At 37.3% G+C, this 72,089-nt stretch overlaps 3 protein-coding genes across 5 annotated transcripts in view; all 3 read left to right on the top strand.

Moving 5' to 3' along the window:
* The first annotated feature begins 11,519 nt into the window (after nucleotides 1-11,519).
* On the top strand, nucleotides 11,520-25,031 carry tlx2 (T cell leukemia homeobox 2). Of its 2 annotated transcripts, XM_053506134.1 has the most exons (4): nucleotides 11,520-12,534; nucleotides 18,595-18,832; nucleotides 23,438-23,618; nucleotides 24,157-25,031. In XM_053506134.1, exons 1-4 carry the CDS (start codon nucleotides 12,063-12,065, stop codon nucleotides 24,166-24,168), a joined length of 903 nt encoding a protein of 300 aa, XP_053362109.1. In that variant the 5' UTR covers nucleotides 11,520-12,062; the 3' UTR covers nucleotides 24,169-25,031. The 2 variants fall into 2 exon arrangements, with proteins under 2 accessions (XP_053362109.1, XP_053362108.1); XM_053506133.1 differs by having other exon boundaries at nucleotides 23,438-25,031.
* A 4,729-nt stretch (nucleotides 25,032-29,760) lies between these two features.
* Nucleotides 29,761-59,213, top strand: npm1b (nucleophosmin 1b). The gene is made up of 11 exons (XM_053505690.1): nucleotides 29,761-29,834; nucleotides 31,972-32,054; nucleotides 32,426-32,545; nucleotides 38,652-38,745; nucleotides 39,199-39,293; nucleotides 40,267-40,346; nucleotides 41,731-41,785; nucleotides 45,212-45,295; nucleotides 54,048-54,155; nucleotides 56,303-56,377; nucleotides 57,690-59,213. The coding sequence occupies exons 1-11, from the start codon at nucleotides 29,786-29,788 to the stop codon at nucleotides 57,732-57,734; spliced, it is 888 nt and encodes a 295-aa protein (XP_053361665.1). The 5' UTR covers nucleotides 29,761-29,785; the 3' UTR covers nucleotides 57,735-59,213.
* A 10,732-nt stretch (nucleotides 59,214-69,945) lies between these two features.
* fgf24 (fibroblast growth factor 24) overlaps nucleotides 69,946-72,089 on the top strand; it is an 8,857-nt gene continuing 6,713 nt past the window's right edge. For both annotated transcript variants that reach the window (XM_053506573.1, XM_053506572.1), the window contains exons 1-2: nucleotides 69,946-70,637; nucleotides 70,809-70,845. In XM_053506573.1, coding sequence (XP_053362548.1) covers nucleotides 70,606-70,637; nucleotides 70,809-70,845 — 69 coding nt within the window. In that variant the 5' untranslated portion in view covers nucleotides 69,946-70,605. The remainder of the gene's footprint in view (nucleotides 70,638-70,808; nucleotides 70,846-72,089) is intronic.

The raw sequence follows: 72,089 nt of genomic DNA, 5'->3' as shown, positions 1-72,089 counted from the left end.
CCATTTTGGTTTTCTTTTCTGATTGATGGTTTATCCATTAAGTAGTATAAAAGTCTATTTTGCTGTCTTACAAAATCAGACATGGATAGAATATAAATAAAATTCAATAAACAAGTAGGCATTTATTTAATAGCTATTTTTATTTTAACTGCTACTAAGAGAAAATACAAAATGATGCCACTGAGCACTACTAATTCTTTATTCGGTATCATTACATAGATGGGTTCTCAAACCAAACCCAAATAAATAGAACATATGCACACATGCACGCACACACACACACACTCTAACTGGAGAGCTCTAGTTTTTGTGTTCTGTCAACACTAAGGCCTGAGGGGGCACTCTAGGCTGACAGGTGGAAGGAAAGATGCAAAGAGGTGGGAGGGATGGATGGAAACTGGTGGGTCTAAGGCTGCATAGTTGAGAGGCCAAGAAAATACTGTCCATTCTAGTCATATTTAATCAATCTTTATTCTAGAAATGTGTGAATACATTCTGTCATCCATGTTATCCACTTAAAGGCATGCAGACAAATCATAATAGCTAAGTTTTAGAAAACCAATTTATTTAAATAAAAAATGACAAAAAAGGCAAGTGAATCTGTGTGATATGGTTTATTATATTATGATTTTTTTATGCTAGTGCAATTTAAATTAATGTAATAACAACATTATTGCATCAGTACCCCAACCTTGAAGCTATGTCTCTCTCTGACAGTTTTGTGATTTTAATATAGGATATAAGACACAACATTCGCAAATTAAATAGTTATATTATATATATATATATATATATATACACGCGCGCACACACACACACACACACATATATATATATATATATATATATATATATATATATATATATATATGTATATATTTTTTTTTCTTTTTTTTTTTTTCTTTAGCAATTTATTGTATTTCAGTAACATTTAGTTCAATTTGTAACAAAATCAAAAGAGATATACCTGTACAGATTATAAATAATACCATAGGATAATTATACTAAGAACATTTCATATTATTGATGTACTGTATTAATGTGTACCTCATTTTTGGTTATTTCTGAATATATTGGCTACATTTGAGCTACATTTCATGTGTTAGAGATCTAAAATACACTTTGTGGGATCTATGTATGAGAAACAAGTCTAACAGAAGATGACGCAGTCAGGGACATTTCTTTCAACTACATGAGACTAATCAACTTGCCATATTTAAGTTCAAATATAAATCTGGTACCTTTATATCAAAGTCGTAGCCATTATTCTGTATCTAGTTACTGCAGCATGCTTACTACCTATCTTTAATGCACTTAATGCATTTTCCTCCTGGCCAAGGCTGGGTGTACCAGGCACCTTCATGCAAACATGCTGAAAATGGACGCCAATACGCTTCGACTTAATCCAGATATTTCTTCTTTGACATTTTTATGGAAGGGCTGAGCAGAAGAGTATTGAAGTTGAATTACAGTGGAACAAAACAGACCACTCGCTACAGTAGCTAGGAATCTGAGCATAGAGCAAAAGCACAGATGTGGCAGATCAGGTTTCAGGGGAAGCTGGAGCTACACCGGCTTGCAAGTCTCTACAAATGCACGGGCTTGAAAAAATTATCAAAACTTTTCCGCCAGCCACAATAGGGTGATATGACACATAGTGGTGATTATGAAATGAAATTGACCAATTTTGTGTTCTGAGGATGAAAATGAGGCTATTTTCGACTCTAAAGGTTTAAACTTAGCAGTTGACTAACACAGCAGTGAAGGCTGACAGTCACATGGACCAATGTGCTTTCACACTCTCGCCACCACAGTGTAGTCAGGACAAGTGGATTGACCTCTTTTTGTAATACGAGATGGTGTTGTAGTTTGGACTACACAAACTTTCATCTCCATCGTCAAACCCTTTTATCACGAGAGACTCAAAGGTTTGACTAGTTGCCAGTTCAAGTATAAACACTGCTGACTTAATTTAAAATAAGCAATATGTTTGGGCTACGATTGTCTAAATGTGCACTTATATTATTTTATTTTATTCCTTTTCTTCTTTTATTGTGCTATTTCACATTTATGGATCATAATAAACATTGAAAATGGCTTGATTACAAATTGTCATTACAAGTAGATTGGTCAAAAGGACTTGGATATACAAAAAATTTTGTGTCGCCTTTTGTTTAATTGGTTGTCTTGAAAGGCATCGTCGCTATCAAAGGCATAACAACTCATGAGATTTTCTCTGGTCGGCTCAGGGAACTATGTTGATTTTGAACTCATCGGGCCCAGCACATTTCTGTGTAATGAATATTTGTGCTGGGAAGTGAAGCGTTGAGTTGGATGACTCAGGTTCATCCTTTAACTGCATTTGATGCTGTGCTCTGTTGAAATGTCTCTTGATCATCACTCATCGGAGGCTTGCAACACACCTACAAGGTTCACCTGCAACAAGCTATTCATACTGACACATTTTAGAACTGACTGATGGCCAGTGCACTCAAACACATACAATTTCATCAGAATCTATATTTACACACATGCTAACACGCAAGCAAATATACGGCATAGCACTTATACACACATGAACACATACCTGCACACACACCTGTTTTTGGAAAAATGAGAATTAAAAAAAAAGGTGTGAGGCTGGCTTCAGCTGTGAATTTCTCCGTCTCGAGTCTCGAAAAAGTGCAATCAATTTCTCATTAGCCCTTAATTCATCTCTTTCTCACTGTCGTACTGCAGGGCTACCACAGAGTTTATCTGAACCCTCTTAATTACTGAGGGGACCCTTCCTCAGAAATGAATCTGGCTCAACAGCTCCTGCAGGGCAAAAACAAGCTGAACACAAACAGCTTTTGTTTGATTGTGTTTTTTTCCCCTGCACTAAGATTGATGTGGTCATTGAAAGACTGACCAGATCGATTTGGCTGCGTTTTGCCGGGCCATAATGAAGTCATTGCGCTCTGTGTTTTCATAGAGTTAAATAAGGTAGAGACAACTAAAGAACTTGTTACTCTCAGAAATAGAAAGCTGAGCCTGGAGGCCATGCAGTGAGCTGTAATAAATGCTCTCAGACTGTCCATTCCTCCAAATAACTACATTTCCTGTGAGGATTTGTTTCAAGATCTTTGGGCTAATATACATTATTGATCCATGCATCTTTTTAATCAAACATACATTAAATGGATGGGTTCTCTTCGCACCTCCGGGTCATAATTTTATAAGAGCTTATAAAATGAAACTCCCTGCAATGAAAAGTCTCATATAAACAGCATTATTTCAGATATACTCCAAGCCAAGGGGGTTACCCACATTTACTATATTGGCATGTAGATGTAAGTAACACTGGTTTAATTGCAAACAAATACAAAATTAATGGCATCTTTTGTCTTGGGCTTTCTTAAATTTTACATTTCCATTTTATATTTATAGAAGACATTCTTATCCAGAGGGCATTACAGAAGTGCATTGAAGTTTCTGTCAAGAAACATATCCCCATGACAATACCAAGCATTGGGAGTGGGCTAAGAATACCATCTGGCTAAAACTTGTTACACAGAAGTCAGTACAACAACAGCCTATGTTTATTTGCAATAAGCTGCAACCATTCCCATGAACAGATTCAGTAAGGGAAACGCCTCGTACTTGAAAAATCAACAGATAAGTTGTCGCCAACAGTTGCGGAAGAGACGCACCTGTCTATGGGAACTGTACACAAAATCATTCACAAACATCACTTGCACATTACAGAAACTTGGATGGGAGTTATTGTCACATCCCAGTATACATGTAGGTCTGATTTTGCTAGAAGTGATATCCACATGATTGGGCCATTAAAGGAGTTCCTGGGAGGTCAGTGTCTCAGATGTAATGCTGGCTCTGGTGTACTGAGCAATTTGTCTACTTTGATGACATTAAAACAATAGTAAAATGCTGGAATAAGTGCATTAGTTTAGCAAGGGATTGTATATAGAATAAAAGATAGTTTTTACTCTCACTGTTATTTCTTAGTCATTACTGAGGGGACCCTTCCTCAGTAATAATGTATGTATGTATGTACTATACATACATACATACATACACACACACATACATACAGTACATACATTAATATATAAAGTACCAGCCAAATGAAAAATAAAAAAACACATTCGAAATTAGGTATTATTATTATTAATTAAGAACAACAAGTACAACAACAACTGTTATTTCGAGACAGAAAGTCAGCTGTTTTGAAAGCTTTACAGACAATAAGTAGCAGAGACATCTCAACATCAATTGAACAAAGAAAATTACTAAATATTTTGGATGCTTTCCATAAGGAAAGGGCTAAGCTGCCCTTTGTTATGAAAGCATTTAGGACATGTGAAGTGCCCATTCCTAGAATGCCACATTAAAATGAAAATAATGCTGACATTGTAATCATTAGTGCATCTTTAACATATTTATGTAGGCTAGTTTATGAAGCACGTGTTACACCATAAAGGCTATCAACTCAGCTTTTATGTACTCATATATTATGATCTGCTATATTCAGTGCTCATTGTTTTTCAAACACTGCAGATTTCTCGTAATGGATTCCAATCCCTCATTTAGTTCTATTGTCACTTGCAGGGGTTTGGCCTTACTTTGGGCGACATCTTATTGAGTTAATGGCTGCTGCTAGGATCCATTCCAAAAGCTTTAAATTGCAAAACCATCAATCTAGTCTGGTGTTTCTCACTCAAAGGGAGTCATCAATTAGGAGGCTGGTGTTCCCTGTATTTTGGCCCAGACCCCATTCTCCCCCTCCTTGCCTACGAATGGCCTGTCTATTCTGAGACTGTGCAGAAGAGAAAAAAGAGAGGGAAAGAGAGAGAGAGAGAGAGTAAGAGAGAGAGAGTGAGAGAGAGAGAGAATGATAGAGCACAGCCTGAGGGCACATTATTATTACCAAAACCCATCTCATGTGCTCTCTCTCTCTCTCTCTCTCTCTCTCTCTCGCCTTTCCTCAAAGTTAAAACTTAATATCTAAAAGAACTATAAACAATATATAGGTCAACCTTTTTGTAAAACATTATCATACTGTTTCTTATAAATTATACTATTTATTATCTAGACCTACTTTTTGTGCTCAGCATGGAAACAAAAAAATATCCATTTACCACAAACTAATAAACTATCAATTAGGCTTGTTTTCAAAACTGTGATGATGTCTGGAGGAACAAACCCAATAAAATAAAATTTGGAGCAATATTTTAATTTCAATAAATCTATTTTTCTTTATCCATACTTAATTTCTAATAAACTGATTGTTTTGTTGGTGGAATTCTGCAACTTTGTTCTTTGTTGGTGCTCTGAAATGTGTATTCTTGTGTATGCTGTGTAAACTGTGATGCAACAATAAATCTAAATCCTATCATCCTCTTCTAACAACTGTTCTTTTCTCAAATCTGGCATTAGCTTTAATTAAATTTTAAATGTTTGAAATACTTGTCCAATTGTACTATCTTTATATAGTTCTCTACTGTAGTTCGGACAGAAGGTAAAGTGTCCAGCACTTCTCTACTCCTCCGTCATTAGTTTTCTTATTAAACTGCTTATATTATGATGATATCATACAACTTAGCCCTTTCGATAAAAAATAAATAATCATTTCGATAAAAAATAAAAAAGGAAAAATAAGATTTACCCTTGAATAAAATTAAGAAATATTAAAAAAAGAAACAAGCAAACAGTAAAGCAAAAAACCAAATGCACATGACATGAAAACAAGCAAGAAAGAAACAAAAATTTAACAAATAGCTATTAAAACAAACAGACAGACAGACAGACAAACACAAATAGATAGATAGATAGATAGATAGATAGATAGATAGATAGATAGATAGATAGATAGATAGATAGATAGATAGATAGATCGATAGGCAACAATAAAAAAAACTAAAAGAACACAGAAATAAACAATAATCAATTAAAATCATTTAACAGAAAGAGATAAATAAACAATTAGACAGGCACGCAGATAAATAAATAAATAAATAAATAAATAAGCTCATAGGGAAAAACCAACCAACCAACCAACAGACAGCAAAAACCATCCAGCCAACCAATCTATCAATAAATTAATCAAATGGACTATTCATCAAACTAATAAGGAAACTCATAGCAAAATAATAATAATAATAATAATAACTAATTAACGTATAGCAAAAATCATCCAACCAAACAAATGTGTTTATAATAATAATAATAATAATAATAATAATAATAATAATAAACCTGACCCATTTAACCAATCCAGCTAGTGAATGAATGAATGAATGAATTGTGTTGACTGAGATACAAATTTGCATTCGATTTGTTTTTTTGTTTTATTAAACGGGCTGCTTTTCATTTCCTCGGCATAACACGTACATTTCCGTGTTAGTTTCGGTCTGATGTGTCCTAAATAAAGCCCGGGTCTCCCCCACTGCTGCAGGTGGCCCGAGCTCAGAGCCCGAGGCGTGTCACCCGCTCAGTCTGCTGCTGCGTGGCTCCAGGCGGCGGAGGAAATTAAATTAGCGCTCAGTCCACGCGCGTGTAAACAACACAAAGCCAATGACACGCTTCATTACGCCGTGCGCGTGGACATGAGAACCAGGCATAAAGGAAAGACGCGTTACTCGAATGAGGCAAGGCTGCATGCGGTAAATAAAACTCATATAAAAATAACATGCAGAACAAACAATACTGTATATGCCTGTCACTTAGACTGCAGCCAGTTTAATCCCGGTTTCTCCTTCCATTTGCATTATTTTCTACTCTCCTCCTGTCATATTTAGTATGTTTTTATTTTCTTTGTTCGTTCACCTCTGCCTGTCCGCTCATGTGTTTTGGAAGTCGGTTGTCGGTTGCTGGATTCATACCCAAGTCAGTCATTTACCGTTGCAGCACATGGCTGACAGAACAAACACTGTCAACAGATGTGTGATGAAAGAGTGAAAGAGTGTCTGGAGAAGATTGCCACGGGGCACAGCGTGAAGTTCAAAACAAGCCAATGCATTACTCAACAACAACAGGCGGTTGCTGATAGTCGAAGAAGCAACACACACACACACACACACACACACTCAGAGAGAGAGAAAAAGAAAGAGCAAGAGAGAGAGAGAGAGAATGTAAAGGTAAGCTCAGAACATAGAGTTCTGTGATGAATTAATCCAAATATTAAAATGACAAGGTTTATTTATTTATTTGCTTGTTATTTCATTCACTATTGTTCTTGTTTTATTAAGTGTGATCATTTTTTTTTATTTGTTGTTGATTTTAAAGCAAAACAAAAACTAAAATAAAAATGTAACAACCCATCAGATATATATTTTTTTTTGTCAGATTAAGATGCATGTACTTTAATCGAGAAAAATAATTTTGTCATACATACAGTATAATAGTGTCTTTTTGGTATTATCGCAGTAAACCATTGCTGCTGTTACCATTATTATTACTACTAGAACTGATCATGTTTTTTATATTATTATTATTATTATTATTATTGGCTGCAGCACGACTTTACTAAACGACACATCATGTTCTATTTCCTTCTTACTACTGTGCTTTCCCCCAGTGCTCTCTCTTCTCTGCGAGCATAATTCATATCGAAAATGTGTGTAAAACGATTCATTAATGCAACACTTTATCTGTTTCAAGTCACATAAGACCTTTTGGTGTTCTCTTATCCTGTGAGGACAACCCTCTTTTCTAAACGCACACACGCGCGCACACTCACACGCTTAGGCCGCATTACTAGATGACGTATCGGAAGCTTTCTCCTCTCTCAGTTCGCTCGTGCACTTCAGGCGTCTGATCAGTCCGAGAGGCGCCAGTGTCTCCCGAGGGAGCGGCAAAGTCAAGGACTGTAGCTCGCCATGCAGAATACAGTAATCTAATCTGCTCTGAATTCAACCTAATTACAGGAGAAAGCACAACATGTAGGGGGAGTGGACGGGGGCTTTGACTGGCTCATCAGCGTTATCCACATCTTTCAATCCGGCGCTAAAAGACACACACACACACACACACACACACACACGTGTGTTTAAGAGAGAGAAATGAGACAAAATGGCGCTAAAAAAAAAAAGAGTGACACAAAACAACACAAAGACTTTGCCCACATTTTATTCTTTAAAAGCATAAAACGTCGGGCTGGTGGATTTAATAAAAAGTAATTGGCGTTACTGATGATAACTGTTGATATCAGTTTCATTTAATGCAAATAACTTTAATTAAAAACTCAACAGAGACTCTATGAACAACCTACCTGTAAGATTTTCTGTATCCTGCATAATGCAATATTGCTTGACAAGTGTAACATCAGTAATTGTAGTGATGCTTCTTTTTCTCTTCTTCTTCTAGTATCAATTACCATGTTAGTTACTTATTGTAAATATCTCATTAATATTACAATAAATCTCCCTAATATAATAAATATAGATAATAATAATAATAATAATAATAATAATAATAATAATAGTGATAATAATAATAATAATAATAATAATAGCAGAGGGAAAAATAACTTATAATATTATAATTTATCGCCATGTTATTTAGTTACATTAAAATCTATATTATATTTCAAACTTAAATTAGACAGCGATAAATGAAGTTATACAACACTACTATTGCTACTACTGTTGATAATAATAACAACAAAACAATTATTATAATAATAATAACAATGCTCTTTCTACTACTTCTACTACTAATAATAATAATAATTACATTAAATAGCCTTTATAGTCTAGTAAAAATAATTAAAATCTTATTTAATTACTTCAATAATATGAATAAGTATAATAAATCTTGAAATAAGTAACATAAGAGAAGACCAGAGAGAAGAATAAAGTAACCCAGTCACTGTGATCGAACTGAATGTAACGGTAAGATGAGGTGGGGGCTCGGTTTATATCAGGCCTGCAGCTGCGAGAGCTTTCCTTTCAGCTCCACGTGTCGAGCCCGAACTGAACTGAACCAAGCTGGCAGGTGTTTCCGCCTACGTCACTGCAATAGCTATTAGACTGTTATTCTTTCAATGCACACTTTAAATATTTGCCAAGTGGAACGATTGCAGCTTTTATGTACCGTTCTAATCGGCATTTGTCGGTGTAGCCTTCCCCTCAGACCTATAGAAGCTGATCCCTGTGGCAATATGGCAGTTATGTGCAAATCACAGAAAGCTGACTGAAATGGACCAGGCGAGAGGGCGGCAGGTCACTGAATGACGACAGGAAAGACCGTGACAAATTCTCATTGTCTTTGCCTTGCCCACTTTATTACTGAGAGAGAGAAGCGTCACGGCCCGGGGCCAACGATTCATCACTGCTCCGTGCACACTCCTGCAGGGCCAAGATAGAGCCTACGGGCCACCAGTTCTGTGCTTTGTATCTGGCTTTTGTAGCTGCGATCAAGGTTTGATTATGTGTGTGTTTACAAACCAGTAGTGTAAATTTATGAACAAACAAGATATAGGGGCGGGCAAAATAAACAGAAAAGCTTTCATTCCCTGGCACTGAGAAGTATAAGACATTACATAAAAATAATATGGTTAACTTTTTTTACGCAGCTACACACACTTATCATATGAAGCAATGAGAAATAATTATTTGGCTGTCTATATTGTCTGCTTTGCTGCATAAACAGGGCAGTAATTAGGGTGATTTTAAAATGGACTGTTCAGTGCACATAGCCTAATGAAATGAAACAAGTTAGGTAGGCGCGAATTGTCAGTTTCAATAATGCGAGCACTTCTTAGTATTCAAAATAATGGCAACATAAACGAATTAGTAGATAACATTTGCCTCCCCGAGAAAAAAAAGGATTGTATTTAGCATCGAGTGATGTCGAAAACATCTGAAGAACGCGGTGCACGGTTGTCCTGAAATTAAATTCAAGTCAATAACAGAGCAAGAGAGAAACACAATTAAAATAGCAGCGCGCTTCTTTTCGGCACATTTCATTTAGTTGGATAATAATTGCGTTAAAGCGTAACATTCAGACGGCAAATGGCTGCTGAAGTAGTGTAGTAATTGTAAAGGGAATTAGGTCTCAATTACACAGTCTTATGTGTACACGTAAGCAACAAATCTTTCTATATACAGTATATATATAAACATACTATTATAGAATATTTGAAAATGCATGACATTTTGAAGACTGATATATTAATTACCTATACACCTTCATGATGCAATATGTAGCACTGACCTTCATCCATCCATTCATAGCAGCCTCTCAAGACGCTCAATACTGGAACACGAACTTCATCACATTGGACACTGTGAAAAACACCCACAAGGCGAAAGATGTGATTAAAGCCTATTAATAGGCTATAAGATCCTACTCCACTATGAGACACTACGCAATATGTAGTATTGCAACGTCACGTGGTTAAATACTGACCTGCGTTATTTTGTTGGGACAAAAGTAAACTTTTTTTTTTTAATTATACGGATTTCAACGAATTTCAGAAACAGATAGTCACGCATAGCCTATAGACCATCCGAAATGAATCAGCACACATCGTTATAAAGAGCCAAACTTAGCCTTTGTCTTGTTAAAAGCCGTCCCTTAAATGCCTCCTGACGCTGTCTTACTGAGGAACCAGCATGTTCTTTTCCTATTGAGACACACAGGAACGCTGCTTATTGATACAGCCTCGAATTCACAAAATTGATTTTTATTCTTCCCCCTAGCCAGTTTGTACGGCAGAGAAATATTTTTATTCGTGCGAAAGCTGAAATAAGTGCGTAATAAAACGATGATATATTAAATTCGTTTCCCCCGTGTTGAGGTTTTATTATGCGTCATTTTTCATTTTTATTGAATTGAAAGCGGCGAATCCTCCGTGTTGCTTGAGGCGCAGAAAGGTTAAATTATTTGTGCCAATCAGGCAAGCCAGAGTATCACTGAAGGCAAGTGAGGCTGCTCTATAGCTTTACACCCCATAGGCGATTACATATATCAGTGGAATTTGATTTCATTTGATATAAAAGTCGCCTGTCATACCTAAATATTTCCACGTAGCCTATATTACCGAATCATTATACAAATGATTTTCATCGCATGTCAGATTTCACAAAATGTTTTTTTTCCTCGCTCAGATTTATTAGATGAGTGATTCCGATTTATAGAACCTATATAAGGGGTTCTTTAAAAGGTTAGGAAACTGTTGTTGTACAGAGATCTATACAGTAAACGAGTTTTGTAATTCTCCATACGACCTCACATTTCTCCAGAATGATAACTAAAAACCCAGGGTTTTACAGTCTGACAATATTAAAGGCAAGTCAAAGCTATATTGTCTGGTAATCTATCATTTTCGACTACTTCAGTTCAGTGCTCGATTGAGAACACTGAAGTAAAGAGCGCGTGGAAAAGAGGAGCGGCTCCTTTAAGAGCGGGGAGCAGGCAGCGCATCTCAGTGTCCGTCCACAAGTCCAGCCAATAAGGAGGAACGTGACAGAGTTTGGGCCAGAAGGGGTGTCTCACCTGCAGAAAATCCCTTCAAGAGGAACAGGCCATTTTCAGCTTTCTACAATTAATACACATACGTATCAGACAGTTATCTATTCACTTTAGATAATCATGAAGTGCTGAAGTTGCGTTTGCCAAAGCCACGCGCTTTTCTTCTGTACCGGTGTCTGAGTAGTTTCTGTTCACGGAAACTTATCAACTCGTAACAAGGAATTAACGGTTAGTAAGGATATTTTTTTTCCGGCGTATTCTTTTTTCAACGTTTTGAAAATGATTCAGACGAAATGCAAGAAGTTGGTGGATAATTTAAACTGAGAGTCTTGTTCAGGGTGTCTGACAGATGCCATGGAGTCGCTGTGATTTTTTTTTCTTTAAGCTACAGGCCACGCAGTTTCTTTCAACGAATGGCTGCAGTACACCTTTTTAGAGTTGCGAACATTTTCAGGGAACACATTTGCTAAAAAAAATATATATATACTAATAAACATCGCTTTAAACATTGGGAATTACGACCAGAAGCGGGGGAATATACATCCAGCCTGCGATCGCCGAGGCTTCTGACCGAAACCGTGAAGATGGAGCACACGGGCATCGAGGAGGTGAACCAAACGCACCAGCAGCACGAACCCATCAGTTTCGGTATCGACCAGATCCTCAACAACACAGAGCAGCCGAGCAGCTGCATGGTGCCCAGCCGCGCAGGAGACGCGGACTACCAGCTCGCGCCCAACGTGTACACAAACGGGTACGGGGGTGTGTACAGTCCGGCATGTTCCATGGCACCCGGCCTGGCAGGCTCATACAACGTAAATATGAACATGAACGTAAGCATGAACATGAACGTGAATGTCAGCTCGGGAAACGCGGGGGGTGTGATCCGTGTACCAGCTCACAGGCCCATGCCCGCTGCACCTCACCCGCCTCCCGCTGCACATCCGTCGGGTATCACGGCTGGCTTGCCCACTGTGCCCACCATGGGCAGCCCGTCTACCTTCACCTTTCCTTGGATGGAGAGCAGTAGAAGATTTGCAAAGGACAGATTAACTGGTAAGTTTTTTTGTGTATTTTAAGGGTTAATAAGAGCATAATTATTTGCAAACAATAAGTCATCATGTGTCTGTCATGTTAGTCTGTAATATTATCACGGGCTTAATGTCACGTTCATATATACAGTAGTTATATTCGTTTTGAATCACGAAAATCACGACAGTAACAAAGAAAGAAATGTAATACTTAAATCAAAAACTACTAGACTAAATCAACAACTACAACATCAATAATAATAATAATAATAATAATAATAATAGCAGTAGTGGTAGTAGTAGTAGTAGTAGTAGTAAAAAGCTAAATTAATGATATATTACTAGAATACGCATTTGGTAGTATATTAGAAATGTTGATATAGCAGTACTATAATAATAATAATAATAATAATAATAATAATAATAATAACAGTAGTAGTAGTAGTAAAAAGTTTAATTAATTATATATTACTAAAATACAGTTTTGGTAGTATATTAGTAATATGAGTATAGCAGTACTCTTTTACTTATTATTATATTTAAATTATTTTAATATTCCTATTTCTTTTACAGTTCTATCTACCATATAAACTACCATATAGACTATTATAACAAGGCCTTTCATTTAAACTAGAGTATAAAAGGAGCTTGCTTCAGGGCATTTTAGCCTATATATGGCTTCCATAAAAAATACATAAATAGCCTCACTAAATTGTAAATAATTTAAATCAGATATACAGTACCAAATGTGTTGTAGGTTAGTCTATTTAATTTATAATTTTTTTGTTATTTTTTTCGTCATTATTTTGAGATTTATTTTTTGTCACTGTGTGCGTAGGGCTGATGGGATGGGAGACGCTATAAAAATTATTTTGCTTCCCTCATAGTTAGGGCTATCCAAAATACGTGCAAATAAAAAATTGCATTTCTGCAAAAAAAAAAAAAGAAACAATAGAAATCTGTATTTTAATTACATTGAGTATATTTTCAATAGGGAAACGCACAATTACACCATATGGGATATCAGGGAATATATCATCCTTTACATTAGGTCTTGCGTTATTATTAATATTAATATTAATATATTTTTGCAGTAGGCCTATATAATATGTACAACACAACAATGAATATTGTTTTAATTGTTATAAAACGAAATAATTGTTTCCCAAATAGTTTCCTTGCATAAAGCAACATATTAGCCAACTAGTTAAGTGTATGTGTATTTCTGTTTAAAATTTTTCTATTTGTAAGGCAGACAAAAAAGGCAATAAATATTACAACTATACAGCAGACAGATCAGACCGCATGCTGTGTGTGTGTGTGTGTGTGTGTGTGTTTCCCACTATGACGTCACTGATTTTAAGTTGAAAATAAAGAACAATATGGATTTCTCCACATCAAATATTCACAGAGCCGCTCTATTCTCATCAATTATTAAAATGAGAGAATGATATGTCAACTGGAAAAGCTCTCTTGTAAATATGCTTATCAATTTTACTCATAGTCACTTTGGGCCACTCGTTTAATATGTTTTATCTTTGCCCAATCTGTGAATGGCTTTTTGAATGGTGTTGCTCAGTGCCGTTGTGTTTTTTACACTGCAGTGAATTGTGGCAGTTGTGGTTATGTTATAGGGATTTGCAGGCTCGGGTCTCCGATATTTTTATGCGTCATGCGCTTTTGATTGAGATGAACATTGTTCTTATTTAACACAGGAGACCTATGAGCTTTATACGGAGTCTGAACACTTTTATAGGGCTATACATTAGATAAAAACAGTTAAATGTGAAGGATACATTCAAACACACTCGTTGTTTTCATTCGTATAGAAAAATCACACAAACTGCAGATATAACATTATCGTTTTTTTTATTGTGTTTTACATGACTTTTTCTTTTTGCATATTAATGAATTGTGTGTAAGGTTGCAAGAATTTCCGGGCGTACCATCAATAAGAAAATATGATCACATATTTTTCACTAGTTGATGTCAGTTTACTCTTTCAATCAGTTTTTAAATAAATTCCTAACCGAAATTTATTTATTTATTTATTTATTTATTTATTTATGCTTGTATTTAAATGCAGCAGGATATGAATTTCCCCCAGCAGTGTTCCCCATCATCTCAAGTCGCATGTCCGCATTTCACAACAAGTGTCCCACTAGGGCTCGCCGTGCTGCCTGAGACATGATATTCACCGCACCGCATCTCAGGGCTGGGGAGGCGATGAAACGCAACACCACGTGTTTTTTGTTGTTAATTGACTCCTTGGCAGTTTGCAAGTTTATTATAGCACAGAAATACATAAACAGCTCAGTCAATAAAAATAGGCGGTCACATTAAAAAGAACAAACCAGAGCATTATTATTATTATTATTATTATTATTATTATTATTATTAATAATAATAATAATAATAATTAAACTAGTAGTAGTACATTTTAAAATACAATTATTCTGAAACAGTGTGTGCGTATAGTGCAACAATCAAAGCCTCCCTTATTGTCCTTATTGCTACTGCTTGTCTCGTGCCTGTATAGGCCTAAAGGAGCCACGTTTACTTCATATCCTGATATTTGTTTAAAGCGTTTTTGCTATAGTGTAGTTTTGGACAACATGCCGCACTACATGAAAGCCAGGACACACACTAGGGCCGAAACTGTAATTATGCTTATTATGATTATGAAGAGAAAATGAAATTGCACGCGATTAGTGCTCTGGCTGAAACCACAATAATAATCACACCAACCCCTAAATTCACTTGATGAAAGCCAGAAAGACTTTGCACGGTGCCACTGTCCGGATCTTGAGAGGACGTTTGATTCCAATTATTGAATTTTTATTCGATATTTCTCTAGTCTGGGGAAAATCTGAACGCACATCCTGGTGGGCCTTAGCTGAGCATAAACAGCGATGAATCCCCACGTTGTGTTTCAATATCCCCCCACTGCATCCATTATATGTATATTTATTAGATTGCTACAAAGGTAATATTCGCCACGGGAAAAGGCGGGCGTTGTCGCATGAAGGTGATATCGCGTCCAAGTGATTTTATTACTGTCGGCATATTCTCTGAGGTAAGATTTGATATTTTTTGATGTGCCCACGTTCAATTCTATTACAGCGACATATCATTTAGAATTCCCTCCGCTGTCGAGCTTGCAAAGGGCGCATAGGCTTTGGTTTCCGGCTGACCTGTGTATTTATTCGCTGGTTCATTTGTGACAGGAAAGCCTTTTGTTCACTCCTGACAAAGTGATGAAAAAAAAAAAAAAAAAGGTTTCAATTGTTTTCAACTCAAAATTGATATATGTTTACAAATTTCTTTTTTATTTTTATGCCTAAGAGCTAGTGTTAACGGTTGTTCCTAATGTATTGTAATTTTGCTGACCTGTTTTGCGTACATTTAATTTATATCTGTATCGGATCATCCCTGATCATTCCTCGGTCTAATAAGTCATTACACTCTTATCAAATTGATTATGTCGCGACCTTGACAGGCTGTCAGTCAGACTCAGAGCTGTAATTAAAAGCAATCAGGTTTCATTATGTGCAGAATTGATGTGACTCAGCTTCTGATCACATAACAAGCCTTGAATCTTCTCCTCATTGTTTCTTATTATTAGCACCGTAACTTATAAACTTAATCAATGTCTTTAAACAAAAACAGTTTGGCGAGTAATACCAACCAGTACTCAAACAACGACCAGCGATATGGACACAGTGCAGTCTAGTTTGGAGAAACTGACCCCCCCCCCCCCCCCCCCCCCCCACCTTCCTATTTTCATATGGGTTTAGTGAAGTCTCATGTGTGTAAAATAAAAAAATAATAATCTTTCTTCGATTTTTGTTTCCAGCAATAGATACTCAAAATATTTAAGCTGTAAGGTCAGACATAAACCTTAAACCTGACTTAATTTCTTTTTTATAACTAAAACAGATCCAGTGTCAGTTCTTGTAGGCTATCATTCTTTCCAATGTGGCCAGTGAGAAGAATGTGAAAGATCTTTCTGAGTTCCTGTCTGCCTGCATCAGCGTGTGCAGGAAACTTCTGTTACACACAAGCGTGTCTGAATGCAGAAGATCTTTTTGGTGAAAAGACTTTACAGAAGCTTAACCCGGTATTAATCCAACACTGGTTCATATGTCACACTGTTAGCAGAAAACCATGCCCAAGGAGCAGAAAACAAGCTCCAATCAGTATCCTTACATCACATTTTCCCCATACACTACATCTGTTTATGTCACTTATCTACGTCTAACCTAATATAAAATCAATGTTCTTTAGTCCTTAGCTGTTACTAAGTTCTGCCAAAAATATTCTCAATATTTTATGTTTTGTGGTCTCAAACTAAAATATTCAAATAAAAAATAATGGTCTCAAATAGTGTGTTTATTAGCTGCTTAATGTTAAGAAATATGCTTTTGGGAAACTTAGCCATGAACTGGTAAGCTGTCTAAGTATACATCTGGCCTTTTAAGGTGAAATTACAAAGCTCATGGACTCTCACCACACCCCCATTGGAGGTGATTTGCACCATTAACACATGTCAAGGGTTCTTATAGGGTTCATTTCATGATTAAGATGTCTTACCTTTGTAAAAAATGTTAGGTAACATTTCTAATTGAGGAACACTGTTCTAAGGTTCTACATAGATTTTTTTTTAAGTTTTTCGATTTTCTTTGGGATGGTATGTGTAAACAAACAAATGTCATATAATTTATATTAATTATCTTTTAATTAATATCTGTACAATTTTTGTCAATTATTTGACACCTTTTTGCACTTCTTTAGGTTTTCTGGTAAATGAGGAATTTAATTGTATTGGGGGGATTTCAGGCTTACAGTGTAAGGATAATTAAAATGCTGAAATCCATTCAAAAGACTGCATATTGTACACAAAAATGTACTCTGCATTCATTTATTTACATTATTTACATTTATTTAAATGTATTTCGATTTATTTCTGTGTATTTTGAATTATTTTATTATTTATTTTAGCAATTTATTAATTTATTTAATCAGGGAAGACACTGCTATGACAAAGTAAATATGCAGTTCAATTACCTTTTATTTCCACATACTTTTTCCATGTCTTTATACTGTAGATATACACACATATTCCATTAAATATGTTCTTGAAAATATAAAATATTTGTTTCTAAGCAAAAATATTTTTAATAAAAGAGGAGATCCGAGAGAGAGAGAGAGAGAGAGAGAGATAGAGATTAGGTTTAGATGTAGCCAGGTTCATATCAGTTACTCGGTTCTGTCAGTGAGAATGTCTGGGTTTGTGTACATGCTTCACCCCTTAACACAGTGCACTGTTGATAATCTTGAACAGGCTGTTGATAAACACTCAGAAGGACTTGCTGCTGCCTGAGGCTGTCCTCATGTCTCTACAGGGATACAAGGCCTGTGCGTCTCACTTGAGGGACACCCAGCCAAGGTTTTTCCCCACTGTCAAGTTAGCAAAGTAATACAACTTTAGTCCACATGTACATGTCAAACTGATGTGTTTAGTTAAAAGGCCTGCTATACAATGGAAATATCAATTCAAAACAGACCCAGGGTTTAGGCAAACAAGGTGTCCAAACATAGGTGACCTGGTCTCACATAAAATGCAAACACTGAAAGTGTAGTTACAGATAGTGTTAGTAATCAGACCTAAAGCTTACCCACAAATTCACGCCAAACTTTTATTCAAGTGAATAAACCTTTTTTAAATAAAATTATTTGACATGTGTGAAAATAACACACACAAACACACAAACATCGTTAAACTATTTACACTCTTAAAAAAAACATACATGTACATACATGCAAACATACATAAATACATACATACAAAAATAAAAATTTTAGAATTAAGAAACTTTAATTGAAACGTGGTACTATTGGTTGATTTTTTTTGCCTACGGGTATATTTCTATGTTGGCATTTTATGTTAATAATGCTAGTTCTGGTGCAAACATATATCTGGTATTTTTTACACTGCATTTAACGCGGCATATTACTGATGTATTGAACACTGCACATCTGCGAGGGTTTACCACTGCACATCTCTGTTGTTCATGTTTTGCAGCTGCTCTCTCTCCGTTCACGGTAACGCGGCGGATCGGTCACCCGTACCAGAACCGCACGCCGCCCAAGCGGAAAAAGCCGCGCACGTCGTTCAGTCGCGTGCAGATCTGCGAGCTGGAGAAGCGCTTTCACCGCCAGAAGTATTTGGCCTCCGCGGAGCGCGCGACACTCGCAAAAGCGCTTAAAATGACGGACGCACAGGTCAAGACCTGGTTCCAGAACCGCAGAACCAAATGGAGGTGCGTAGCTTTTATTCACCAATTCATTCTTTGAAAGCAAGACTTTCAGGGCAACTAGGCACCAGTATCTATTATTCAAGCAAAAGTCCTACAAAATACAACAATAAAAAAATAAGAAAACGAGAAAACTCTCGCTTTGCAAATTAATATTCATATAAAATATAATAAAAATAAAATAATATTGGTACTTAAAATTGTCTGCCGCTACAACGATTACATGTCATGTGGAAAGTTTACCAAACACTTGAAGCACTCTCAAAAACACACTCTCAAAAACACACAAACAAACAGACAAAGTTAGTTCTTTCAGTTTTTTCAGTCTTCAAAAAAACAAACAAAAAAAAAAACAGCAACATTCTAAAAAACACTCTTGAATAGAAACTCAGCCAATATTTATTTAGGCTGTCAAATATTTGCCCATTTAATTCAACCAATTCTGCGTTAGGTATGAATGTAGCACATGTTAGAACATTCTAGCTTAAAGAACACACGATAGGATATACACCAAACATCCAAATACCTCTTTTTGCTGTTTAAACCATAATACATAAAGTAACAGGATAAATTAACAATACAATATAAATGTTGCTAATAGACAGATATACTATTAAAATAGAAGATGTTACATTATGTTATAATAGCAGATGTATTAAAGATCTTATTAAAGTCTTATTTATTCAGAATGGCCGACTTATGTTAATTTAAAGTAAACATAAATAAATAAATAATTATGAGTGAACATTAATACATTCAGACAATGCAGATCTGGAATGGGATAGAAATCCAACAGAATCCTTTTTTTTTCAGTGATAGACCTACCTACTCATGTAAATAAAATTGCAATTCTGAACATATTGCCTTTGTTTCATGAGACAAATATTTGCATGCATCTCACTATTGGATACATGAAGAAATGTTAGTCTAAACGTGTCCAATGAAGAGGATGTAGAAAAAAAATACTTTAAAAAAACACAAAGTGCAGCTTTAAAATTTAATTTGACATATTAGAAAAGCGCTACAGGATACAAATGTTGCCTATTTAATAAGAACAATAAAGAAGCACAGCTTTTAGATTGGAAGCATTTGTTAAAATTTGGGCTCGATCTGACTAATCCCCTGTTGGCTGTAAATGTTGCATTTGTGTTTCTTTTGTACCAAGCTAGACAGCTCTCTTGCCATGAGTGAGATTCATTGGAAGGGGCATTTTGTGTCTTGTGGTAAAACAACACTTTGGTTTTGCTTAGCTCTGCTAAATGTTTTCCTTTCGTTTTCTTTGGACAGCAATTTCCTTGACCAAGCAAAAGTGCTCCAGCTCTTAAAAGCTTACGTTGAAACTTGCTTTCTAGTGCATTATGGAGCCCATAGGTCTGAATAATTGAGTGTATGTCCATCCTTTCGCTTTAATCCAATCAACCCGTTGCTGTTGGCTCTTTTAGAACAAATGAGTGTGCAATCTAATTAAGGGCAGCCTGACTTACCTTGGTTTTTATCAACGAGCTACATTGGGCAGGCAAGCTGCTGCTGAAGCTGATGCATTTATAATGAAGCTGAGTCATGGCCTTTAAAGAATTAAAATAGATTAAAGCCATTTTGATGTGTCAACTCAATAATATATCCATCTCTATTTCATTTAGACATTAGTGGGATCAGTTGTTGGCTACTTAGGTAAAATTAGTAGGCCATATAATATGAATCTATCTTACATAGGGAATCGTGATAACTTTTTTCCTTACATGATATTCGCCATATTACTAAATACTATATTGTAAAATACTTTTTTTATTATGATGTCTGCAGCAAATATGTGGAATAAACAATATATTTATATATGTCTTGTTAAATAACCAAGCTCCACCTCTGCATCTGTAACTGGCAGTGTGTGCTGCTGAAATAATTAAAAGATAAAGGTAAAATATGTCGACTGCTTCAGTTGCTTGCCTGCACAATTATAAATCTAAAACCTTAAAAATCAATCTATATTTACCAAATAGTCATATCTGGAAAAGAAAATGCTATTTGTTTTTGTTTAGTCTACTGCCATTAAATTCAACGGTTGCTTAATGGAAGCTGCATAGATATTACAGCATTTTAGATGAGCATTTTTTCAGAAGCGTCTTTGAGCAGGCAGTTTCTAAATTATTTACAGTTTATGAAAAGTGGTTATCTTCGCCTAGACCTTATTTATGTCACATAGATACCTACTGTATATAGTTTTCTGATATTACTTACTGACAGAAATATTTCTAATGTTCTCTTAGTCTACTAAAGTCAACAGCATGGTTTCAACATGTTCACATCCTTTATGTGTTTATGTTATTTTATGATGTAAATATATATGTATATATTTTTTTAAGTTCTAAAAATGGCTCATTCACAGTGTCTGTATATCATGTACAAACAGGATTTAAAATAAGACAGGATTTAAAACAAAGTCAATGACAAATGATCCACTGAAACAGTTTTCTGGAGACACAGGCTAAATAGCAATTAAATTCTAAAGACAGACATTGTATAAGTTCTGCCTTTAGGGACATCATTATCAGCTGTCAACTGATAATGTAAATAAAAAAAATTACATCAGGAATTTGGCCAAGCTTTGGAAGGTTTATGATAACATTTTTAATTTGCACATATTTTATTTAGGATAATTCATAGGCTTTGTAGTTTTAATAATATGTATTCATTGACACACACACACACACACACACAGCATCATTCGTTGTGGCAAAATTTTTATAAGCTTATGCAATGTCACACTTTATGCAACATTTACTTCTGCCCAAAGTCGCATTAATTTCTCTCCATATTCTTGTATAGATGATGGCAGATTCGAAAAGCGGCATACAGTCTTCTCCAGCACAAACCAAAAATTCTCAATATGGTTAAGGTCCGGACTTTGTGGTGGCCAAGCCATGTGTAATAATTATGTCTCATGCTCCTCTGAGCCACTCTTTAAGCATCCTGGCATAATCAGGAGGAAGATCCTGGCATAGTCATCTTGGAATGTTAAAAAAAAATCCATAAATGGAAAAACCTGATCATTCATTATATTCTGGTGGTCAGTTGACCATAATTTTCTAGGCACCTAACATTGATGAACCTAGACCTGACCAACTGAAGCAACCCCAGATCATAACACTGGCACTAGGTGTGATGGGTGCATCACTTCATTCACTCCTCTTTTTACCCTGATGCGCCATTACTCTGAAACAGGGTGAATCTGGACTCATAAGACCATGACCTTTTTTGCAATGCTACACAGTTTATTCTTCATGCTCCCCAGAAAATTTAAGCCTTTTTTTTCCCCAATAACCACTAATACATACAGTATCCAGTATAATGTTATTTTTTTTGTAACACTGATTACATACAGTACAACGAAAATCCTTTTATTTGATAAGCTAACAGAGTTATTAGCATTTTCTGTAGTGATTTCTATAATAGATTTTTTGTTAAGAGTACTTTTAATACCAGTCAATAGTTTGAACAAACCTACTCATTTAGGGATAAGTTTGACTATTTTCTTCATTCTATGATAATACTGAAGGCATAAAAAAAAACCTTTAAATATTTTAGATTCTTCAAGTAGCCACCATTATGATAACATTGTTGATAACAGCGCCGCACAATATTGCCAGCCAACAAATGCTCAAAATATATGGGAACTTCTTCAAGACTCATTCCAGGTGACTAACTCATGAGAGAATCCCAAGAGTGTGCAAAACTGTCATCAAAGCAAAAGGTGGCTACTTTTAAGAATCAAAATTATTAAACTTTTTCAGGAGGTTTCTCTTGATTTGCTCACTCCATAATTTCATGGGTTATTTCATAGTGGTTATTGCTGTTTTTGTCTGTTTTGTTTTAAAATGTAGAAAAAGTATGAATAAAGTACTTTAAAGACGTGTCCAAATTTTTTTTCTTTTCTATATGACAAGTAATTAAAATTTTAAAACATTAATCTTCCAATAAATATTAAACATTCCAGAAAGATCTTTCTATGCCAGAAAAGAAAGTAACATATGTCATAATACACCACTTTTCAAACGTAATGAAGTTCGTCCAATGTTAAATTATTTACGCCATCTTGCTCCTCAGTTCTTAACAAATCCCCAATATATTATACAGTGCTGTTTATTATTGAGCTATTATAAATGCAAATGTATTGTACCAGTCACTTAAATTTATTAAATGTAATCCATATCTCAGTAAATTGTAAATTCTATCAACTTTTTTGTAAAAAGTTTAGGAATAGTAAGACTCTACAATTAATACCAAGGACATTACTGTGCATATTAATTTGTATAATAAGCTTTGAATCAGGTTCATAAAATAAATGTACAGAGTGGTTTCAAACACCTTTAACAGTTTAATGGCGTTTAAGTAAATATTAAGTATTACAAACAGTTTTTTCGTCGACCTGTACAAATCAAATATGTTCAGACCTGTTCATGTTTGCACATTTGCAACTACTTAAAACCATGAAAACCATGTCACTATTGCCAAATTGCCAAACATCTGAGACAAGCTATATCTAAACATAGGTTTTGATATTTTTTTATTGTGCTAGAATTTGTTTTAAAGACATCTCTTTGTCTGTGCTCACAGGAGACAAACGGCTGAGGAAAGGGAGGCTGAGAGGCAGCAGGCAAACCGGTTAATGCTGCAGCTCCAGCAGGAGGCTTTCCAGAAGACGCTGAGCCAACCACTCCAGCCCGACCCTCTTTGCCTCCACAACTCGTCTCTGTACGCTCTGCAGAACCTTCAGCCATGGGCCGAGGACAACAAGGTGACCTCCGTCACCTCTGTCGCATCCGTTGTCTGACCCACACCTCCCTATTTGTATTGGCTAATGAGAAAATAAAGGATTTTATAGCCAGGGTTTAATAGGATTATGGGACACAATTTAAGGAAACATTTTGGGTGGATTTCAGACACACATTCGGACTGGTATCAGGATCCTCAGTTCTAAGCCATAAGTTAAGCATATTTATTTTGTAAAGCTCGAGCAGAGATTTCAATTGATACTGTCCTGTTATTTGTGTTCTCTGCTGCTCATATATGGAAAAAATTGAGTCATTTAAATGCTTTATTTTATATGATGGTGTGGAATCAGCTTCCTCTTTGTAATGAGATAATACTGACTTGGAAGAATTGTGGGGGAGGTCAGTGACAAATGAGTGTGTTGCATTTCTTCATTCCCAAATGGACTGTAATGGAGGTTGAAACCCAACACACTCCTTTTTTTCTGATAAATATTGTTACTCCCACCTGAATCTGGTCATTAGTTCATCGCTTACACTCCGTTTTTACTCCTTTTCCTTCAGCTGCCCGTATAACGGAGGGCGGCATCCTGTTGTCTCTTCCAACCCAAAAGCGTGGATGAATTTCGCCCATCAAGACGGCTGTTTGCCTACGTGCCATCTGGCATCAACGAGGCCGACTCAACCACTGACTCGTTTGTTCTTGTTGTTTTGCTTTGAGCTCCGTAAGATGTATTTGTGATGCATGTTCACCGCGTCTCTTGTGTGTAGACTGGGACTGAAGACCTGGAGTCCTTCTTCACCTGGACTTTGCAAGCAATTACAGAAGTGCTCCCTGTGTATTCTTCATGATATGACATTCAAAAGTTGTTTTATATTAAACATGATTGTGACTTCTAAAAAGGCTATCATTTTGAATCACATTTTTTTACTGTGTCTACCTCTGTCCTTTGCTTAAACCTGATAATGCAAACCAACAGATAATTGTGCCGATAACTAAACCCAACAATACACTTACTCTGTAATGTTTTCCAGTGTCACTGTCTGTAGCTAGGAGGCTTTGAGTGGGGTTGGTATAAAACCTGATATGGCAAGGTGTTTTGTTGATCATGACCCGTGTCCTTTCAGTGCATGTTTGTGCTGGTAAGCATGTATTATCATCCAAATTTAAAAAGGAAGCGAAGAGTGAGTCAAAACAAAACATTTCCTCTCTGGATGCCACAGCACAGTGCTATCAGGGTTAATCTCTCAAGGAGGGGTGCAAAGCTCTGCTGTATTCTCTGCACCAAATGAGCCTTCACACTCCACACTACACATGGCTGCCTCTCCCAGGAAATGCTGAAGAAGTAAACTGATTAGAGGAGTGTGTGGTGTGCAGTCCATGGCCCACAGCAGAGAATCCACAGCAACATAAATCACATGCTGCTGCTTGGATTGGGAAACAGACTATGTTTAATAGAAATGTCAGGGTTATCTATGTAACATTAGTTCGGCTTTCTGGGACACTCCTTTTCTTAACACTATTTAATCTAGATACAGATTAACATATAAAGGATTGCCTAATTAATAATAATAAAAAACAGTTTATTTGAAGTTTCTTCTTGTTCTTGATAATGGTTGAAATTTTCAAATTTAAATATACACTATTAAAAATATATATTTCCCCAAAGTATTTCCCTTTAAATAACTTTTTAAAGACAGTATTACATTTTATATATTTAACATTGTTAATATACAAATGGATTGGTGGTGGGACTGACTTAACATGTAATTTTTTTACATCCTAAAAAAGTTGCATATATTCTTTTTTAATTAATATTTTTTGTGTTAATTTGTAAAATCCCAGAATTTTTTAAAATACAATTTAATGACAAAAAGCACAAAGTATGTTTTCTTTCACATTTTCATTTCCTGTTACTCCAGTCTTTAATCTACTTTTCGCATTCTAATATTAGATGTCGCTAGTGGTCGTATATAGTTATGTCATTATATAAATGAATTCACAAATCCAGGGTCAAGGGATTGATTCCCAACTCTGTTCTGTGTGCATGGAGTTTGCATGTTCTCCCCATGCTTGATGAGTTTATTTCGGGTACTCTGGTTTCCTCCCATAGTTCACAGACATACCCAAATTGCCTGTAGTGTGTGTGTGTGTGTGTTTGTGTGTACGCATGTGTGCCCTGCCATGGGTTGGCACCTGTCCATGGTGTACCCTTCCACATGCTCGAAGTCCTGGGATAGGCTCCAGGCTGACCTTGTACAGGATAAACGGTATAGAAAACAAATGAATGAACTTTAAGAAAGCAATCCTCATCCTACTCAACTAAGGGGCAATGACCTTCTCAGTTTAGTGTTTCCAGGACATGAACCTCTGGCAATAAAAATTTTCTTACAAGATTATTCCATCTAAGATCAGGTTTCATATTTCCCTAATTTCCGTCATTATGATTGAAATGTTGAACTCAGCAAAATCCCCAGTGAGCACTTAACACCTACAGTCCAGCTGGATGCAGATAAACACTGGAGGTGTTAATTTTAACAGTTGTAATTTTACTGCGTGTTTGGCATTATTTAAAATTCAATGTCTTGCTAAAGGTATAATGAATTGAAACTGCTTATCTGCTATGAACAAATAACTAAGAATTCGGAAAATTCTATTTGAAGAGTTAAAAGAATGAAACTTAAAACCTTTAGATATTAAAAACGTGAATTAAAGAAGCACATTACCCTGTGTTCAAAGTAATGTTCATGTAAACCAAACGCATCCAAAACCTGTCAGAACATTTTATGCATAAAGAAAAATTTGATATATAGGTAATAGGTAATTCTAGCCATGTCCTGAACTGTTTGCATGTCAAGGATTGAATATTCCTTCCTACTGAGTACAACACATTAGTTTGCTTGTGCACCTAAAAGATAAAAAAAAAATCTGTCTGCCATATATTTGAAGTTGTCTTGCCTAGTTTCAATTCTGTCGGTATGAGCAGACTGCCTGGTGATACCTCTTTGACCCCTATTTCCTGTTCTAGCCCTTAACCACTATTAGCACTCACGGTCTCATAGCTGACGTGACTTGGATCCTTTACACACACACGCACACAGACACAGACACAGACACACAAAATCCTTTTGCTTATTGTATAAAATGTAGCTCCAGGTGTTGTGCACTATACTTTATTCCCCAAAGGTATACTATGTTTTCATACATTACACAATGGTCACAGGCTTCTGCTAAAACAGTCACTGAAAAAAGAGCAGCTTAAAATTGAAAGTCATGTTTACAGACACTGCAGGAGTAAACATGTGGTGGAACTGGATTATAAAAAAAATTTGGTATGATAAGCATAGGATCCAGTATCACAACTTCCCATCTATTGCGATATCCAAACACAGTGTTGTCAGAACAGGTAGTTATTTGTTTACAGCTAGTGCTGCCATTTTTATACGTACATGTAAAGTTTTTTTTAAAACAATCACCAGTAATATAATACTTCTAATCTATTTTTAGGTTTTAGATTATTCTGTTTTTAACCTTAGAGTACACATCACCACTATAACAGGAAATCAAAGTATTTGAACTGATCTTATTTCAGCCTACTGTGCAGTATATAATTATACCTCTAGTGTGAGATCCCTTGTGCTCCTCACTGTACATTGGTTTCATTGTTTGATTGATTAATTTCATAACGTTGAAAGGCAATTAAGAAAGAAGGAAATTAAACGTTCATCACACTAAAAAAAAAAAACTGGCAGGAAACTGACAGCAATTTTCTAGGAGCAGAGTAGTAGTTACTATAATTAATATTTTCACCATTCTTACATTGTTATTTGTTAAAACAAAATGCCACCGTATAGTGTATTTTAAATAGGCCTAAGTGTGGTTCTATTTTTAAGGATTATACTGTAAGTTGGTAGTTTATTACTGTGGGGAAAAAACACTGCTGCAATTTTAGTTATATTCTTGTTTTATCTATCATTGTCAAGTATACACTACTGTGCATCTTGTATTTATTAGCATGTGGAGGCTGGAGCTTATTTCAGGGAACATAGATCACAGGGTGGGTTACCAAAATATCACAGGGCACAAGCATTAGGCAATTTGGAAATGCCACTCAGCCTACAACTCAGGTCTTTGGACTTTGGGAGAAAACCAGATTACCTGGAGGAAACCTCCACACACAGATCAGAGGTGAGAAACTCCTGAAAATTTCTATTAATTAAGAAAAAATAATTCACATATAAACAAAAGAAGACTATTTTGTATTACATAATCAAAATACAATAATTGCTCATGTGAATGGTTATAAGAAAAACTGCAACAGTTCAATAAAATTCAATTTTATTTGTATAACGCGTTTAATAATTGTCATTGTCGCAAAGCAGCTTTAGTTAAATTGTTAAACAGTTTAATTGAACACAGCTCTCTCCACCACCATCATCAAAAATTTAAGTCACAAACACAATTTATTTGTATTTGGAAGAATAGTGTTTATCCAACATGTACAGTTCCAAAGACAGGAACAGGGCACAGTAAAAGTCCTGTGACTTGGTATGGCACAAAATCTTGCTAAAAAACAAATTTTGCACATAAGTATTTAATATTTAAATGATTTTAGTTCAATATATATATATATATATATATATATATATATATATATATATATATATATATATATATATATATATATATAAATTTGAACTTAAATATAATATATTTATATTTATTTATTTATTTCTTTATTTTTTTTGTACTGGTAGAAACTTACATACAATTGAGCTGACAAAGCTGTGCAGTAAGTAGTATTCCTCATTCACAGCAGCAATCCCTAGTTTAATCCTAAGATTAGGTTACTGTCTGTTTTTCAAACTGTATATTTTCCCTGTGTCTAAGCAGGTTTTCCTTCCGGTTCACCAGTTTCCTCCCACCTTGCATTTCATCCCTACATGTCCCATCAGGGGGAGGACTCCTGTCTCACACATGATGTTCTCTGGGTGAATATATTTAAAAGGGAATTAAGGAGGACTAATATGCTGGAAAGACAGACACCATACCCACAGCTGCACAAATAATTGCACAATGTTATTTGTCCAAACCTGTTCAATATGTTAATCAAAAGAATGCATAGGTGCATTAGCCAATCAGACCACAGCAAACAGGACTACAAGCCAGTCACACCACAGCAGAGAGGTGTAAAAGCCAATCACAACACAGAACACAGCATCAACAGTTTTACAGGTTTGGATCTGTATAGTGTCCTTGACATGAAACTGTGTAAAGAATACATCCAGATGTCGTATTTACAACACTGAGGCAGGGGATTATTATTGCAAATTCATGTAATCTTTTTTTTATCATCCTACTCATTAGTATTGACCTCTTGTCTTTTTAATGCACATGTTTTTATTTGTTTTATGTGCTGTATGTGTGTACAGTATGTATGTATGTATGTATGTATGTATGTATGTATGTTTGTATGTACGTATGAATATGTAAATGAATGAATGATTTTTCCCCCTCTTTATATAAATAATGTGAGAATCTATGTCAATGTAAGCATGATGAAATATGGGAAGTAGAAAACGTATGCGTTGTGTCTCACTGAACTTGTACAAAAGCTGTAAAAACAGGTCTTGAGTAGGTTTTGCATGACCAGCATTTGAATATAACACTCCACCAGCATGTACCTGCTCTGTTCTGCACTTCATACCTGTCACTCAACTCTGCTTTTAATGCATACCGTGCTAAATACCTTTACTGTGTCCAAAATTACACACGCCTTTTTATGCGAATATTAGTAGTGAATAGTGGGCTTTAGAGACATACAGTACCCAATAACAAGAATTACAAAATAGGAAATAGAAAGTGCTAAATGAGTGACACTACATTACTAACATTTTGCTTATTTATTAGTTTTTGTTTTGCTTTTGTTCTGTTGCTTAACTACGTGGGAATAAAATATTACGCGACCTCGCCATTCATTTTGCTATTGCGCCATCTAGTGGACAAGTACAGTACGTTAAACTTGTCCAAAAAGCTACCACTATTTAAAAAAAAAGACAAAGGTCGACCACTAGGACTACAATACTATTGGACGATAGAACGTCAATCTCTTTTATGCTGCTCTCTGATTGGTTCATGAAGCCGTCCATCATAAAGCAAGGCGTTACTTCCAAGTCGTTGTGTAGCGCAAAAATGGCAGAGAACCTTAAAGACCTAAGCAGACCCCAGATGTTTTTATTTGGTGAGTTCCTTCGATACAATATTGTGTTGCGTAACCAGTTTAGCGTTGCTAGGTATTCATTTTCCATCAGAATGCAAACTGGGTAAATATTAAGCCTATGAGTAGTAACTTTACATGATAAAAAATACTAGCTAGCAGGACAGTTAGCCTGTTTTGCCTTTGTTTTTAGCCACTCGGCTAAAGCCTGCAGAAACAGTGCGTTGAGTCAGTGGACGTCTGCTGCAAACCTAAATATGTATACAACATATCATTTTTAGGGATTTTTGCACCGGGTGTATACTCACCTGTAGTGTTTTGTTCCAGTGCTTATAATTTTGTGCACGGTTAGGGTTATCCTGTACAGCTTCAGGTCGATACTAAAGTATGGAGACTGTGAGTGTGGCTGAATCTCAAATGCCTTTCTGCTCTCCGGACCTGAGCGCCTTTTCCAAGTCTCCCTGTTTAACTCTTCACCCGTGACCACCCGATACGACATCATCGCGATACCCATGTGTCGATTCCATTATTATCGTGATTCTGTTAGCATCACAATTTTACAAATGTTCCGATTATATATACAGCAAAAAAAGAAACGTCCCTTTTTCAGGATTGTGTATTTCAACAACAATGTTGTAAAAATCCAAATAACTTTACAGCTTACAGAAAGTTACAGTTCTAAAAATGCAGGACACTAAAGAGACTTGTCTACCGACTGTGTAAAACACCCAAAGAAAGATGCCCAGGGTCCCTGCTCATCTGCGTGCACGTGCATTAGACATGCTGCAGGGAGACATGAGGACTGCTGATGTGGCTAGGGCAATAAATTGCCATGTTCGCACTGTGAGACGCCTAAGACAGTGCTACAGGGAGACAGGAAGGACAGCTGATCATCCTCGCAGTGGAAGACCACGTGTAACAACACCTGCACAGGATCGGTACATCCGAATATTACACCTGCGTGACAGGTACAGGATGGCCACAACAACTGCCCGAGTCACACCAGAAACACACAATCCCTCCATCAGTGCTCAGACTGTCCACAATAGGCAGTCCATGAGAAGGAGATGCACTGCAGTACTTCAAGCAGCTGGTGGCCACACCAGATACTGACTGGTACTTTTGATTTTGAGCCTCCCTTCATTCAGGAACACACTGTGAAACATTTTTAGTTTATGTTTTTATGGTGTTGACTCTTTTAGTGTTCATACAAATATTTACACATTAAGTTTACTGAAAGTAAAAACAGTTGAAAGTCAGAGGACGTTTCTTTTTTTGGTAGGTGTGTGTATATATATATATATATAAACATCAATCTTTGGCAAGTATACAGTCTGTTTATTTTTTGTTTTGTTTTATTCCTACAGATTAACACTATTCAATTGTTTACACATTGGCATCCTGTGTGCATTTTTTTGCTAAGTTTGATTAGAAATAGTAATTATGGTAATAATTAATAATAATTGCAGAGTAAGAATGCTTAAGTTAAATGTTAAGCTATTGTATTTGAAGTTAGTTTATGTTGTTTAAATGCCGTTCTTGGTTATCGTAACTAATGTTATAAGGAACGGGCTGCATTTAATTACTATTTGGTCACAGAACCAACCAAAAATGTGCCAGAAAACCAACCAAAAAGGGTCACAGAACCAGTGCTATTATTAATCTGTGCTATTTTTTTTGGCTGTGTGACCCTTTTTTTTTTTTTTTTTTGCTCAGTCGCGTTTGCATAGTCGATTTAAATGAAATAAAATTTAGTTCATCATATGCCTAAGATAAAAAAAAATCATATGTCTTAAAAAAAAAAAAAAAAAAGATATGCCCCTCTATATTGCACACTTCTGACCCCATAAAACATAGTGGTAATAAGGGCCATGTTTGCACACCAAAGAATGTTTAGTTCTTTTTTTTTTTTACCTCGCCTTACTCGTATCTTTTGATAATGTAACGCCATAATAGTTTGTGTCTGTTGAACTGCTCAAAACCATGTGCACTCAGCATAGAATCAGTTACATCCAACGTCATCGGTCATGATGACCAAGCTGAAAAACAGCAAATTTCGGTCACTGATTGATCGACAGGTGCAACTCTATTTTAAATGTAATAACTAATAAATAGTCTAGGTGTACTGGGTGCTATTGCTAATGATTTTCTTGTTGCACAGGGTGTGTGCTGAAGGCTGATAAAAAAGAGCACAAAGTCGAGGTAGACGATGATGAAGTTGACCACCAGCTGTCCTTGAAAGCGGTATTTTCAACAGATTTGAATTTTAATATTTAGATACATGTATGATCCTTATAGCTAGAACATGCCAAGGCAAAGTTCATGCAACACGCTGATTTCACTGAAGTGCCAACAATAAAAATACTTATTTATTAGTGTGAATTTAAGCAACTTTTTATTTTTTATTAAGCATCATTTTTGCTTACGTGTGTGTGTGTGTGTGTGTGTGTATTACAGGTTTGATTTGTCCTATAGGATATTCATAAATTTACAAAAATATGCAGAAACACAACTTTGTCACTTTTTTTCCATACTTCATGTAGAGCTCTTGAGATGGTCCTTTATATTGTTTCAGTGTTTCTTTACCTTTTTTGCAATTCTGCCCATTTTTTCAGGTGTGTCTGGGAGCAGAAGCAGAGGATAAGTTACATACAGTGGAGATTGAGGGAGTGACATACGATGGTAAGACGACCAGAATTCCTCTTGCTGTGCTGAAGCCATCCATTCTTCCGTCTGTAAGTGCTTTAGCATGATATTTCAATACTAAATCAAGTCATGTTTATAAACTGCCTTTATTAAGCTCTGGCATTGTGTATTGTGTAGTTATTGTGTAGTTACTTAAGTAATAAGTGCTTTATAATATGTGTACTACATAGTAATTAGAATAGTGTTGTGTGTTTAAAGGCAGTTGCATGTAAAATACTGTATGTGAGAAGTAAATTTTTTTGGCTTGATAAGAATTTAGATTTTATCTACAGTAAATATCAAATATGCAAAAAGGAATGGATTGTCCATGTTCATAATTCTTTCATTCAGATTTAAAATACACTCAACAAAAATATAAACGCAACACCTTTGTTTCTGCTCCGATTTTTTATGAGATAGACTTAAAGATCTAAAATTCATTCCAGATACACAATATTACCATTTCTCTCAAACATTGTTCACAAATCAGTCTAAATGTGTGATAGTGAGCACTTCTGCTTTGCTGAGATAATCCATCCCACCTCACAGGTGTGCCACATCAAGATGCTGATCTGACATCATGAGTAGTGCACAGGTGTACCTTATACTGCCCACGATAAAAGGCCACACTGGAATGTGCAGTTTTGTCTCAGCAAAATGCCACAGATGCCACAAGCATTGAGGGAGCGTGCAATTGGCATGCTGACAGCAGGAATGTCAACCAGATCTGTTGCTCGTGCATTGAATGTTCATTTTTCCACCATAACCATCTCCAAAGGCGTTTCAGAGAATATGACAGTACATCCAACTGGCCTCACAACCGCAGACCACGTGTAACCACACCAGCCCAGGACCTCCACATCCAGCAGGTTCACCTCCAAGATCGTCTGAGACCAGCCACTCAGACAGCTGCTGAAACAATTGGTTTGCATAACCAAACAATTTCTGCACAAACTGTCAGAAACCGTCTCAGGGAAGCTCAACTGCATGCTCGTCGTCCTCATCGGGGTCTTGACCTGACTCCAGCTCGTCGCCATAACAGACTTGAGTGGGCAAATGCTCACATTCGATGGCGTCTGGCAGGTTGGAGAGGTGTTCTCTTCACAAATGAATCTCGGTTTACATTGTTCAGGGCAGATGGCAGACAGCGTGTGTGGCGTCGTGTGAGTGAGCGCTTTGCTGATGTCAATGTTGTGGATCGAGTGGCCCATGGTGGTGATGGGGTTATGGTATGGGCAGGCATCTGTTATGGACGAAAAACACAGGTACATTTTATTGATGGCATTTTGAATGCACAGAGATACCGTAATGAGATCCTGAGGCCCATTGTTGTGCCATACATCCACGAACATCACCTCATGTTTCAGCAAGATAATGCACGGCCCCATGTTGCAAGGATCTGTACACAGTTCTTGGAAGCTGAAAATGTCCCAGTTCTTGCATGGCCAGCATACTCACTGGACATGTCACTCGTTGAGCATGTTTGGGATGTGCTTGACCGGCGTATACGACAGCGTGTACCAGTTCCCACTAATATCCAACAACTTCGCACAGCTATTGAAGAGGAGTGGACCAACATTTCACAGGCCACAATTGACAATCTGATAAACTCTATGCAAAGAAGATGTGTTGCACTGCATGAGGCAAATGGTGGTCACACCAGATACTGACCGGTTCTGAGTCCCCAGACCCCCAATAAAGCAAAAAACTGCACATTCCAGGGTGGCCTTTTATTGTGGGCAGTATAAGGTACACCTGTGCACTACTCATGATGTCAGATCAGCATCTTGATGTGGCACACCTGTGAGGTGGGATGGATTATCTAAGCAAAGCAGAAGTGCTCACTATCACACATTTAGACTGATTTGTGAACAATGTTTGAGAGAAATGGTAATATTGTGTAACTGGAATGAATTTTAGATCTTTAAGTCCATCTCATGAAAACCCGGAGCAGAAACAAAGGTGCTGCATTTATATTTTTGTTGAGTGTATGTAACAAAGGTGGAATAAATAAATAAATAAATAAATAAATAAATAATTAAATATGTATAGTAATATGTTTTAAAATATAATTGTTGAATATGTTCAATTTACACAGTTTGGGACTGTTAAATGATTCAATTGATCAATTAAATGAATTGATCCCCTAAAAAAACAACCAAACAACAAAATCAGTAATAAAATCAAAAGGGTACAAAAGAGTCACAAAAACAATACGGATCAAGAACAATAAATAGTCTAGTGAATTGAATCTGATTTCCATCTTTATATGTTTTTTTAAAATATAAAAATTGTGTCTTAATTATTAAAACAGTTTAAATGTCAGCACTAATAAGTATTTTTCTGTTATGATTGAGCTTTTAAACAAAAGCATAATTTCTGTCATTGAAAAGCTGTGCTTTTTTTAAGCATGTTAGAAAAATCTGTCTTTTTTGAAGTTCGGTAGAGTTCGGATTGAATGGTCATTCAGGGTTGGGCTGAGTGGAATTTGGCCATGACTTCCGTAATAAAGGGAATGCGATGTGATGTGGATGTATACTCACAGAACCTACACTGATTAGCCTTACCATTAAAAACCACTTACTGTAGGTTTTGGGCTCCCCTTGTGGTGGGGGTGTGGCTCTGCAGTTCCTCTCGGGCTTAGATTTGTTTGTCCGATGCATCCCTTAGGATTGGGATCTGAGGAGTTTGAAGGCTGAGTTGGCGGCCTTGGGCTCATTGCCTGCTGGGGCTGTGGTGCACTAGGTGATCTGGTACCTTTCTATCATAGCAAGCATTGACATTTTTCGGTGAGTTGCGTTAACTTTCTGTTTGATTGGACCTGATGGTCTGGCCTTTTGTCTTAACGGGCATGGGTAAGTCTTGGGTGCCCCTGATTCTGTCACTGGTTTACTGGCATGTAATTGGTGATCAGTGTTGTTCAGTTCACCGGGTGGCGGTGTTGATGTTAATGCTGATCGGGCTGTGTGTGTGTTAGTATTAAATTCTGTACCAGAATGATTAGATGTGCAGTATCTTGGTTGTGTAATTTAAAATTGTGTTGACAGGACAAAACAAAGTAACATTACAACATTGAGCGGATTTAAAATAAATTATGCTAATGCCTATAATGTGTGTTCTAGGTATGTTGCTTTAGTCAGAGCATTGTTAAATTATTGAAGTCTTAATTAAATTTTTTTTACCTCATGGATATACAGCTGTAAAGCTTGCTAAAATTTGAGTCACAGTTTAATATAAATTAACGGTGGTGTAGTGGTTAGCACTGTCGCCTTGCACCTCCAATGTCCGGGTTCGATTTCCGGCCAGGCTCGATTTCCGTCTCTGTGTGCATGGAGTTTGCATGTTCTCCCCGCACTATCCTCCGGATACTCCGGTTTCCTCCCACATTTTAAAGACATGTACTGTAGGTTAGGTTAATTGACGTTCCCAAATTGCCCATAGTGTGTAAGTGTGTGTATGTGTGTGTGCCCTGTGATGGATTGGCACCCTGTCCAGGGTGTACGCTGCCTCGTGCCCTAAGCCTCCTGGGATTGGCTCCAGGTCCCCGCTACCCTGAATACAGGATAAAGCGGTATAGAAGATGAGTGAGTGTTCTATTATTGTTTTTACAGTAGGAACTGTGGACAAGCCACACATGTTGTTTTGTAAAAAGATTGGTTTAATGTTTATTAAATGTCTTAGGATGTCATTGGATTGTAGGCTTGTGGCATTTTGCTCAGTGTGCTGTTGCTCTGTTCTGTCCTGTGCCTGCCATTACAGCATAAAGCAATGGGATATTTATTACAAGAAAAATATTGTTGAAAATATTGTTTATTCAGTGGTTTTTATGGTTAGAAATGCATTTATTACTAAAGTTGGGATTGAAAATAAATACAAGCACTTATTAGCTGTAATTACGTTTAATATAAAATCTTTCAAAATGTTATATAAACTATACATTAACGTAGTCTGTTTTGAACAGCAGCAGAAACACTTATTGCTTGTAAGAATTATGTAGATTCAATAATGTGTTGTTTGTGTGATTGATATATTTAACTGTTTGTTACATTTTTAAACGTTAATTTAAAGAACGTAAAGCTTTTTCATATTTTGTGGGAGAAGGAATTCAAAGATTTGATTGTTTGTCAAGCACAGACAAAAAAGTCTGAGAAATTTAATTTTTTTTTGATCTACTCGACTCGGAACTCAACGGAGGGAGATTTAACACCAAACTACTATATAAGCACGGGGAAAGCTCGCGAAACATGCATACACACATGCGCACAGTGTCTCTCTCTTTCTTCCCACTACGCACGCACGCACACATACACACACACAGACAAAAAAAACTCTACCTGAGTTAAGATGCCTTAGTTTGTTTTGTTTTATGCGCTGAAAACCACAGAGTGAGTAAAGATCCACTGGCTTCAGTGTTTTGTGAATTCTAACACCTTTCTCATTTGGCAAAATATCTGACAGTTCCTTGACAGCATTAATAATGTGTGGTGTGGTACATATGCAGCTAGCCTTATTTCATGTCATTTTAGGTTGCCATGGATTAACAGGTCTTAACACTGAATACACAGTGAACTTTGCTCTTTTTTATTTAAGGACAGTTTTTAAATCCATTTAGATGAGCCTTAGTTTCAACATTACCAAGTTAAAAACAGCATGACCTTTTTAGGACCTGTGCTAGAACACTTTCCACCCAAGGATGATGATAAAAGTAGCAAGACAGCTAAACCCAGCCAATCTGGCAACACGACTCGCGACTTTACTGCATCATTTTCTAGATTACTGCTCACTTCAAGTACTATGTCATACGTTGTCAGTACAGTGTGTTCATTCCTATCTGTAAATGCTCCATGCAGAACACTGGGTTAAAAGTAATCCATTAAATTTACTAGGGTCAACCTAGTATAATTTCAGGAACTATTTATATTAGTTAAGTGCATTCAGACATGAAACAAACCCCGTAAATCTCAGTAAGACATATGGAAAGGGGTGCATGTCTGAAAAAGGCTATAGAGGCTGTCAATAAAATTGCACATGACCATGCTGTTGAGTATTTTATATGCAGAAAGAAGGAAATGAGAGACAAGATGTGCTTCATTGTTTTTGTGTTATTGACTTCATGAGCCAGAAAAAGTTAAAGGGTAGTGTGGGAATGACTAAGTGATAAAAGTACATTTCTTGGACATTGTCATATTAGACATGGCCTTAAATAGTTATAAATGTGTTGTTCATCAATAGATGAAATGCTGATGTTTGCTGGAGTACAAGAGGAACAAACCACTTTAAAACAGGTTGAGGTTGGAAAATGGTTAATTTCAAGGTGGTACTGTATAGGTAACTTCATGCCGTGCCACATTATACCATTTTTTTTTTAATGATCACTCTATCATTTTTTTGTTCCCCTGAAGTGAGAACATGCATTATGTCTAAGACTCTTTTAATGTCAAAATGGTTTAAAATGTTATTTAAATAAACCTAAATTACAGGCTACTGTGCAGCTCTTACTTGGAAATTGTGTGAGACTATCGAATGATTTTGGATAATAGTATTCTTTGTCTTTCTTTGTAATGTAATTACATGGCTGTCACGTAAACATTAACCAGAACACACTTGCACGCCCTTAGCTGTTTACGTTTGGTTGCTATGGACACATGTATCCTACCTTTACCTGGAATGTTCATTCAGAATCTTTGGCTGGATTTTGAGATTCCAGAAGTACTCAAGTATGTTTTGAAGAAGAGTTTGTTTAACACAAGGTCCATTTGAGGACTACTGGTATGTAATGTTCAGAATGTCTCAGAGCTTTGGAACTCATCATGTTTGTCAAAATTAAGACTAAACATGAAAGAGGCAGGTGCGTTTACCATCAGGCACTACCATATTTTTGCTCTTTTACTGACATACCTATTTCCGCTTATAATTTATTTGGTTTCTATAGTTATTGCACTGTGGTGGGTCTCCAGAACATATCCTGGGATCACCTCTGTAATGAAAGATCATCAACTGAAACAATTATCAGTATATAAATAATGCATGTAAGTATTAGCTCCCTAAACTTCAGCTTGAATAAGTAGCACACAGGTAATACCATGCCAATAATTATAATGCTGAGAATTAAATGTTAATCATCTTTTTAATTTTATATATATATATTTTTTTAAGCTAAGTTTAGGGGGATTTGAAATCACTCCTCCATTCACGTTCCGTTTGCAGTCTGGTGCCGGACCAGTCTATATCAGTGGGCAACATTTTGTCAGTAAGTTACTCATTTCTCACATCCTGTCAGATTTTATTTAACATTATTTAATTCTAGTTAAACAATTATGCTAATTGTCTTATTTTACAGAATGGGGCTGGATAATTTGATTTAAAAAAGGGATTATTTTGATCATTGAGGTTATGATTGCAATTTAAATTGTGATATGTACCTTTTGTATTATAAATGTACCATTTTGTATTCAGATAGATTTATTAGGAATAACAGCAAGTATTGTGACAAATTGTTTCGGAATATTTGTTTGCCAATATTTCTTTATTAACTCAATCCAACTATGGATATGTTACCTGTAATAAATTGTAGCTTCTTGCGATTAAATAATTGCACAGGACCAACTTAATGCGATTAATTGTGCATTGGTAGTTTAAAATTTTGTTTTAAATGCATATCATTAATGTAACATGCATCGTGTAAACTTCCTTTTTGGTTTAGGCATAAAAGAATCTGATGATGAGGAAGAAGAAGAGGAGAATAACACATCACCTGTGAAGAGACCATCCAACATGGCCTCTGGAAAAATGCCACTGGTAAGCAAATACTTAAAATATGATTGATTATCAAATTGCCCATGTTCAATTATTATATGTACATAATGCAGTTGTAGCCACCTAACAGTCAGGCTGGTTTTATATAAAATCTACACTGCTTATTCAAGGTTCTTGAGCATGATGTATCATATTCATATTAAATTGCATTATTTTAAATACTTAAAACTATAACCAAGGCATGAGTGTAGATAAATGTTTATTATTAGGTGTTTAATTAATTCAGAAACATTACAAATGACTTGGAATTTATGTGGGTATTCTAGATTTAATCTGAAAAAAAGTCTAACTTTGGTCAAGTTGTGACCTGAAAATGCAAAAATGTTTTACAAGAATTCAACTGTGATCCTTTAAAAAATTGTTGGATTTCCAATGAACCTCATTGTTGACACTTCCTTTCCCTTCCAGGAGATTTAATTACAGCTCTGTTTGTGTTCAAATTCTTAAGTATTGCTAGTGGAGATGGTTATTTTTAGCCGTCTAGCTATTTTATAGCTATTCTTTGATTTATTTTCCTCATTTTGTTTGTGTATTCTTAATCTCTCCCATGTTGATGAATGGCTAAGTGAATTTGTCCATTGTGTCACCTCATAATTATATATCTATGTGAAACAGGAAGTCATCATGATTGCATAAGAATTCTTAATCACTTAAAAATATAATCTAAATGTGAACATGTTTTAGTTACATTTCATTTAAAGGAATTTCAAGGCATGCAAATAATTATAACATGCGGTGGTGCCAATAATTCCTCAGCTAAATGCAGAAATAATTAATATGCCTTTTTTTATCCAAGCAGATTAGAATAAAAATAATAGTTTTTTTAATTCTTAAATACAAAATGCTAAATATTCTCCTGAAATTAGGAATTCAATATATAGATTAATGTTGTTTATGTTGATTCTGTTTAATGATAGTAAATATAATTTCTTTTTCTTCTTTTTTTTCTTTTCAGAAAAAGCTGAAAATGGATTCAGATGATGATGATGAAGATGAGGAGGATGATAGTGAAGATGAAGATGATGATAGTGACGAGTGAGAGATTATGCCTTCATAAATGGAGTTGTATATTTAACATTTTATATATCGAATAAATAGATAGAGAGTGAGAAATCTCTAAATGTTTTAATCCTTTACACAAATTTGTGAGTATGTGCAGTCAGGTCTGTAAATACGTCTCAGCTGAAATTTCAGGGTGTTTGCATCCAAATCAGGTATAGCAATTACAGCAATTACCTGTGGTTATAGTATTTATTTGTAGTCTTTTTTTAAGCGACCAAAAGTATTTCAAAAGTTGCGTTCTATGTTTTGTGGCCAGCTGTGTGTCCGTTACTCTTTACTCCAAAGTCCAAAAGTCCAAAGAGTGGAGTCCAAAAAGCTGTTAAGACATTGTTAAGCTGAAATGTCAACACAAACCTATTAGAGATAGAGAGAAAACATTACATCTGGCCATATTAACTAAAGAGAGAGAACACATTTTTGATCTCAGGAATATGAAAAGGTCTGAAAAATAACCTGGAAAATAACTGTAAATGGCTGAATAATCCTTTCCCTTCAGGAACAAGAGATGATTTCAACAATAAATGTGAATGCAGAGGGTATGCCATATTGACAACATAAAAAGATTGCATTATTTTGGAATAATATTCTGTGGACAGATAAAACAAAGGTCGACGTGCACCAGTATGATGGAAAGACAGGATTATGGAAAAGAGTAGGAACTGTGTTTCTTTTCAAAGTTCAATATAGTATCCCCTTACTATATGTTGCAATTATGTATGACCTACTTATTGTGTATGGTTACATTTTAATTATTGATGTAAAAGCTAAAATATTTAGTATTATCTGCTCAAATTCAGCCATATGGACAATGATGTAACAGATAAAAAAAATTTCATTCTATTTTCATTCTTAAGACAAAGAAGTGGGATGTTTTACAATGACCAAGTTATATACTGTACATGACCAGAATCCAAATGAGCATCCATTTCAGTTGCTAAACACAACACACCCCAAGAACAAGTAGGAAGTGTATGCACATATTGTAGCACCCTGATATGGTAACACCACAAAAGAAACTCATCATTCAGATGGTCTAATGGTTTAATGCAACCAGACATTAAAATTGACAAACTGATTTCATTGTAGGGATGTTAATGAAAAGAAAATTGAGGAAACAAATAATAATAATAATAATAATAAAATCTTGGTTGCCTGTTTTGGATGAAAATACCCTAACGTACAGTAATAAAAACACCTACACTTTCTCTGTCCTCATAATAAGTGCCTCCTTCACTCCCGCCCCAACTCCAGTATGTCTAACCATGTCCAAATATTTATGGATCTATCTGTTTAAGGATATCTAATTAACTGCATATACATTTGCTCATTTAAATCTAATTTGTTTTCTATATTTTAGACATGATGAAGATGAAAAGCCTGTTGCACCAAGCCCAATGAAACAGTCACTGAAAGTAAGTCTTTTTAAATCAATTAAATTTTAGTTATTGATATTTTAATGTAGATTAAGTCCCTAATTATAAAGTCAGAGGGTCGAAAGAAATATAATGTGAAGGACATTTTTTAGACCAACTAGGCAGAGGCGCGGTAGAAGATTATGAAATGAAAAAATAACTGTATATACAAGTTCTGGGATAACAATAGCAATTACAGAATTAAACCAGCATCACCAATTCCTTTGCATTTATTCGTGATGCTTTTTCATGCTTGTACCACAGCTCCTTTAAGTCGTTATTATTGTTATTATTAGGTGTATCTTCCTTCAGATTTCTCTTCAGGAGGTGAAATATATCCTCTGACTGTAGTTTTCTTTACACCTCTTAGTAATGCTGTTTTAAAAGTGATGCTGGGGCTTAAAGTAAAAAAAAAAAATGAATAAGTGCCATTGAACATGTATTGGGCATAATTTGGATTGATTAGATAATCTGGAATGTCCTGTGCATAATGGTGAGCTAAGAACCAGATATTTTGTGACCAGTGGCTGTATTTTTGGTTGACCTGCCAAAAATACGTTTTGATTTGTTGTTTTTGGCATTTGTGAGCACCTCTTGATGCTAGTTAAGCAAATTAAATTTTTTGCTTTTTCAGTTTTCAGCTATAATCTACATAAAATAATAAGAGAATGGAATATGTTGCCTTCCCATGAACAAAAGTTTCGAATTTTTAATACTTTTCTAATTATCTTAATCATATTTGTGCACTGCTGTTTAGAATAGTTATATTTTTTATGGCTCTCAATAGCAAATAAAAAACATTACTACACAATAAATAGAATTTAAATGGCAGATTCCAATAACCCCCACAGACCCATAAGTCTGATTTGCTGATTCTGATTTATATGAAACCCTAATTAGAGCCCCTCTAGTTATTCCAAAGCTTTTAAAAGAGATGGTTTCGAAGGCCACAGTTTTTCTTGTTTAGACTGTTGTTTTTAAACATGGCCAGCAGGTGACAGTGTGTGCCATAAATCAGTGATAAAAGAAAGGGATGATAAAGATTAGCAGAGAAGTGACAACCTCTGTGTCTGAAAATTCGAACTCCCCTCACTTATTATTAACAGAAACCCTAGACTGTCAGCACATACTAGTTTTTAGAGAAACAAAATTGTCAGCTGTCCTTATTACGTTAGCATTACTTGACAAACTGAAACCAGAAAACTATAGCAATTTAAATGTATGTTCTGTATTAAATTTTATTCAACATGTACCTGTTAAAAAACATATTAAACATGTGTATCTGTGTAAATTGAATATTTTTTGTAAGAATTACAGTAATGTCCTATTGTAAGTGCATTTGCAAAACCCATTAAGCATCACGATGGAACCTGCTCTCATGTGGACCATCCCAGGAAAGCAAGACTAAAACTTACCTCTGCTACAGAGGAGAAATCCATTTAGAGTCACCAGCCTCAAAAATCATCAATTAACAGCACCTCAGATTAAAGGCTTTATAGAGCGTAAAGACAACTGTTCAAATGAGATTATTGCATATTTTGTATGTCATCTAGATAGAAAGAAAAAAACGGTAGTATATATACATGTATGTGAAATGGAATTGTTTGCCTTGGGTTTCGTCCTGAACTGAGAATTTTTAACTAAATTCAGGCCTGTCTTTTCGTACAATGTTCGCATACAGTATATGCTTTCTGTGCTGATTTTATGTACTGCAAATTTTTTGTTTCCTCAAAGCAAAAATATCATTTAAATGAACGTCAAAAATGCCCACTTTAAATGTTGCGCTTCAAAATCTCTAACATTGCCTAATGAAAGTCGATGGTTTCCAAAACGGAATGGGTTGAGCTCTGAGCATCGGTATGATTTTTTTAAAATTCTTCATGTGAAAGCCCTGTCACAAGCATTCCAAGATGTTGTTATAGTGGTAAATTTGTTTCAATCCAGTGGCACCTTTGTGATATGCCATTAAAATCATTTTCCATGCAATATACTTCGACCACTCAAACTTAAACGATATTACAAAATTGCTCCACCCAAATTTGGCAATGGCACCATTTTAAAACACCTGGTAACAAACTCATTCCTCATGTTCATTTGACACAAAACATTTTTATCAGATTATGTCATGTTTTATAATTTTTTAAATATGAGATAAAAAAAATTAGTCCAAGTGAACCTTTTGGACAGTCATCAGAGGCATATGTTAGTAGTGATAAACACTTTTGATCCAACCCTTGGACCCATCTGTTTTCAAACTCTTAGCATGCTGTTTGGAGCATAACAACTGTGTACAAGTCCTCTGTAATCTGGCTAAATGCCTACTGGTCAGCCAGACACACGCAGCAGGTAATCACACTAAATACTGTAAGAGGCCACAAGTCACCCAGCACAGCATGGCATTACTCAACACCCCATTTCCCCCCTTTTTTCCCCTCCAATCTCTCATTTCATGCTCCTTCCATCCCCTCTTCCGTCTTGTCACTAAGTTAAGTCTTTCCTTCAGCACCTGGCTTTTGTGTTTAGACTGTGTTTGGCATGTCTGGAAGTGGGGTTGGGGTTGTCTGTGGACCATGTTTTTGTGTGTGTGTGTGTGTGTGTGTGTGCGCGCGCGTACATGTGTCTTCCTTCTATGTGTGTTCCTTCTATGTGTAAATTAGCATGTGAGAGGCGTGGTGTGTGAGCAAGGAAATGGGGTAAAGGAGATATATGTTCAGTAATGTCTGAGAAATAGTTTGTGTGTGTGTGTGTGTGTGTGTGAGGAGATCAAAGACTTAGAGGTGCATACCTGCTTTGTGAGTGCTGATTCCTGCCCTAAAGGGTGTGTGTGGGGGTGGGGGTGGGGGGGGGGGGTTGTTGACAGCTGAACACTGCTTTCACACACTTATTTATCTCAGTCTTTCTCTCATTCCATGCTGTCCTGTCATTCCTCTAGTCCTCTCCCCCCCCCCTCTTTCTGTCTTACTTTTAGTCTACATCAAGCTGGACTTTTCATACCTGTACACTTTCTCTGTTAACCCCCTCCAACTCCTGACACATAACCTCACCTTTCTCCGTCTCTCTTTTTCTCACTGTCTTTGTGTTTGCATCTTTCCCCTCCTCTCACAGCATAGAGTTGAGGAGTGACAGTGTGGTGTAAACCCTTCAGGCCATGACTCGACAGGCAACACACTTCACAAATTGCAAAGCACTTTTATCACTCCTTACTGACAACCTTCCTGAAAAAGATCATAAAAGGGTATTCAATTACACAGATAAAGAATGAGTCAATCAGAACCTCAGGAACCTCAGGGTCTCTGTCACAATGCACTGTTCGACATAATAGACATCTAGGCTGACACTTGGAGAGATTCTTTGTTTCTTTCTGAAACATGTTCTTTTGTTTAAGTCCAGGTTAGAAGGGTTGTTATGTGCTGTCTTTCTGCCTAGGCCCCAGAGAAAAAGAAGAGTGCAGAAAAACAGAACGGCTCACCAGGAAAAAAAGACGACAAACCAGGGAAGCCTCAAAGCCAGGTAGGTTTCCCATAATTGAATCATGCTTCCAAAAATATGAATGTTTTTTTTTTTCTTTATTCAACATGTTTGCAGGTAAGCGTTTATCAGTGTATCTTGTTTTGGCTTTATATTTATTTTTTACAACTAAGTTCTTTATTTCGCTAGGAAATAGCGTTAAAGTCTATAGTCATGCAGTCTCAATAGGAAAGCTGACGCCTTGCACTTTGTTCAGACAAGCCAACATTTCATCAGTTTCAAGTAAAAAAAAAATAAAAAATGTTCCCCAATGTCTGTCAGGGATTCGACTAATAAAGATAAAGAGCTGAAACCTGTGGTCCTTTAACATAATATTTTACACCAGAATTTAGTCTTTAAATGAACCCCAGAGCTAAGACAATTGTAAATGAAAACTGATTCATCTGACCTATTATCATTATATATATATATATTTGTTGTGAAAAGAGGCTTAAAATGCCTTAGCTTGTTTTTTAATAATCTTAAAATGGTCTTAGAATTTAGACACATAGGCCAGATATACGTTTGAGGAGGCAAAGTGCAAAATAAGACTAGATGCAAATGCAAAATGAGCACACAATATGTCATACAAACAAGCCAATAGACAAGGAGTATTAAAACATTGAGGTTGCCTAAAAAGTGTACCAAAATGTACCAAAGTGCTACCATAATAATGTATCAGAATGCATTATGTTATAAATTGTCATAAGAACACTCTCAGTGCTAGTTCATTAGAAGTGCAGTTGTGCATGCTCCTATTAACACTGTCTATAAAGTTTGGACTAATTGAAAAGCATACTCAAAAGGGTTGAGAGTAGATGACTGACTTGGATAGAGAAGAATATCTCATTTCCCTGCCTTGGGAAACACTTGGTAAGCTTTCATTGTATGTTTTGAAGTCATGCTTTGGGTTAATTTTTTTATTTGTTTAGCTTTTTTTGCAGTCTACTTGCAATTGCCTAAGTAGAGATACAGTTAAACAAGACTTTTGAGTGTATTTGGCTGACGATAAAAGTAGTACAACTTAGCGTAAACAAAGTGTAAAATAGTCACCTTAAAAAAAAAATTTTTTCTTTGTTTTAATAAATTAGGGAGAAAGTTCTGCCTTTCAGAAAGACAGTTAGACATGTATGTGAGCATCACCCTAAAATAATATCATTACTGATTACATTAAAGCTAATCAGTTTATTTTTAGCTTTAACTTTTTAACTATTTCTAAACACTCTTTTCCCGTCAATGACGGGTACTTACGCTATTTTACTCTAAAATGACCATATCCAATAACTGTGCTATAATTTGATAATTATGTTTTTATCCTGGGAAAAATGGCCAACAACCTTTTCATATGTATACATTGTAATGATGTATTGCCTTCTTTTGACACAGGAACTCTTTTTCTGGGAATTGTGTTAGCCAGTCGTCCTGGGATTTCAACTCTCAGCTTCTGCTGAATTTTAAACACTTCTCAGTTGCATTACTATTTTTTGTAACTTATTAGGACAGATATTTCTGCCTCGCAGAACTCTGTCCTGATTATCTGTGATTATCTTGTGTGATGTGGAACAGCTCATGGAGTATGAGGAGTAATCCAGTTGATCACAACACTTTAACAGAACACACTTTTTGCCAAAACTGAAAAGTGTGCACGGTCGACCAATTGGGTGCCAAAAAAACTGAATAAGCAAAATCACACTGGCAGCAATTTTCCCCCAAATAAATTACAAAAACATAATGACGGTAATAATAAAAGGAATTTAAATGTAAGAAATGGAAAGAGCATGATGTATGTGGCGGACCGCCTGGGTGGTTTTCTTTGGAATTAGTCCAGTCCTCTAATTTGCTGGTTATAATTGGTGATTACTAATAGCAAAAATTAGCACTTTGTGATCGTGACCTTATGTTTGTAGCCTTTAATAGGACCCCACCATGTCATGCTTGTTCTCTGGCCATTTTCATCAACTCCAATAAGCCAAAAATGCCTGCGTCTTGTCAAATCATAGAACTATGATTACGTACATAATCTGCCTTTCTGTATCGTTTACAAGAGGCCATGTATCTGCCTATGTATCAGAATTTAATTTGTTGTCAGGAACATTGTCATTTATAGTGTTAGGTGTTTCTTATTAAGGATGAGAATTATTACTGTCTTATATTGAGAGAAATTGTGTTATTACAGGTATTAATGTTGTATTACTGGTTAATGAGGATGAGCACATGTGTTTGGGCAGAACGACATTGTATGTAAAATCTGCTAAATGCAACCCTGAGCTCCATGCTGCTGCATTACAAATTTCCACAAGCAACAGTCCCCCTTGCTGCCTAGGAGCTAGCTATAGCACATATCGAAGGGCATTCAATGGCCATCTTCGCATTTGCTTTCAGTTATGCTTGCACCATCACTTTACCCTTGTTGGCTGACATGTCCTAGGTGACATGACATCAGCCTAGGTGTTCCAGGGTTGAGCCACAGTTCCCCGCCCCAGGCTTTGACCCGGAAATCAAACAAAATGTGGAACAGAGTAAAGAAGGCGCTCAGAAATAAATCGGTGTCATTCGCCTTAGGCAGACACATGGGGTGGCATGCATCTTATTTAAAAAAATATTAAAATGTACAGCCCATACGAAATGTTCAGCACTCTAAAGTTGTACAGGTTTTAACCGCTCAACATACTACTAGTTTGCTGCTAGCTAACTTTTTTCACTGCTTGTTTTGGTCTGTGATGTGATGGGTCATCTGGGAATACAATACTAACAAGGTGAAACTGGAAATATAATTTAAATTTACAGCATTTGGCAGACACCCTTGATGTAAAAATATATGTTTTTGGGTTTATGACATTGCAGTTGATATTGTAATTGACTTTCAATCTTTGAGCTTCCGCATTAAAGATTATGAATTACATCATGCATACTTCAGATGTATAGTTCTAAACTAACCATGTTTGTTTGCCACCCACTGTTGCAGCCTTTGAAACTCAATTCTGTGGGAATAATGTACCGGTGCAGTGAAGTGCCTAAGGGCAATCTGTTGCATCATGTGTTTTGCTCTCGTCTCAGACAGGATAAGGCACTCATTTAATGCTTCCTGGTCCTGTGTGCCAAAGACCTGTCCTGATACCAATAGCAGCTGGCACAGTGTGTTTACACCAGTCTTTCACATTTGACAGTGGCGAATGTATCAACCTAACTTTATCTGCATTAACAATCGCAGTGATTTGCCACACCCTGTTGCCATGGCTTCTGTAGCTTGAAAGGCTGCCTGCAGGAACTATGTGCTCATTGATGAATGTATTTCATCAAGTGTGCCACTGTATTAATGATGAAACCTACATACGTCAGTATATCATGTTCTCATGTCAGCTCTGTATCCAGGATGTATGAAGCAAACTGGCACCTGACTGGAGGCATCATGACTTCTGCCCCAAGCACTGTGGGTTTGATCAACATCATCTTTAACTTTACTTGGGCGTGGCAAAACAAACAACTTGTCATTTATTCCTGAAATACACAGAGGTTATAAAAGGAATAGTAGGGGCCTTTCATAAGTTACACAATTTAAGAAACGGTCATATGGCAACTTTACTGTTAGTGCTGAACAAATGGGATAAATCTAGTAGTTTTGACATAAGCAGCCCTGGTTTTTAAGAATGAAATGCCATTCAATATTCTCCTTTCAGATCTTTATACTAAAACTAGGTTATGACCGCACAAGTGTTGTAACGACCTCTGTGTCTGTGCTCCAAACATATCTAATAGAAAGTATCATTTGTGGTATTTTTTTTAGGAAAAAAAGTCTGAAAGCCTCAAAGCTCTGGCTAAGTACTTGACTCTCTGGAGTTAAAATAAATTTCCCAGACTTCATCCTGATCCCCAGAAACCCGCTCTTTGCAGTATACAGTTGCACGTATGGACAAACGTTTTGTTTGATGTTATGTTCCATAGAATGGATTTTTAAAATTAGACATACAGAGATATATGGTGTAAGTGACTCTTTTTCACATCCATATTGGCCTTTCAGGATTGTAAAGAACAGACGCTGTTCTAAACGTTGTCCAAATATATCCCTAAGCAGAACATGTGAGAGCTACTAACTGGAAAAAGTCATACATGCCTGATAAATAAGCCAAAGTTGTTAATGAAATGAAGCCAATTAACTGCCTTCAGTTTCTTAATTTGAATTAAATGCAGTTAAAAATGCTATTAATGGCATTACTTTGTGAAATTAGGGAGAAATTACAAAAAACTGACCAGACATTCCACTTTATATATATATAAAGTATTTCACAGGTCTGGCTTGGCCTTTGCCTGTGGCATTTGTAACACCTTTAACACTGTCTGTATATATAGATGCATACACACAAATAGCTACACTGACACCATACATCCACATTATTTGGTTTTCCCCCTTAACCAACCTGGTTTTCAGTTTTTTCTAGTAGTTCTTCACTTGACCTAACAATAAAAAGGGCAAGTTAGTACCTTATTTGCTTTCAGAGAAGCTTGTCATGAAGAGTGCTAATTCCCTGCTACAGCCTGGAGCATTGTATGTGCATGCAAGTGTGTTCGCAAGCGTGTGCGTGAAAGCGCACCTGCCTTTTATGTGCATGTTGTGATAACTATAAAGTTATTCTGCATGTTTTTTAGAGGATTTTAAAAATACCGGCAAGCTTAAACTCTTCATCCATCTCTAAAACAAAAACACACACACACACACACATAGTGATTTCCGATGGGCCACTCCTCTACCATTAGTCCTCATTAGAGTTCGGTGTTTGATGTTGCTGCAGGCCCTGAGGACAGCGGAAACCCAGTACTCTGTGATTATAATGCGTCAGACAACCTTTTTTCTTAACACTCAACACCCTCTGCTGTATGTCCATTGAGCTGGATTACTGTTCAGACCACAGCGGGAAAGTTCCATGAGATTCCAAAAATGAGCTTGAATGAACTAGTCTCACTAGTTCGGACATGTACAGCAGCGATACACTGCTGATCCAAAAACAAGTTGTTTAGGGTACAGGGCCTTTTTCTTTAAAGAGTCTCTTTTAGCAGACATTAGCGACTGGGCTTTCTTCTGAGGGAGTTGATGAGGAACAGATGAAGAATGACGTCGCTGTTTCTGGACAGGTGGGAGACTCAAAGTGCTTATCAAGTGCTGGAGTAAAACCGCTGTATGGTGATTACAATTCTCTTCAGAATAATGGAACGCTAACACACATGTCACACCTATTTTTAATATGATAGTGTAAGAAACCCAATAAGTCTTCTTTAAACATTGTTAGCATGATAAATTTGATTTTAACATACTGGCTAAACCATAAAACTGGCACATAACCATAAAACAAGCAATAGACAGACAGATTTAATTAGTTATTATAAGCTGGTCAAATAGACCACTCAGTAATTATTGTTTGTTTGTGACCTGGGAAGTAGTTAGGAGTAGTCACTTAACACCTACCAATATGGCAATAAAAACTTCATTCATTCGCTACAAGTATAAAAACATGCCAAAGATCTTTGGCTGGCTTTGCTTCGAAGCCCTGTGGCTTAGCAGTACTATATAAATAAACAGGTCAAGGCACTTTAACCTTACATCTTTTACAGGCACAGCATCATAAATCAGGTCCATGATGATAGTAATGATTCCCGTCAGTGTTCCCAATTCCTGGCTAGAAACAAATTCCACAATTTTGCCAAAACCCCACATGAATTGGCACTCGGTGGTGTCAAAGAGGACATAGAGATATGTCTTGGCCTGTGTGTATGTGTATATGTGCTCAGGATGGACCATTACATCAAATGCTGGCATGCTAGTGATTAAGTGTTGTCCCCTGGCATCTGTAATCAGCGTCTGGCGCAAATTAAAAAGCTGGCTGCACTCTCTGCCTATCAGCTGTCTTTGCTCCACAGCTGTCCTCTACCAAGGAAAAAAAAAAAACACCCAGCTTTATAATGACTGCAACACAACAGGCCTCCATGGCCCATAGCCAGCAGTGTGTGTGTGTGTGTGTGTGTGCGTGCATGTGTTGTATGTGTGCATGGGCATTTGTCCTTTAATTTGATACTGTTTGATCTCTGACACAATTTTATACCTTTTGATCTCCATCATTCTTTAAAGAGAAGAAAGGATTTTTTTAAAGGTTGCGGTTAACAATTTAGTTTAGTCAAGAATTAAGATAAGATATAAAAACTTCCATAATTAATTAGCATGCTTTTTCTCTTTTAATTCACCGATCTCTTGGTTGTAAAAACATGAATCTGTCCATCAGTGAAAACCTGCAATCAGAGTGGATTCCAGGCTGTGCAGCATGTATAGACAGGCCATTACTTGTGTAACGCGTAAGGGTTGTGAATGTGCCATCCTTTACTAGGGATAGACTTTAATTTATGAAAAAGTGATTGCTTTTTGGTAACTGGCTTAGTTCCAAATAGGACATACTGACATACAACAGCATTAACATTTTTTTTGGATCTGAGCGTTTATCTTTCTTCTTATTTTCACCGAATATTTTTTTTTTTTTTTTGGAATGAATTATTCTTTTAATGAGGCAGTATCACTTCCTGTTATAAACAGAAAATGTGATCAAACATAGAGTTATGCTCAAAGGTTTACATCCCTTGGGAGAACTTGCAAGATGTGTACCATATATAAAAAAAAAAAAAAAACATAAGTGTGAAGTCTAAACTAATTTAGTTCATTTCTGTAGGACTTAAGTTCATATGTAAGGCATAAAAGAATAGGATGACAATAAAGAAAATGAGAAAATGATCCCTGTTCAAAAGTTTACTATTCCTTTAGTTGTTAATAACGTGTATTACTCCATTTAGTATCAATGATGGCATTCATTTCATGAGGTCCTTAATTCTCTCAGGTGGTATAGCTGCCCATTCTTCTTGGCAAAATGTTTCTGTAAATTTTTTGGTTCTCTTGCACAAACTGCATGTTTGAGATCTCCCTGAAGTGGCTTAATAATAGGTCATGAGACTGCAATGGCCACTCTGGAACCTTCACCTTTGTCACGTTGGAACATCCAAGAGTGTCTCATGCACAGCTTTCGTGCACTAGAATGCAAATTGTCTGCCAGTATTTTCTGATAACATGCTGCATTCATTTGAAATTGATTTTAAATAACTTTACTGTATACTAGAGCTCAAACTGCCCCAAAATATATGCAAATCCAACACCATGCTTTACAGAGGGGGTGGTGTAGTTTTCACCATACACAAAGCTTTTATGGTTGTGACTATAAAATGTAATTTTGGTCTCATCACTCCAAATGATTTCAGAAGCTGTGAGGCTTATCTAGGTGCTGCCTGGCATACTACAAGCGGGCCTTTTTGTGGTATGGGAGCAGTAACAGCTTTTACATGACAACTCGACCAGTTGTGTTCAAGTACCTCTTTATTGTTTTCCTTGAAACACCACCACCACTTCTTTTTTCAGAGCAGCCTGTATTTCTCTTAAAGTTGTTTGTGACCATGGCTTAATATCAACAAAACCTCTTATTTTTCAACTCTTTATCAGAGTTTGAACAGTACTGACTGGCATTTTCAAATGTTAAGATATCGTTTTACATCCTTTTCCTGCTTTATAAAGTTCAACTAGCTTATTACGCAGGTCCTTTGGCAGTTCTTTTGTCTTCCCCATGGTGCAGTATCTAGCCAAGTCAGTGCATCAACTTCCCTTTAATAGCTATTTAAACCTGTATCAACCTGTGTATTTATAATGCGCTCAAACATTCAATGATATGTAAACTTTTGATCACTATTGGGGTAATTTCAGTTTTCATTGGGTTTTAAAAAGTTGTTAAACAACTATGTGATATTTAATGACTTCACATAATCACTATTTTTAAATAAGAAAAAAATATTGTGCATCTGTATATGTAGTGTTGCTGGTGATTTCATGACAGCTGTAGCATTTAGCATTTAATAACTTGTTCAGTAGTCATGCACTCAATATTCACTACTGGTGATCTCTATTTCTCGCTCATGTTTCTGTGATTCCAATGAAGAGGTCCAATGATTATCATGTGACCTCTTTCGCACTCTGGGGCATTGGGAAACAAGGATCCCGACACTGAAAAACAACTCCTTTATGTCTTCTCTTGGCATGGAGTCTCTACCCTCTTTGCTGCTGAGCGGTTTGGGCTTGTTCTTTCCTGCTTAGAAGCAATAAAAGGATAATTTGTACCCCACCATATTTGTCAGAAGGTGCTGTCATGTCATTAGTAGAGAATTCTGTGTCCTTTTTTGCTTTAATCCAACTTCAGTACCCCTGCTTGGGTTGACTTGTTCATTAGTTAATAGAACTAAATAGAGCCTGGTACTGTTGAGCAGCTTAGATTGATTTCAGTGACTGATTCCTGGCAACAGCACAATGCCAGTCTTTGCCATTGGGGTTTTCTCAACATAAATCAGGAATCAGGTTGTTGAGAATAGGAATGATGAGAGATCAGCACTATTTGGCATTTCTCCTGTGCCAACATTTCAATCACTTATCCAATTTATGTTTTTTTTTTTTCTGTTAAAAAAAAAACACTGAGCTGCTTAGTACTGTTTAACACTGTGAATTATTTTCTATGTAATTTAAACACTTTTTCTGCATGTGCTTGTGCGACCCAAAAACATTACAAATGTATGTAGACAGTATAATTGATTAAACATCATGAAAGCAAACCTGCATACACAAGAGAGCTGCACTTAGGACTTTCCTGAGAGCTGCAGACAGATTTAGCTGTTTGTTTATTCACAGGTTGCAATAAAGGGGAAAGACAAGACTGGCGCAGGACCTTCTGGAAAGACTCCCAGCAAGCCCAGCATAAGTGAGGTCAAGAACAGATTAGCAACTGCTGCTAAAGAGGTAAAAAAAAAAAACAACTATCATGCTTCACCTGTCTCATTACTGACTACATTAACCTGTAATTAAGACAAGTTGTCAATTGCTTCATCTTAAAATGTTTTATTTCCTCTGACGCCTTAATTTTCTAAAGAGCATAAAAATTGGACTTTGGATTAATGAAAGAAAAGGACATGGGCAAGAAAGAAAGCTCATGAAGTGATGCACGCGTCATGTGTAGTGCCCACTTTACAGGATTTTGGAGGCAGTGTTATGACCTGGGGTTGCTCATTTTATCCTCTGAGCCACTTGATAGATGTGTCATTAGGCATGTTGTTTACCTCGCCGTTGTTTTTGTCACAAAAATAAAAAAATCCACACTGAGCATTAACAGGTGTCTCACAGTTAATGACTTTCTTTCTCTGTTTCTTTCGACGGAAAACAAACCAACTATGTGTAAATGTCCAAGTGTGCCCGGGATACGAACCGATGTTACAGTGGGCACGCAAACTTGCGGGGGAGGGGAAGAAATCGTGCTTGGGAACAGAACGGAATAATCGTTCCCAGTGAGAAAACGCCGGTAGTTCGTTCAGAAATGTTATGTGGCAATAAAATGAAGTCAGCTGATGATCTGAATGTACTTAATGACCATCACAGCTTTGGAGTTTTTCTTCTCTTGTGGCACAGGCATATTCCAGGACTCAAATTATGAAAGAGTGGATGGGTGGAGCATGAGGGAAAAATTTTTACACATGAATGGGGCGCCACATTGGGTGCTGTAATCACAGCAAAATACAGTCAGACTAAATAATAGAGTTACCTTAAAAAAACATTTTTTTTTTAGAATAGGCAGTGTGTTATAACGCACTTCCAGGATTCAGGTTCGATTCCTGGCCAGGCTCGATTCCTGTCTCTGTGTGCATGGAGTTTGCATGTTCTCCCCGTGCTTGGTGGGTTTTCTCTGGGTACTCTGGTTTCCTCTCACAGTCCAAAGAAATGCAGGTTAAGATAATTGGCCTTTCTAAAGTGCGCGTGGGCCCTGGGTCCCGGGTGTACCCTGCCTCATGCCCTAAGCCTCCTGGGATAGGCTCCGATCCCCACGACACTGAATACAGGATAGAGCGGTTTAGTTAGTGAGTGAGTGAGTAATAACAAGCTGGATTTATTTGATGATGGTACATGGATGAGGCATTCTGCAAGTTTTTTTTAATTACTAAAATGGGATAGGATTTGACCTACGAAATTGAGACAATTCAGATAGAGAAGTGGATCGTATATGGTCATTCATTGAACATACTGTACTAAACTAACCCTTTACGTTATGTTTGTTAGAATCTGTGACAAACAGAAGCTTTTTATCTGTGAATCTCAGAATATTCTCTTTTGCCAGGTTTTAGGTTCTGATTTGAACTTACTGTAAATGACGTAGCTGCTAGGCCTGAGCTAGTGTGATCTTCAGATGTTAATAATTCTTTTCATTATCCTGAGACTCAGTGAGTATTTTTTCTCATCTTCATGCTGTTGAGATTGTCTCATCCCATCGGCCAACAGCCAAGTCAGTTCCTCAATCAGCCTATCAACAAGTGATCAGAGCATGCATACAGACGTTTCATATTGAGATGGGCATTGGTGCCCCTGGCCAAATGAGCTCCAGAGAGGGTTAGTGTGATGCTGATGATGATGGCTACACACAGAGAGTCTTGTAATCATGATAATCATCCTCACCATCACCTTGAACCCCAAGAGTTAAGTTGATCAGGTATTAAGTCATGACTGTAAAGTACTACGCTGATTGTTTTGACCAAATCTCGGCCACTATGGAGAATATGAGCATAAGGAAATTATTAGAAAATGTGCTTACATGCAATTTGACTGTTTTCTTTTTAGATTATCATAACAGTAATAAAGAATGAAGATGTTCGGTTTCAAATAGTGTTAATATACCAGAATGGATCAACGTAGATATGGATGTTTCAAGTTGTTTACTTGAACAGTCACGTAAACTAAATTAGAACCTAGATACGGGAAGAGTGTGACCTTTTAGCACCCTGCAGTTGAGCCTATTCGTCAATATAATGATGATTTGGCTGAAATTCAGCAAGATCTCCAAGCTCAGTGGAGGAGCGAGGTGCTGAAAATTACGCTTTTTAAAAATGTTTTTCTCTGAACAGGGCAAGCCATTTCCAAAAACGGAACAGAAATTTGAGAATTACGCCAAGAACACTTTCAGGATCTCTGATAAACAAGTAAGTATATCCATCATTATGCTTTCTAGTTAGCTATTTATTGTTTATTATTCCTTTCAACATTGATACTTCCTTGTTGTCCAGTAGAGGTGTGTATTTAAGGAGTAACTTGATTCACTTAAAAAAAACAAGTTCGTTCCACTTGAAAGATGAGTAGGCTCTCAAATCCACGAGTGCCAGTGCATTAGCATCTTGACTTTTTTGCAGCATAGGGGCCACATGCTAAAGAGCTTCTGACACGGCCTGTTCCTCCCTCTGTTCGTCCTTCTTGTTGTTTTGGTTCTCCAGAGCCGCTCGCTGCCTGTGGAGTAACTGATGAAATATGCTTAAGACTGCACCTCTCACAGCACAGAGACAAGGGAGCTGCCAAGGCTGACGTCTCTACTTATGATTTACTGGCCCCTCTCTTTCACTCTTTCTCTCTTTCTTTCTCACTCGCTCTCCCCCCTGTGTTCTCCATAAAGTGTTTCTTGCGCTGTCTAATGAAGAAACTGGATAAAAGTATGCTCTTGGTACCAGGCAGTTCAGCAGATTCAAGGCCTTACTGACTTGCTTCTAGATTAGAGATAATAAGTATTTAGACAGATTTTCACTCGTAGAAATGTAGATGACAGTATTAGTCTTAATAAACAATTGTATTACATCATTATCAAGTAGACTAACAGTAAAACATTATTTTTTTTCATTAAAAGATTGCTCAGACTGATTCCAAAACCGCATACATATTATTCATGCATGTTTGTATTAAACTGTGTACATGCAGGAGACCACATGCTTGCGTGCATCTGTATTTGTGTGTACGCACATGTTCAAAGACAGGGGCCCTTTGAGTCAGCTCCATTTATTTGTTATGAGGACGCATTTTGACCTTTGGGTAACAGAGCATCCATTACTGCAGGGCCGTGTTTTTTCAACCTCGGAGCAGAGCAGGTGTACTTGTGTGTGTATGTGTGTGTGTGCACGCATGAGTGTGTGTGAGTGTAAAACTAGCTCTGGAAGCACTTTGGTCCAGGCAACAGGCAGCGATATGAGTGAGTGAGGCACTAGTCATATGTTCTGGTATGTCCAAGAGCAGTCAGCCCTCCTCTTCTTTCTTTCAGTGCCCATTATCCTAATGCAACGCTAATGCAGGTCTTTTTGGACAGAAAAAAAAAACTGAGTCATGCTGCTCTAATTATTAAGCATCTTAATAATTCCCTATATAAGAGGGACTTGTTCTTACTAACGGATCCTCTCTTTCTTTTTCTTCTTCCTCTGCCTGTTTTTCTCCGCCCTGATCTTTCCATTTTCTCTCTACTTTTTTTCCTTGCAGGTGATCAAAGACCTCTGGAACTTTGTACAAACACTGAAAAAGTAATGGCAGCTTTTGCAACTCATCCCCCTTTTGCGTCCCCCCCATGTACCAGAGGATTATCCAGTGATGGTCTTCAGCTGTGAATTCTGGCTTCTCCCACTCTAATGAAACCGTCCACTTTCCTATGTGTGTAATGAGACTTTGAAAATAGAAAGAGGACTCGTTATCTTGCGTTATTCTAATGAAGCCAACCAATGTATTGTGGATGTGTTGGACATAGGATTTCAATCATGGTGGTAAATATTGTATGACAGCTTATGGGGTAGCTTGGGTAGTTTGTGTAAATACATCCGTGAGGTTAATTGCAGTGTAAACAACAATTTGGAAGAATATTTATGAAGGAATCTCCCGGTGTATCTGAGCAGGTTAGCTTTTTGCTTCTCGGCAGCTTTTTCTTGGAACAGTTTTAAAATGTCCGTCATTTGCTGTAAATAGCACTATTCATTTTAATGTAAAAACATGGCAACTGAAATATAGCCGAAGATTGCGTCTGCTTCTGAGTATTCCGTCTGGCCCGAAATGTTCCGTCTGACTGAGGATTCCATCTGGCTCACAGTAAGCCTTGTAGCTCTGAAGATCCCATCTGGCTATGCTTCTATAGCTCTCTGTAAGGTGGAAATCTTGGTGAGCCAAGGTATCTTTGCCTAGGTACTGTAATCAGATAAAGTGATCTTTTAAGGGTTCTAGCGATCTGTTGCCAAATAAATGACAGAAAAAAATAAAAATCTATATCCAATATCCATGGCTTAAATTGGGAAACGATTTCACAGAAGCATTCCAGTTCATTTAATGCATTGAATTCCAGAGGTAATGCTAATGTGCATTATCTTTTCAGCATTTTTCTAGTATTTCATATTATTAATGCACTCTTGAGTTTGTCTTTTGTTGTACTTCTACTGTAATATTTTAAATAGGATTACTTAATCCTTTACATCTTCTAATTGTATTTGTTGTATAATGTTGTACCTATTCACTGGTGTTTCAAAGGCAGTTTAACCCTGAATGTTTAAAGTTTTAACAGTTGGCATGGTTTAGAGGACATGACCTGATTGTTACCTGTGTGAATATTATTTTAAACATTGAGCCATGATGTTTCTCATGGATTTGTCTAATTGATTTTATGACTAACCTGACAGTTAATGTGACCACAGACATACATAAGCACAACAATTTCTCAGTGCTTTATGGCTCTGGTTTACTAATCAGAAGGTTGGGGCTTCAAGCTCCAGCCCTTCAAAACTGCCCTTCAAAAAGGTCCTTAACCCTCTTATCTCCAGGGGCACTGTATCATGCTCTGATGTGCTTTAATGTATATGTGACAACTAATGTCTTTTCTTAACCTACAGTGCTATAAAAAAACAATCGCTCAATACTCTTTATCTCTTGTTTTCATGTGAGATACATTACATTTGACATATCCATGTTTTTTTTTTTTTTTTTTTGCATATATATTTCACTGGCATGAACGGAATAAATAAAACTGCTCCAGATTGTGCGTTGTCGTCTTTATTGTGCATGCAGGTTTTATGGCCACTGCAGTACACATAGTTTGTCACTGCTGGCACTTGTGCCAAATGCATCTCGCCTCTTGGCCAAAATGGATTCGGATTGGGATGAAGATTACTTCCTTAATGTGCTGCAACTCCTTTTACACATACTTGCCTAAACATACAATTCATTACTCATTCATTGTGAACAAGCTGTAACACAGCTGGCCTGAGTTAAGTTATAGTCTATGTGGGTTTTATTGCATAATTTCTCATGCGGTTTTGCCTCCGTAAGTGAGATGAGCTACATCACCATGTTGTCACCACGTGGTGGCGATAATAGCTTGTAATGGTGATGAGATATGATTTATGTCTTCTAATGTAGCTTAAGTATAAACGACCCGTTACCTAGATACACGTTCTACGTCGTAGTGCCCCATTAGAATTACATACATATTCCTGTGCTCAGAAATTGAACTAGGTTCATGTGTAGACATGGCTCTATATAAAACCACAAGGCGTATGGAATTCCCCCTCTTTCCTCTTGCTCAGAACACACATGCTAAGAAAACTTACTCACTCATCGTCTATACCACTTTATCCTGTATTCAGGGCTGCGGAGACCTATCCCAGGAGGCTTAGGGCATGAGGCAGGGTACACCCTGGACAGGATGCCAATCTATCGCAGGGCACACACATACACACTTACACTAGGGGCAATTTGGGAACACAGATTAGCCGGGAATCAAACCCAGGCCCTGGAGGTGCAAGGCGACAGACCTGAAGTGCTGCATTTTTGATCCACTGTCTTGAGTTGTAAATGAAATTGACAGTAGGATCATTACATGTTGAAACTGCGTAGAATGTTACGAGTGACCTCAAAGTGCACGTCTGCATATTCCAGGATTAGCCAGTAATGTGAGGGTTAGATAACTGTTGGCCCTGGGAAACTGGTCAGAAAGGTGTCTCTGTCCCCCAACTGTAAGTGTTCTGTCGGCCGGTTTGAAGTTGAAATGCTAAAAGTTGTAGTGATTTTCTACTGTCAATGTTTTCTGTTAGACACCTGCTAAAACAATTTTAAATACAAAATCTTTTTATCAGAATTTATAGCACATTGTAATTTTTTCTTTTATAATACGTTTGACATGAGACTTTTTTATCAGAAAGGTTTTCTTAATCCCATTTATATTTTCTGCATGTGCATATGCCTCGAATCATGATGCAGGAACATGATAAAACAATTGAATGGAAAAGAAAATGAATGTCTTGTAATAACAATAAATAGAGTACATACTGGACTAGCTATATATCCGGAGCAATAAAAGAATGTACAGTAGCTGAACTAAGTAGCGTAATGTACAGTGTGAATGAAATAGAAATATAAGGAAACCTACATACTGTAGCAGCATATGAACATGCAACATTTAAACTTGCCCAAATTTTTAAAATTGAGAATAGCAGCATATCCACTCTAATCACTTAATGAGGAATTATCCAATTAGCTGATGGTGTCACAACATCACAATGCATAAAAATCATTTAAATACAGGGCAAGAGCTTTAGTTAATGTTCACATCAAATGTCAGACATTGCGGGGTTAGGGGTCATTTTTTTAGATACTCAATTTCACCTAGGCTGAAAGACCTTGTTCTTGAGAGAGCTTAGTGACAAATAATCAGACTTATTTAATCACTCTTTACATCCCTAGTGTGAAGAAAAGAATTTCACGATTCACAATACATCATATCTTGAAGTGGGAGGGTTACAAGAGGAAAAACAGGACCCACATCAGGGTCAACTCCTGACCGCCAGGAATCAAACATTTGATGCACGATCATGGGCATAGACTCAAAGAAACTAAAAACTATGGACCTGCATCTGCCTGATTTGTTTGTTTTGCAATTCTGCCATTTGCTCGGCTGAGTAGATAACTGCATGAATGTGTGGATATACAGGTGTTCCTAATAAAAGTCTGTGTGCTGTCATTTCCCTAATTGATGTAACATATTTGTGATGGGGCCCTGTTGCACGTTTTCTAATTTACTGTTTGATTATTACCATAAACTTACAGCTGTATGTGTCGTCCTGACAGTCAGGTTGGTTCTATCCTGTTAAGACTTTTGGTTGTTTGTGTGGGCTGTTATTTGGTAAAGGTTGGGAATACTTTATTCTTCCAGACGCTCCTTCTGAAACTCTGTTATGACTCAATATAACCCTGTTATTCCTAAAATCAACACAGCCTTAATAAAATGTTGGGCTCCTGTCGCTTCTGATGCACTGCATGCTACAACGGAGGGCAGTTTATAGGATTAGGACCTGTCTAGGGAAAAATGTGTTGGCTGCTTTGACACTTTTTGCATCATCTTGTGAGGGAAAAAAAAAAATTGGACGAAGTCCTAAACATTTCAGATAATAATTGGACAGGATGACAAGAGTTGAATCTGCAGACAGAGAGTTCTTTTCATCTGCTGCATGAGCTGTATTAATTCCAGGGTGTTTTTTTTTTCTCTCCCTTAAATGTTGCTGAACGTCCAGCAGCATCCAGGGAGATTTATGTATAAATAAAAAAAATTCCTAGCTACAGTCAGGTGAACTACAGTGAAAACGTATACGAGTTTCTCGGGAATTTTTTCTTCGTCGAGAAATGCAATGAGTGTGTCATGATTTCCAATCTTTTAATTAACAGCTTCACCTAACTTCGCCTCTGTGCCACTTTCAGCGCGGTACAATACAGAATAATTAGTCCATGAGTCTCATTCATCAGGGCGTCTTTTTCTTTCTACTGGCAAGGAACGGATTATGCAACCCACTCCTCCCAAGCCCTACACACACTACCTGAGAGAGTTCACATCAGCGCAGGCACAGCAGAGGACTGTGGGAAAGCTAGTACCGGCCCGACAGCTGCACAACATTAGAACAACGTTGTATTGATGGACTCAGAAGGTCGAGTTTGTTGCTTCTGGAGTAGGCTATACAATATATGAAGCATAGGTAGGATATGCTTTCATACTTTTCTTCACAGTCTGGGCAGTCTGCCCCGAAAGCACTGGAGCAAATATTTCATGTCTGTATGCATCCCACCCTACCACATCCTATCAAGTGCTAGCAGTGGATTTGCTTTCATTCTCAGTGGACTTATTGTTAGGGTTTAGTGCTTTCACCTGAATCTGAGTGAGATGTACTGTCATGAGTGAAAATGCATGAATGAAGTACTTTGCAAATGTTCCAGCGGTGATCCCGAGGGAGCTGCAGTGTGCAAGAGCAACATGGCTAGATGGGGATTTTGCACTTCTTGGACCATGTAACAAATACATACGTGTTAAACCCTAATAATCCATCTATACGGCAGATGAGTCTGTCTGGGTAAAGGTGGAAAGTGCATGTTTTTGCACGTGTCTGTGTATATGTAAAAGGTGTGTGTGTGTGTGTGTGTGTGTGTGCGCAATTGTGTCTTTGAGTACAATCTATCACTTCAAACTCTGTGTGCTTAGCTGTTGGCAGTCACGTACATCAAAATTGACAAGTTAACACATTGCCTAGATACAGTGCAATAAAAAAAGCAAGGAAACATTTCAAGCATTTGTGGAGAGCTTTCGAAATAGAAGTGGAACAATACTGCAGCCTGAGGGGGAAAGAACTGATCATGCTGGTATGTTTATATTAGTCGGAGAGGAAGCCATCATTGTCGTTGTCAGGGATTTTTTTTTTTTCATGCCTCAGCTCTTCGACAGTCTAACCTGTTCTAATCTGTTAGGAAAGACACAGAGGACCCCCAGTCACCCAGCTGATCTTTGTCACATTGAAGCAGTGAGGCATAAAAGGAAAAAACTAAATATGGTTATTAAAAAAAAAAAGGTGAGGCAAAACATTGCAGCTGTTGTTTGATGATTACAGGTTACAGTCTTCACTGTTCTCTCACATAGCGAAAAACAGATAAGCACTGAGTGTTGGTACTGCTGGTGCTATTAATATGAGAGAGGGTGCGCTCACTTCGACATGCACTAACACGCGAGCACATAACCTGCACGGCTGGCTATGGCAAAGATGTACGTTGCATTCCACGACCCACAGTAAACCTGTCCTTATTCCTTAAAACCTTAGAAGCCTGAGACAGAGACATGTGGAGCAGGACAGATCATAAAGATATAGTGTCCTGGATCAAACCCACTGTTATAGTAGACTCATGTTATTAGTAGAAGACTAAAAATTGAATTCATACGCAAGTCTATACCAGGGTGAGTCAAATATTATCCACACTCCGGTTATATTAAAACTTCTGTCTAATCAGCGCTCTCCGTTCAAGGCTACCATCTACCCAGTCACTGCCGTACAGGTGTGTACGTGTTACAGCAGTTCATTTGCAACTGCTGTGCGAGCTGAAATGAATGCCGCACTTGTGATTTGCAGGAACGAAGAGCAGCAGGCAGTGATTTGCTTATATTTTTTGTGGTCTGGTACAAAATTTTGATCTACACATCTCTAAGGAAGATGAAAGTTTCTTAAAGAGAATCATTACCAGTCACGAGACATCGATGAATCATTACAGGCCTCAGAGTAAACGGCAGAGTACGGAATGGAAACGTCCTACCAAGAAAAAGTTCAAAATTCAACCATCAGCTGGAAAATTGATGCTTACTTTTGTTGGGGGATTCTCAAGGGCCAGTATTGGAACATTATCAGAAAAGGTTCAACAATCAGCTGTGCTGTGTTACAGTGAAATGCTTATTAAAAGATCTGAAGCCCTACGAGGACGAAGATTTACTGATAATCAAATGTAAATTGGAATAAATTCTACAGCCAGAGTGTGCATCATTTTTGACTACACCTTGTATAATAGGACAATATATGAAGTTAGAGGATGCAATAAAGACTTAATTTTTTTCATTCTGATTTGTGTGCTTAGACTTAACTTTATGCAAATTCTTGCTGTCACAGTTACAGAAATTCAGACTGGCTAATACTCTGACTGTCTTTTGTGACAGTCTTTACGAACCCAGGAGAGCCTGGAAAGTGCCCTTTATAATGAGCAGTAATGGGCTGGGAAAATGAAGGAAAGGAGGACTCTTTTACCTTTTGGAGATTTTCTTTGTAAACCCCCTCCTCGCAATTCCCCTCCCTCCTTTCCATGGCTCTCCCTTCTTTGTGGCCTCAGCATCTGAGGTCATGTTTCATATACAGACCTTTTTCGCTAATGTACCTCTTATGAAATGGAGAAGCTAAAAAGCGCAATTTATCAATTCTAACCATCTCCAAAGTGAAAAAGTGGGATTTTTAAGGTGATTGTTCCCCTCGAGGTTTACAGCAGTGCTGCACTTCAAACGCATTCTCTTGCCAGGGTTGCATGGGGCACCTGTAGAACGGTTCGGTGTAGGTCAAACTTTTTTTTTTTTCTTTTTTACTCTGTACTCATAAGTGTGTTCTGGAGCATCTTATCAAGATGAATTGAGCCCATTTGCAGCTAAATGGTCTGTGTCAAACCGTGATTAACAGCCTTTTTGTGCCAACATGATCTCCTCTGTCTATCGTCCAAGCTGATTCAGACAACAGATGTGTGTTTGTTCTATTAACTGGCCAAACCTGCAACGATATATGAGGAGCAGAGTAACTAAAATCAGCCAGCAGTGTCATGTTAACAGATTGGGCCTCGACCCTGAACTACAGTTCAGATCAATCACGCTAAGTGTAGCGCATCTTTGAAAAATGACAAACATGCTGTATGTTCGGGGAACAGTGACAATGATCTCAATTTGATTCGACCTTGACTGTGAATTGCGAAATATTCTGTCCAAGTAATGAGGAAATACTGTGCATAAGATATTTATTGCTCTTCGCTGAAGTGTCCTCCCCTTGCTGTGTGCAACCGCAATGGCTTAGGTCATTGAAGGTATGATAACCTGGCAGTTACTGCAACTCCAGGTCAATGAGTACAGAATGGCCCAGGCTTTCAGCTAATAGATGGGACCAAAACACTACTTAAACTCTTTCTTTGAAAATCTTTCCTTATTATTCACCAAAGGTATTATTGAGTAAGGTATGAAACCCTGTAACTCGCTGTGCCAGCCTCTCTTTCTTTGATATTTGAATTTTACACCTGGTATGGGCACCTTTTGTCTTTTTCTTTCAAATAACATCTGCAGCTAGAAACCAGACAGGTAGTTAGAGTGGATTGGTCATGACTGAATCTCTCTCTCTCTCTCTCTCTCTCTCTCTCTTTTTCTCTCTACCCCCCTCCCTCCAGAAAGCCCAGAGGCTAGTATTTCACTGATTACAGAGTAGCCATGTGAATGGCAGTTTGTGTATTGTCAGAACAAAGGAAGCGCAAGCTCTAAGGAGGTGTTAGACAGGGGAATGGATTGGACCGACCCATTAGGTGTTAGAGCTGGGAATGGATTAGCCTATTGGACTAGACTTGGCCTACAAGTTGGAACTAGCTTGAGGAGAACCTTTACCTCTATGTCCACATACACCTGCAAGCAAGGCTGTTTATTGGCTGCGTGTGTTTGTGTGTGTGTGAATGTATTGGGTGGGGTGGGGTGGGGGTGAAATCTGAGATATCAAATTCAACTAAAGAGCCATGATTTATTTGGACTTAACCATGTTTGCTGGACCAAAGCGTGTGTTAAATGTCCGTTAAAAGTTTTGATACTGATTTGGACATGTTCTGTTCATGGTTACTTTAGATTTTATTCTGCACATCTGGACATTTTAAACGCTTTGCTTTAGCTTCCAGGCTGGTATGCGTTGTTTATGGAGATGGAGAAAAAAATGGCTAAGTGTAATTCAGTATAAATGTGATAGATGCCATCAACACCACTAATGTTTAAAATGCCTGTAAGTGTCCTTATTCGTGACAACAATTAGGTAATGACAGCGAAGAAAAAAATTGGGGGTTGGGGGCTATTAAGCATGCCGGCATTTTGTAAGACAACATGTTTATCCCCCCCCCCCCTCCTTGGCCAGATCCACCCACTTTTGAAGCCTGCGCTCTTGCATCATTATAACGCAGACCTCATCTTTCAGCAACTGTTGAGGACTGATGAGACAAATGAGTGTGTGTTATTAGTTGCTGTTGCCCAGGCTCCTCAGCCCTGATCTGCCAGACAGGCTGAATGTGCCAGCAAAGTGGGGAAAAAAAAGTCATTCCTGAACCAATTATGCACCCTCGTTTTTTGAGCTTTTCCCCTATTGTGACAGGCTCTCTGACAGCCTGGCTCTTTAAAATCTATTAACCTCCATAGCAAATACTCTCCCCAAACAGCTGTGGAATAATTAAGGAACGAGAAGTGCAGTGAGGCATGCAAATTGATGCAGTCGCGAAAATAAAAACATATGTTAGCGCTGAGCAGCGAGGGAGCCGTAGCGAGTGTTTATGATGTTGGACAGTGTTCGGAGAGAAGGAGAGGAAATATCATCATTAGCAGCGTGCTGTGCAGCTCACTCATAGGACTAGGTGAAGGCATTCTATATGGACGCCAGTATTTGCACTGGACTGACAGGATAATTATCAAAGTCAGCGGCCAAAGAAGCCTCAGTGCAGCATGCCCCACCCCCCTACTTTTTTTCTTCCATCTCAGCACACACACACACACACACACACTGGCATGCAGGTTCACAGACAGTCCTCTTTACACTCACATTCGAATAGGGGGCAAATGCTAGCACACACACTCACTTCCACCTACTCCCGCGCAAACACTTCAAGCCCACCCACACCCACTTACTTCTTCACACACACTTACTCCTGTTCCCACACACACACACCCAACCAACATCACCCACACCAAATACCACGCTTTAGTAGTTCTAAATTGTTCCATGCAGTCAGGTTGTGACAAAGACAAATTAGGACTATGCACATGTCCTTAAAAGCAGTGTGGCAGTCTTAAGTGACCCTCTCTCCTGCACACCTTCTCTGTCACGCTCTGGAGGGTCGTGACCCCCGGGCGACCCTGCTCGATGCCACTAAAAATCTTACACCTACATCGGACACTTAGTTTGAGTTTTACTGCTTTCTTTACTGCCAACGTTTGCCGCATTCTTGATACTTACACCCAGCTTGAGTCCTGCCAGTACTGCCAGTTTCGCAATGCTTTTGTTAGCTGGGTTCTCCCCAGGAGTGCAAGGAGTCAGGTCCGATGGAGTGGGTGGTGACGAGACGTAGAGAAGATGAGGAGTGAGAAAGGAAATGCGTCTGACTGTCAGAAAGGTCCCTAAATACAGAACATCCAACAAGGCCTCTGCCTCACCTTCAGATTCAATAAGATGCAGATGCCACCCCAGGCACCCCCCTCTCAGTCCATATGTTTGTGTCAGAGATGAAAGAGGAAATAGGTGGGAAGCTATGTGTGTGATAGAGTGAGCTCTGACACTAACATAGTATATTGGGCCTTACTTATAGAACTGTGAAGTTGTTTTGTCAGCTTTAAAAGGCTTTATAAACCTTTGAACAACTGAGTGTGACTGCCCCTTTAAGATATCTTTTTTTAATAAAAAAACCTTTTCTTACCTACTTTAAGAATGCCATTACAAGCTTCATGATGTACACGACACCAATTTGCTTAAAATACGACCAGAAACAAAACACTTAACACTTAATAATTATAAATTCATGATTTTTTTTTAATCCATTATATATGGCTTATGATAGTCATTATTCTTTTCTAAATCTTTTTGTTGCAAAGCATTGATTTAGCTAATTAGAAACTTATTTAGAGATGCATAATTTATCTACAGTTCTACATGAACCAATTTTAAATCTTATTTATTTTCTGACCAGCTACAACCTGGTCAGTGAAAAAAAAAAATCTTTAGTCTTGGCAAACCTTTAGCAAAATATCTTTAAGTTCTAACACTTTTAATGAGTTCCTAAAGTCTTTTTTATTGCATTTATGCAATTCATAGGAAAAGAAGAATGCCTTCCACACACCTTTTTATTTCTTCAGGGACTAGTAATTTACTGCAGCCTTTTGCACATCAACTTACAATTATCTGCAAAATAGATATTTCAACTTAAACTTATTTTGCCCCTGCATGCTTTAAGATAATGATTAACACTCTGCAAAGACCTACTCTAATAATACAGATACTCTGGAAGATGTGGAGTTCTTTCTCTGTACTTTGCCTTTCCCCACATCAATGCACTGTAAATCTGTTAAAAGCCATGCTGCAAAGCTTTCACCAGTGCCAAAGCGTGCTCTATACATCCCACTATCTATGAATCGGTGATCATTGCCCAGTCTCCATTAATTCTGCTCTTGCCACACACATTATATAATACGCACATCAGATACTTAAAGCTGTCTATAGTAGTAGACTAATGTGACCTACTTTTTTTCCCTCATAATATATGGTTTGGGATTTATCTGGGTGTGGTTTCATGCCATTTTCTAAGATTCATACCTGAAATGAGGGAGAGTGCAAGGATAATTAATGTTTAATGTTTGCAAAACCCTCTCTAGATTTTTCTACAAAACCCCACGTCCAATAGAATAATGAAGCATAAAGGTAATAAAATAAGTATGAGCTTATACTACATAAAAAAAAGGAAATTAAGTCAAATTCATAAGGCCAAGTATTTGGTTTATGTGAAAAGGATTCCGTGTGATGCTATTTAAAAAAGACACAAATGCAGTCGTAAACTGTTTGTCTTTTCAAAAGCCTCCTATTGTTGAGACAGAGAGAGATTTTGAAGCTCGAGTAATGAGGGAATAAGCGAGGAGAGCTGAATGCTCAGAGCTGGCAGGAGGGAGATTCATGCTCAGAGGGAGCATGTAAACGCATTCACACCTCGCTCGCATTTCAATGCCTGATAACTTATAACACAATATTGGCAGGTCGAGCTCGACCAGCGCTTGCATGTGAATGGTGTCTGGGAGCGCAACGGCGAATCCACAAAGCCCGCGCGCCCGAACGGAAGTGGACCAACGAGCTCCACTGAAACTCCAGCACGCAGCCTATCATCAGCACACATCAGGTGTGAGATTAAAGAACAGGTTTAAAACGGAGGGAAAGGAGCAGCTGATGCACACCAGGCTCATGAGCTCCATCCGAATCTTTCTGTTACTCTTTCAGAAGAAAAAAAAAGAGGAGCAACATAAGCTATCCTTGTCAGTGTGCTTTTTTAATTTTTATTAAGTTACTGTATATAGTAATATTTATGTGGTGTACATCTATGATGATTTGAATACAATAGTGTACCATTGAATAAATGATATGCGCTTAATCAGCATTTAGAGCTATAAATGGCAGAAAAAGCGCATTTGATTTTCATACACCTTGACAGGTAAAAGATAGATATTAACAGTACAAAAAAGATGACCCCTTGATAGAACCAGCATGGATGAGATTATTATTATTATTATTATTATTATTAATACCATCCTGCTTTGTAATACCAGTCGTAGTATTTTCATAACTTTTCCTTCACCAAAATTCACCATATCTCTATCTGGCTTGCATCGTTGAAGACCTGCACCTGCATGGTGTTCTCGCCAAGTTTCGCTGAAAATCGCAAAGAATTTCCATGAAAAAAAATTAAGCGAAAGAAGAGTTAAAAAAAAAAAACTCGGCTGAGTCAAGGCAGAGAAGCATGTAAAAAAAAAAAAGTCCTCTCTGATGCACTGATGGTCTTTGCTACTCGCCCTATCAGGTGCAAAAACCACTGACAGGTTTCCACCCACTTGCAACAAAAAAAAAGCCCCTCGCGGCGCAGTGAGGCTCCGCGGCACATCAACCGCTGACACGCGCTCCGGATCGTAACGCACTCCGCCTGCACGCGCAGTTTATCTCGGATAACACTCTAAATCTACATAAAAGTCTAAAAGTCTAAGTCTCATTTATATATATACATATTCATATTTAATTTCGCCACAACTAAGTAGTAGCCCATCTCCGAATCCCCTTTTCTTTTTGACCTCGACAACCACCGGACACGGAAAGTTACCCACTGACCCACGCTGAGGTGGACTTTACCGACAGGTACGAGCGGAATTGAACTTCTTCTGAATACCGGACCGACACTCCCTAAGCGTGAAAAAAAAAGCGCCTGTGGAATTTGCAGTGAGCGCGGAAGAGAAACATCCCGCGTGCAAATTGAATCTTTCCGCGCTCGGAGCGAGAGAACGGCGTGCGCGCGCAGCGGAGCCAAACCGCAGAGCGTGCGGGAATCAGGAACGGGGAAAACGGACGGAGATACGGCCGGTTGTTACCATTCAGACCAGGCACATTGAGGAAGAAGAGCCTGATGTGGCTCCCAGCGGCACAGTTTTACTGCACTGATCTCTCGTGTCACTGGGAGCGCGAGTCTCCCCCGGGATTTTGCGCGTGAGGCCTCGGCGCTGTGTTTAGACTGGACCGGCGAGTGCTGGAAACAGGTGGATCTGACCAAGATGTCCGTGCTGCCTTCAAGGTTTAGCTACGTGTAAGAAAGCTGTTTTCATTCACGAATCCCAGCATTCTTGCCAATAGAAGTCGCTCAAAGCCAGATGTGAGAGTGTTGTGCTGATGGGCTTTTTTATTTCGTCTAATTCGTTGTGATTTACTCCTCCTTTTTTCTTTCCGTCTTTTTCCCCCTCTCTCTGTCTTTCTCCAGGTGTTTACATTTTCTGGTCCTCTACTTCCAGTTACAGGTAGGTCTGACTGATTATAAAACTGTACCAAGACTTACACGAAAGCTATTAAAATGTATAATAAAAATGTAAAAGTATTAATATACAGATAGAGAAATCGTAGTTGCATTCACTGATATGAATTAGGATTCCAACTTATAGCTAATAACTAATTAAATGTTAATTTTTTTTTACTTTGGAAGTGAAATGTTTTAATGAAACATTTGTATAAAATTCATGGAATCTATAGGGATGTGTTGCACTAAACAGCTTAAAAAGATCAAGCACATCTGGAGATATCAAAAACAACTGGGATTTGTTAGTAATTATGGACATCAAAGTGACAAGAATGTTTCAGATTAGAAGCAGATATTTCAGTTCATTATATATGTAATCAGTAATACAGAATCATATGATTGTGCAATAATGGAGGCAACAATACAATATAGTATCGAAAAAGCTTTTTCAGAAGTATTTATTTATTTATTTATTTATTTAACATTGTATCAGTCTTTCCTTTTTTGCTCCCACAAGGTGTTTATTCAGTCAAAAGACAGACACAATATAAATGTAACTTCTCTATTCCAAACAATTAAGCTAAATTAAAATGTAATAATTCTATAACAAAGCTACTAAATCGCCAATTATTTAAACTGATTTTTAAATATTTCTGAAATATTTAGTTTGTGTGTATTTCAAAAGAAATACACACAAACCTTTTTTGTTACTTCTGGATAGGCTAATGCAATGATTATAAAATCTTGTATTAACATGTCATGCCAACAGCAGGCATCTACAAATACACCCTCAATTAATGAACAAAAGCAGTTTATATTAAGTGGATAGAACTAAAGCAGGTTATACAATCCTGCACGCTAAGCTTTATTCCAAAACTGTTGGTGCAAACAAGACCATAGTGCAGGCTGTCTGATTCCTCAGCGTTTTGTGTCAGTAATTACAATACTAGTGCTTTAATTGCAGGTCACACATGCAAGCGTATAAATGCTTCCTGTTTTGTTTTTTTTTCTCTCCCTCATTTCGTCACTCAGTATTTTATAATGGGTTTAGTCCTTTTCTTCTTTGAGGAAATGCTGGGAAATCAATGGTGTGATAAGTCTATAAGAGCAGGGCTGAAGTGGCAGTGCATTGATGCGTTGTTTCCTGAGCTACGGAGGAGAATGGTGTCTGCAGATAGGGCCCTATCGGACATGCAAGAGTGCACAGCTTCTTAGCAAGGATGGTGCCGATCTTTTGAAGTCCAAATG

This window comes from Clarias gariepinus, chromosome 10 (assembly GCF_024256425.1).
Source record: "Clarias gariepinus isolate MV-2021 ecotype Netherlands chromosome 10, CGAR_prim_01v2, whole genome shotgun sequence".
In the NCBI taxonomy this organism is placed as follows: Eukaryota; Metazoa; Chordata; class Actinopteri; order Siluriformes; family Clariidae; genus Clarias; species Clarias gariepinus.
The sequence above is the reverse complement of the archived record's forward strand: the minus strand, read 5'-3'. Positions and strand labels throughout refer to the sequence as shown.

Excerpts from the sequence above, each read along its gene's own strand:
- tlx2 (XM_053506133.1), top strand. The coding sequence starts at position 12,063 with ATGGAGCACACGGGCATCGAGGAGGTGAACCAAACGCACCAGCAGCAC. Across the intron at positions 12,535-18,594 it reads TGCAAAGGACAGATTAACTG|CTGCTCTCTCTCCGTTCACG; the intron begins GTAAGTTTTTTT and ends CATGTTTTGCAG. Across the intron at positions 18,833-23,437 it reads AACCGCAGAACCAAATGGAG|GAGACAAACGGCTGAGGAAA; the intron begins GTGCGTAGCTTT and ends CTGTGCTCACAG.
- npm1b (XM_053505690.1), top strand. The coding sequence starts at position 29,786 with ATGGCAGAGAACCTTAAAGACCTAAGCAGACCCCAGATGTTTTTATTT. Across the intron at positions 32,055-32,425 it reads ACCAGCTGTCCTTGAAAGCG|GTGTGTCTGGGAGCAGAAGC; the intron begins GTATTTTCAACA and ends CCATTTTTTCAG. Across the intron at positions 38,746-39,198 it reads CAGTGGGCAACATTTTGTCA|GCATAAAAGAATCTGATGAT; the intron begins GTAAGTTACTCA and ends TTTTTGGTTTAG.